The sequence below is a fragment of the Frieseomelitta varia genome, unplaced genomic scaffold (assembly GCF_011392965.1).
Source record: "Frieseomelitta varia isolate USP_RPSP 00005682 unplaced genomic scaffold, Fvar_1.2 scaffold_404, whole genome shotgun sequence".
NCBI classification, from domain to species: domain Eukaryota; kingdom Metazoa; phylum Arthropoda; class Insecta; order Hymenoptera; family Apidae; genus Frieseomelitta; species Frieseomelitta varia.
In genome coordinates this window covers 105494-177582 of record NW_025110151.1, presented here as the reverse complement: position 1 = coordinate 177582, position 72089 = coordinate 105494, and the positions used below count along the sequence as shown (strand labels likewise).

At 35.9% G+C, this 72089-nt stretch overlaps 5 protein-coding genes, 2 long non-coding RNA genes and 3 other non-coding genes across 13 annotated transcripts in view; 3 read left to right on the top strand and 7 right to left on the bottom strand.

The window, feature by feature from the left end:
* Positions 1-5064, bottom strand: part of LOC122531520 — a 96794-nt gene extending 91730 nt beyond the window's left edge. The window contains exon 1 of the mRNA XM_043659518.1: positions 3389-5064. The gene's annotated coding sequence lies outside the window, so the exon portion shown is untranslated. The remainder of the gene's footprint in view (positions 1-3388) is intronic.
* A 12448-nt stretch (positions 5065-17512) lies between these two features.
* Positions 17513-22775, bottom strand: LOC122531521 (odorant receptor Or1-like). 2 transcript variants are annotated; one of them, XM_043659520.1, is made up of 6 exons: positions 22677-22775; positions 19990-20327; positions 19093-19311; positions 18926-19030; positions 17808-17966; positions 17513-17734 (listed from the first exon to the last, which is right to left on the bottom strand). In XM_043659520.1, exons 2-6 carry the CDS (start codon positions 20275-20277, stop codon positions 17672-17674), a joined length of 834 nt encoding a protein of 277 aa, XP_043515455.1. In that variant the 5' UTR covers positions 20278-20327; positions 22677-22775; the 3' UTR covers positions 17513-17671. The 2 variants fall into 2 exon arrangements, with proteins under 2 accessions (XP_043515455.1, XP_043515454.1); XM_043659519.1 differs by having other exon boundaries at positions 17513-17966.
* Positions 22776-24879: 2104 nt separating this feature from the next.
* Positions 24880-24951, bottom strand: Trnae-cuc. The gene has a single exon. It is a non-coding gene; the product is annotated as a tRNA-Glu (tRNA).
* An 879-nt stretch (positions 24952-25830) lies between these two features.
* On the bottom strand, positions 25831-25957 carry Trnal-caa. Its single transcript has 2 exons — positions 25920-25957; positions 25831-25875 (listed from the first exon to the last, which is right to left on the bottom strand). It is a non-coding gene; the product is annotated as a tRNA-Leu (tRNA).
* A 431-nt stretch (positions 25958-26388) lies between these two features.
* Positions 26389-26461, bottom strand: Trnav-cac. The gene has a single exon. It is a non-coding gene; the product is annotated as a tRNA-Val (tRNA).
* Positions 26462-26798: 337 nt separating this feature from the next.
* LOC122531535 (kinesin-like protein costa) lies at positions 26799-30568 on the bottom strand. Its single transcript, XM_043659548.1, has one exon. It carries the CDS (start codon positions 30247-30249, stop codon positions 27700-27702), a length of 2550 nt encoding a protein of 849 aa, XP_043515483.1. The 5' UTR covers positions 30250-30568; the 3' UTR covers positions 26799-27699.
* Positions 30569-31626: 1058 nt separating this feature from the next.
* Positions 31627-36083, top strand: LOC122531537 (lipopolysaccharide-induced tumor necrosis factor-alpha factor homolog). 3 transcript variants are annotated; one of them, XM_043659552.1, is made up of 4 exons: positions 31627-31898; positions 32857-33024; positions 33504-33777; positions 34303-36083. In XM_043659552.1, exons 2-4 carry the CDS (start codon positions 32859-32861, stop codon positions 34403-34405), a joined length of 543 nt encoding a protein of 180 aa, XP_043515487.1. In that variant the 5' UTR covers positions 31627-31898; positions 32857-32858; the 3' UTR covers positions 34406-36083. The 3 variants fall into 3 exon arrangements, with proteins under 3 accessions (XP_043515487.1, XP_043515486.1, XP_043515488.1); XM_043659551.1 differs by having other exon boundaries at positions 32854-33024; XM_043659553.1 differs by lacking the exon at positions 31627-31898 and adding an exon at positions 32571-32772 and having other exon boundaries at positions 32854-33024.
* Positions 36084-36383: 300 nt separating this feature from the next.
* On the bottom strand, positions 36384-40468 carry LOC122531536 (acetylcholine receptor subunit alpha-L1). Its single transcript, XM_043659550.1, has 9 exons — positions 40217-40468; positions 39452-39683; positions 39259-39303; positions 39077-39186; positions 38811-38991; positions 38034-38727; positions 37278-37483; positions 37015-37195; positions 36384-36642 (listed from the first exon to the last, which is right to left on the bottom strand). The coding sequence occupies exons 2-9, from the start codon at positions 39629-39631 to the stop codon at positions 36593-36595; spliced, it is 1647 nt and encodes a 548-aa protein (XP_043515485.1). The 5' UTR covers positions 39632-39683; positions 40217-40468; the 3' UTR covers positions 36384-36592.
* Positions 40469-44064: 3596 nt separating this feature from the next.
* LOC122531538 lies at positions 44065-46121 on the top strand. Its single transcript, XR_006307302.1, has 4 exons — positions 44065-44241; positions 44892-45025; positions 45134-45461; positions 45611-46121. It is a non-coding gene; the product is annotated as an uncharacterized LOC122531538 (long non-coding RNA).
* Positions 46122-50025: 3904 nt separating this feature from the next.
* On the top strand, positions 50026-50687 carry LOC122531539. Its single transcript, XR_006307303.1, has 3 exons — positions 50026-50162; positions 50391-50455; positions 50608-50687. It is a non-coding gene; the product is annotated as an uncharacterized LOC122531539 (long non-coding RNA).
* Positions 50688-72089: the final 21402 nt, after the last annotated feature.

Here is a 72089-nt window from a genome sequence, read left to right as displayed (position 1 = left end):
ACCTCGTAATCAACTTAATCCGATTTCCTGCCAAACTAGTATGATTGTGGGATTATACCGTTCTCCCTTTCTCTTACGTTCTTGTCGTACAAGAAAAATATTATATATTTCACAAAAAGTAGCCGTAAGATTCTTTAATATAAATTTTTGATCACTTGCGCTGGCAATTGATTACGGACCATAACGAGTGATCAAACCTGCATAGAAATGATTGAGAAGTAATAAATTTATTCTTTGTTTTGTCTATTTTGTTCTACTTAAATATATTTAAAACTGAGAAAATAGTACAATTTTGGAGTAAAAAATTCTCGACGTGCGTGGCACGTCATTTCAGCGCAAGAGGTTAATGTAATTGTTAAACTTTCCTATTTAATATTTAATTTCACTGTCGTCAAAGAGAGAAATGAGAGAGAAATCAGAGATGTAAGAAATAGAAAAAAATTTGCAACACAAAAACTCATTCAAATCGCTGGAAACTCGTGAAATTTCTATGAAATTTCTCTATTCCGATTATCTCGATAATTCTTGTGCCAACAACTGTGTCAATATTTCATATCTGTTTGATTTTACTATTTTCGAAGTGTGCCCACTGGTATAGAACTACGTCTAGATTTGTTGCAAATTACATGGAAGCGTCAATAAATTTCGTTATTTGTTTAAAAGACTTGAAACGATGACCACGTCTCGATCGATCGGATTCGTTATGGTTAGTGAGTAGCACGTTTCGAGAAGAGAAAACGAAAGAAAACGACGGATCATAGAGGAACTGGATCGTCGCAAGGCGTGGCGAAGCTGAATGAACGTGGCAGAACTCGTCTAGCAGATGAAGGGGAAGCTTGTTCCCTAGGTGAGACCTGCTGCCCGGTTTCTAGCACATTCACGAGGTCTCTCTGGTCTTATTTTACGAGTATAAAGTGGGTGTGTGTGTCGAGGCGGCTTCTATGTGGCCTTGCAAGGTCGTTTCTATACGGTGTCAAGAAGGAGATGCTATCTCCATTCGTTCCACCACGTCCGATCCTTGGACGCGAGCGCGCAGGATCGGGACGCAGGATTTCTCTTGAATTTTATCGGAGCTTTACGAGCCGCTTTGCTAATTAAGTGGAAATCGAACAACCAACCAGCCTTGCAATCGTGATTACGATCAAAGTAACGACACTAATCTCCCACTCTAATCTCGTTTCTTTGTCCGGCACGTATCGAATCGTTAGAAGCATTGAAATAAATACGAGGGATGAAATTGTAATTAACCTGGTAAAAAGTGTAAAAGAATCTTCAATTCTAAATTACTTACAGAAACTAAGATTAAAAGTGAAACGTTCAAACCATAGTTATTGAATAGAGTTTGTTTTATTTGACGAAGACATGCATCATTGGACTACGGACTTTTTATGCATTCTACAAATATAAAAAAGCATACGCTTAATTATGCAAAATATTCAGAAAGTAAAACAACTTCTCATCTAGCTTTCGTTTTTTAATTATATTTATGAAAATATTAATTGAATATGAATATTCGCAGTCTACTTATCGTAAACAGAACTTTTAATACATTTTTAAATAATAAATAATACACGTATATGAAACATCATAATTGCCATAAATTTTAAAAATTAGAATTAACGTAAGAATTAATGTCTTTCTTCAAATGATTTTGTTTATGAATAATGAGGATTTTTTTGATTATTGCTAATCGTTATTAATGACGGAAATTGTTTTTGATTACGAATAAATTATAAATAATTTTTTGGTAAAATAAAAAGCCAAAATAGGTTTTTGGATGATCAATATCGATGGCGGGAGTTTCGATTATTTCGATCATTATGGTTATTTGTTTCATTGACATTACTAACAATTAGTATTTGTAAACGATGTGCAATGAATCAGAATTTATATGTTTTGATAAATAAAAATACTAAGTAATAATTATATATTTCAACTAATGCCTAAAATCAGTATTAAAAAAGGCTCTTTTCACAATAATTCTACAATTCATTTTACATTGGTCAAATGTTATTACTAGCAATATTGATAAAATAATTATTAGTAATATTAATAAAACGAAATTGACAGTGATCGAAAGTATCCAAGACAAAACTCTCATCACCGATATTAAAATAAAATGAAAGTTCATCGTCGATATTAGTTACTTCTAGCTAAAACGAAACTTCCGTCATTGATAATGGTTATCAGTGACCAAAACGATTTTAGTCATTTATATGAGGTTATTCATAAAAATAGATAAGCCTTAATACTTTTTAACTTTTTAAATTTCATTCTTCGAAAAATTTTTGGAAAATTTAACGACAACTGACTTTCATTCAAATAAAAATTTTTTTCAAATAACTATTTGTTTTTGATCTCTCCGTAATATTTTATTAAAGACGCGCAAAACACAAACGCTAAAAGAAATATTGTAAAATGATTGAATAACTAATTTTTTATCATAGGCATTTTTAGATTTATTTTTCTCGGCCACGTTACTCCTGTAGCAAACAAACGATCAAATATTCATAAGACGATACTAAAGAATTTTATAGAGTTCTAAGATGGTCTGGGAGTACATTAGAAAGAGTAGTTCATTAATTACATTCAAGATCCTGTTGGTCGATCGTTTTACCCAAGATGAAGCGTTAAAAAAATTTTACTTCTCTAATTCGTCTGCGTCTGTGTATAATTATTATACGATAGTAATACATTGCGCAATATCTACGTTTGATCACCTATTTGTATTCATACACAGATATATCACGAACCTCGCATCAATTTTATTCGTATTGGATCCAACTTTCTATTGTTATGATTTAACCGAGGAATATTGCCAAGTAGATGAAAAAAAAAAAAAAAGAATCATAAATCTCGCGTTTAATTAAAAAGACATTAGCAATTAGCAAATCGAAATTTTTTACAGCAGTTGGTCGACTGGTTGCTTTTATTAATCATTCGGCGTGAGTTCAACGAACGATCGCTATTATTCTAGCGAAAACGAACTAGTTTGTTCTGTTATGAAGGAAGGTGGTATAGTGCTGGATAAATTTTTAACAGATGATTAATGAACGAGCGCTGATTAAGAAAGAACAATCGGCTCCACGACTGTCATTAATCTCGACAATATTAAATCTTAATCGACCCGGACATCAACGCGTCGAGAATAGCGATTCGCCAGATTGCCTTCATTTATTATTCTGCCGAAGATGAAACAGATTACAACAGGTGTTTAATACGAGCAGACACGATTCGGCAATTCATTTCGCTTCGTTAATTTTTTTTTTCCCCGCCCGGGGCAAATCTTTTTTTTTTTTTTTTTTTTACGAAATCCTCTCAACCACAGAGAATGCTTCCACGCGAAAATTACGAAAGAATTTACGAAATTAAAAGATAGAAGACTCACCTGTTAATTATCAACTGGATCCAACGATGCCATGCGGTGAATCCCATCGGTCCCCAGTTGTTCGACGAAGACTAATGATCGATGATCCTCGCAGCACGTGCACGATGCCTGTTAGCAGCCGAGGTGTACTTGCATCACACCGTCCAGACAATCCTCTTCATCCTGCGAATCTTCCACCTTCCGCCCACGCGATCTCTCCGTTGTTCCCTCCTTTCACAATGTTCACCACGATTTATCGCGATCGTCCATATTCTTCCCCGCGCGAACGAAGAATATCTATCGTCCGATTTTTGTTCAACAACATCTACAAACACCGACAGTAACCGGCCTTTCCACGAGGATCACGTTCTCTCTGCCGACCGGAGAGAACCCTACGAAATCTCGAAGTTTCGTGGGCAGAGAGCAACGGCACATGTTCGAACGAATCGATGTGAAACAACTTGCTTGTGTGGAGCAAGAGCTCTGTTTGGAGGGTCGTTTCCCGAACGGGCCTCTGTCTAAAGTCACAGCGTGATACGGACAGTTTTTGTTTTCTTTACGATCTAATCGTCTGCTTGGTTATTTCTGTTCATTGTCGTGCAAGGGGCTGCCGTGTGAGGAGGCAAGCCCTGCGTAAACGTGACGGCGAGGCAACAATGACGACGACGACAGTCATTGCCCTGTCTGGATCAGTCTTTCAATGGATCGAACGGACTCCGATCAGAATCTGATGGACTCGCGTTGGATGGATCCAACGACGCAAAGGATCCAGAGGCGTTCTCGGGGTTGTCTCGCGCGAACTTTTGGGGCGACGAGCCTCTACGAAGCGAGTAACCCAAGAGACAACGGAAGATAGGGTTTCGGATCCGTGCTGGCTGGTGGTCGAGTAGTTTGTGCCTGAGAGCGCAAGCGGAGCTACGACGATCTTGCTCCGTCTCCTTTCCACCGGCGGCCGCTCTGTCCTTCCCTCGTGATCCCTCGTCCCTCTTCAGATCCTGGCGTCGCGATCCCGCGGAGAATTTCTTTCTCTTTCGGTCGCTCGCCTTGCTAGATGGCGCCAACCAGTGACGGCCTCGAACTACCACGGAGCCTAGCGTCGTTGAAATATCCTATTGTCTTCGATCTTGTAAATTTATGGTGTTCACCAGATCCTTCCTGCTTCCTGCCAGGGACTTTCAGCCAGAAAAATGATTCAATCTCCGCGAAACACAGAGTGTTCCCATCGCTGGAACAAAAAATTCTCGTCTATCGGCTATCTGTTCATCGTTCGCCAGTAGCGCATAGTCTTCCCTCCTATCACTTTCTTCTCTCTCACTAATCTACGCCTTTTTTTTCCTTCTTTCTTTTTCTTATCGTTTCTTTCATTTAGTCCTTTACGCGAACCAAGTTTTTCCCTTGTCTGTTTCTCGCTTCTCCTCGTGGCATTGTTTCTCAGGTTACGTTCGTTATTCGTGGTAGTCGGTAGTTGCCTTTTTGGCATTCGATTTTCAACGATTCCCTTTCGGCGATCACATTCGTCTACGACTTCGCGGATGTCTCCGACTACGACGGACGAGCGCGACTGACGGTCGTTTCTACTTCCAAAGCGAGAGACTCGAGAGCATTGAATCGCACGTGGACCACTGCCTGCACAATACCTCACTCTGTATATGGAGTATTTCATTTTTGCACGAACAGCCCATATCGTCGAGGCAACTCGAGATTTTCGTTGTCGGATCACTGGAAATTTTAGTTAAATTTCGTCTCTCAGAAGGGCTATTGTTGATTGATGAAAAGTTGTTGGAATATTTTTCATTGCAAGTTAAAGCAAAGGAATTGGAAATTAGAATGAAAGGATTCTAAATTCGAAAGGACTAGTTCGAAAATTTAAGACGATATGTGAGATTCAACAGTGTGGTGTTCCTCGTTAGAAAAATAAAGATACTCTTTGCTTTTGATATAATTTTAATTAATATAATATATTCTTTATATCCTATATATAATATAATTCTTTCTTCGTATCAACTTGTATAACAAATTTTATTATTATTATTCTGTAAATTGTATATTCTGTCTCGTAGTCTGATATTTCAATCATAGACTGTGAATTTTTATGTAAATCTATATTTCGATAGGAAATTGTTTTATGTGCCAGGTATATTTTAGACATTTCATATAATTATTTTTTCATATTGCGTGCATTCTATATATTTTTCAAATTTCCTATAAATGCATAAAAATCTGTAATCAATTAGTATTGACCAGGGAATATTTATAATATAAAAGTTTATATAATAAAATAATATAATAAAATAATATTATAATATAATAATATAATAAAATAATATTATACTATAATAATATAATAAAATAATATTATAATATAATAATATAATAAAATAATATTTTATATAAGTAACATATTTATAATATAAAAAATTAAATATGCGAACATACGAATATTAATAGAGAATAGTATAATTATATCAATTGAATAATTACAAATAACGATTAATTAATCGATACATTATCGTGGTCGGATTTCCAGTGAAACTGATTTTCTCATCGGGTAGCAGATTGGTTTTCTCTTAACATCGAACATTTCGAAGCTGCTTAATATTCATTCACTGTCATGCAAAACTACTATCGTACAAAATTTATATCTAACAATATGCATCTACTATTCATCTTGCCGTTGAATACAAGTACAGCCTAAATCCCGAGAGATATCGTCAAAAATTATCTATCAAGCACCGAGTACACATTGTTAAACACGCAGAACGATGTTCATCGATCAGGTGACTGTTACTAGATCTCCGGTAACTTTCTATCATTAAAAAATGTCAACCGCGACGTCTCTGTACTTGTACTTTAATTTCGCGTTATTTTCATTCGCGACTTGCTGCAGTTACGACAGTTGTTTCTCAAAGTATAGGTCGCGTAATTAAATTTCGAGGTCGCGAAACAAAAGATTCGTGGACGTGCAACGACCGAAAATTAACTAGTTTGGCACCAAAGAATTGTTTTCGAATAAATTTCCTTTGTTGTCAGCAAATGTTTTAATTCGTACAGTCTTAGTTTGTATATCCAGGCTCGCGAAAATATTTATTCGAATAAAGGGGGTCGCCAGATGGAAAAGTTTGAAAAGCGCTTCGTCAGAAGATTTGACGCTCGAACATCTCGTTCCTTCGTCACTTTGTGACTTTTTTCGAAGCGTTGTGAAATCGCGAGAGGAACGCTTGCGAGATATTAAGTATACTTCATTTGGAACATAACGCACCTCACTTAACACCGATTCGCCCGAAGAAAGTCCCGCAAATGTATAATTACTTTCGGTTGAGACAAATTGTCATTCAGTCCCCGCGAATAATAATGGAGTTACTCGTGAAGCATAAAAGATTGTTTAATGTTTCTTTGATACAAATTACTTCCTTTTGTTAGGCTCGTATTTTTGCGATGCAATACTGCTCACTTTGTCTTTGATTATTTATTATCTTTGATTATGAACATTGTTTATGATGTAGTTACTCATAAACTACAAACGTTGTTTAATATTTCTTTAACACGAATAAATAGTTTATAAAACTTTCGCTAGACTCTTGTACTATATTTTTATAATACAACGTTTTATTTGTGATTAATATTACAGTTCGTGTTATTTATTGTCTTTTATTAAATTTATATAAATTTCTTGCATTTCTCAATAAATATAATTGAAATATTTAGGAATATATGTTGGATGAAACAACTTGTATTATTTATAATAAATAAAAGCTTGGTCAATTGTAAAAATTACGGACGTTTGTGTTTTAGAATTAAAACTCTTTTCACATACAGGCGTTTCCAATCTTAAAGTGCAAGAAGCTAAAAATGAAAATCAGAAAAGAAAAATCATATATTATATTCACGAATTTTTGAAAAACTTAGAAATACAGAAAATTCACAAAATTCGATATATGAAATATACCAAGAATACTTATTACGGTATCTGATAAAAGAAACTAGATTTCACTGCTTAAAGTTACCAAAAGTCTAAAAGACTTTTATACTAAGTAGAGAGGCTTAAACCAAATTAAGAATATAATTTGATATATTTATTCAATATACTGTAAATATGTTATCTTCTTTGAGCCTCTAACAAATGAACCAATTATTTTATTATCGTTTATAAGATTGCCTGTAATGCTTTAGCACGGACTCAAAGGATTAACTGGATTCACAAAAGTACAAAAATGCACACACAATAGATTATGCTCGTACAACTTGAAAACACCTACGTAATTTCATCCAACGTTAACCGAGTGATTTTTCTGTCTAAATTTTCCACATTGTGAAAATGACGAAAAAAAAATCAAGGAACTTCAAGCGAAATCGAGTGAGACAAATTCGAAATGATTAAGAAGCTAGAGTTAGAGGATTAGAGAAGCAATTGAACTTCACCGAGGCCATTCGGGGATAGACAGTTGAGATACAACGATCTGTATTAGAATGCAGGCTGAAAACGAGGACGTCTGATCTTTCATGTCGTGAAGAGCATCGTTTTGTAACGCTTTTCACGATCAGTCGCGTCGTTCACGGACGAACACGTGTCTACTCGAGCAGATAGCCTGGCCCTAGTTTCTAGTTTGCCGATTATTGAAGGTTATCATAATCGGAATCGTGGCCACGGACAAACTATGCGGAACATCGTTTTACATTCAGCTCGTTCAACTCGCTGCTACGAAACGAATTCCGCGAAATCGTTGACCATAGTGATGGACTGTCTCAACTTGAGAATACCCCTTTCTTTATGTCAAGCAACTCATTGTATTGAAACATGTCTCTTTGTTTCTATTGTTTCTTATACTAAATTAGAGAAATCTTGCAAATAACATATTAAGACTAGCATCGATTAATTAAAATGATGTTCGGTGAATGAATTAATCAGGAATTTATATGATAGATAATAGATCAAATACGCGAAAAAATACGAGACTGGATTTATAATTTCTTTTATTAAAACTAGGATTGCTTTAGAAATAATTTTCTTCTGAGCTGACACACGATCGCATACGATGCTAATGATTTTAGGAAGAAAATGAGTTTGAACGTTGTTCTTGTTATAATTTTATCAAAATTCCAGATCCTCGAGCATGCACATTCACGTACAACTCTAGAAAGTACAATCTACTCGAAACAATAAATTTCGAATTGCATCATTATTGCAGTAAATGAGTGATACGATCGGTCTTATAGACTTCAGTGACACAAACAGATCGTTACGATGCAAATAGCACAAGACAATAAATTATCATCTGTCGCTTTTCGATAGAATTTCGGCCACCTAGACGATGGAAAATTAAGAAGAAAGAAAGATATAAGACATACATGGAAGATGAGATAAAGATAGCATGTTAATTGTTATTTTATGCGACGGTTTTGGGGGAAACGAGTAACCATTCCTGAGATGACGAAGGTCGCATAAAAAGCTTGATGCTGCGTACGTAACTACTATAATTTCGCATGAACCAGTGAAGAGAACCCAATAAAGTATCGGGCGATGATAAATTTTTAATGGTTGGTTACATGGGTCCGCCGGGCCTCTGGGCTATTCACCAGCTGAGAAACTTAGGCGATCAAAATTTACAACATCTGTCGACGTTTCAATGGAAATTATTCATCTTCGAGATAAGATACAGTGCGTTAAATTTCGCTGCGAATATCATTCCCACCGTTAAGAACACTTAACGATAATCGGAACTATGCTTTCATCCATCAAATGACTCGGAATTGGAAGGAGAAATTCGATCTTCGCTAGAGAGAGAGAGAGAGAGAGATTTATTTTATTAATGAATTTCGAGAAATTATATTCCCGTATAAATATTAATGACTATCGATATTTCAGTGATCAATTCGAATTGAGCTCACGAAATAACAATTATATTCGATTATTTTTGTACATTTTTGTTAAAATAATTTACCAAAGTTGCAATTTCTACAGATTTTTCCAAGGATTGCTTGAGCAAATTAAGATAGTTTGAGGGATTTATTATTCATCAAGAGTTCGAGATTACTTTGCTAGTTTTCTATCTATACCTAGTTTTCTAAAAAATGCAATTCCAACCTGATGTTCTTTTTTAAATTCTTAGATTGGATGTAATTATTCTAAACTTTTGACCAACAATAAACCTATGTAGGTATCAGTACGTTTCAATCATAATAGAATATTTTTATCAATTGTTTTCAGCTAATATTTGCAGAAAATTCTATTCTATATTACTGCATAAAATCTATGTAATAGATTAGTGTAAAATTTACTAATATTTGTAATAAATAAGTCTTCGTATCCATCTTAGATAGCTATGTCTAGGTATTATTAATTAAAGGTATTATTAACTTAAGTTACTTATTAAGTTATTATTAACTTACTAACTAATTATCACTAATTGAAGGTATTATTAACTATTACTAACACGTAGCATATTGATAGAATAGCAATAGTAATTTTATCACGTCACTATCTCATTCATCTTTTATCGTAGAGATAAATCTTTGTTTACATTTCAAAGAAAAGTACTAAAAATCAATATCTAACATCTACATAACGAAATCTCTGAAAATATGATTACTTAAAAATAAATATTTGAAACACGTTTCATGCCAATACTGTTTCCCGCTGCGAGATACGGAAATTTAGGGATTAGGGGGCACCGTAGAATCCCTAAAGGTAGAATTCTTCGAGAGATTATACGGTCAGATTGAGGCAGGCATCTGCCGCACAATCAAAGCTGCCGTTTTTATTCATTTAACCGGCTATGCAGATGCCAGACCGCGAATATTGGCCTGACCACCCGGAAGATAATTAAAGAGTAATCGCTGGCATTTTTTCCCTCTGGAATACTCATCGAACGAACACACTGTGCGATCGCGACTCTCGCGCATGACAGAGCCCACCATTCAAACGTTCATTATGATTTTGTCGATCAGGATCGCAGGAACGACCTGTCGTCTGACACATCGCGGCAAAGCGCCGCGGTTCTTGCGCGTTGCGCGTGTCCTTGGAATTTTAACGAGCGCAACATTTTTCCGATTACATCTTCACGATGTCGCGCAACACTTCCCATTGATAACACGCTGACGGATGGTGTTTGGGGAAAGCTGAATAAACTCGTGATGGATCCGAAGCGAGTTGCGCGTGGGCCAGTTTCGACAACATTCTCGTAAAATTATTCGCGCAATCGGCTGGACTTACAATGAATAATAATTGCTGGGCAGAGGCGCGCCATTAAATTCCGCTGTTGTCAACTGACGCGGCGCTTTATCACATCTTTCATTTTTTTCAGGCTGTTACGTCGTAACGGTTAAATGAATTTATATGAAGCGTTGCATATTTTTCTTCTATTTTTTTTTTTTTTTTTTTTTTTGGTTTTTGCTCGAACGTGTCTGCTGTGTTTTCTACAAGTAAATGATAAGAGTGGAATGTCAGGTGACGAAATTCTGTATTGACAAGTTGTAAGAAAAATATGGAAAATATAAGCGACGATGAGGTAAGTGAATAATAACGAATGAATAATTTCTACGATGAACTGGTCGAGAGCAATTTTAGTTTTTTCTTTCCTGAATTGTTCGATTTTAAATTTATATTTTATTAAATTAATATTTAAATTAATTAATATTTAAATTAAATTTAATTTAAATTAATTAATATTTAAATTAAATTTAATTTAAATTAATTAATATTTAAATTAAATTAAATTTAAATTTAATTAAAATTTAAATTAAATTAATTAATATTTTAATTAAATTTATATTTATTATAATTTATATGCGATACTCGGAAAAACAGTTTATACGGAATTATTATGCGAATTAGGTAATTAGACAAGGTTACAAAGAAATTCAATCTAAACTCAATAATATGCACTAATGAAGGCAAAAGATATCTTGAAATGAAAACAAAATATTTGCTATAAATATGACATTTTTAGTTGTAGAACACTTTGGAAAAACTTGAACTATGGGATACAACATTCACACTATTAAATAGATGCATACTAGGATAAGTGTCCTTATTGGTGTGCCTGTTTCTATTATATACTCCAATATTAAAATTAATTACATAGAAAAATTTGTAATTTATTTATTTTATATCTTTGTATTTATTTATTTTATATCTTTTTATATTCGTATTTTAAACCTTTCAATTTTTATATCAAACTATTAAACTCTGTTAAAAAAAAGTCCCTTTGCGCAATTAATTTTAATATTACAAATAGAAACAGTGGCCCTAATTAAAATTGATTTCAAAAGGAAGCAACGTCCTTTCGTTTAATTTCTTTTCCTTTTTACTGTTCAAAATGTTTTTCATTCCGCTTCGGGATCACCTGATCGCGATCAAGATAAAACTTGAAACTTTTAGACATATGTACACATACGGTACACGGTCAATGCTTCTTTCTGTGGATACGTGCGATGCAATAATTTGTCGGTGCACGAGCTTTTTCATTCCGTTTGCAATTTTCATCCCGCGTCATTTCCCAGCGGATTTCGATACGCTTTTTATTCGCTTCGTTTCCTATTTCCGCGGCTGGCCTGTTTGAACCGGCTTTTTCGCTATCTACTAAATGACCACGCATCGTATAATCGATCGTAAAATGATTGAACGATGTCGCCGCGTTACACATCCACCCCGTTTCTTTGGAACACCCACGAAGAATGGTTTATTAATTTTCTCGATTAATTTTTTCGATCAAAGATGAAACAGCGATCCGAGCCAGTCCGTTGCCTTAAAAATTAATTACATCGGCCCGATAAATCTCCTCGTTGTACTTGCTTGTCCTCATAGACTATTAAATTCTTATTTGGTCGTGAGAGATCAAATTGTTCCTTTCCCATTCACTTTATCTGATCTTGCTAAGTTGTACCTATTATTGGTTGAATCGTTTCGAATTCTTCATTATCGGATTGAATAATTGCTTGGTAAAATCGTATACATAAGACAGTGTTATTTTTGTTATATTGTATAAAAGGTAAGACAGATGCAGCTAAATCAAATTTCCAATCGTTCTCTAAGGGTTGACTAACACTTTGCATTTAATTTGCTTCAAATGATAGAGATATCGGATTGAATTTTGAAGTTTTAAATTTTTAGATCGGAAGGGTCCATATTAGAATATTCGAACTAAGTTGATGCACTAAAATTAATTTTAATATTAATTACAAAATTAATATTAAAATTATAATATTAACATTAAGTAAATTAATATTATTATTAATTTTAATATTATTAAAATTATATTTATTTATATTTATATTTTCACTATGTAAGACTGACAAAATTATTGCATTTATGTAATAATTGTTGAAAATTTGTTGTTTATGATATCGAAAGAATAAAGATATTATATTATATTATATAATTATTATATATTATATAATAATATAATTATTTCGAATGTAATATATATTATTATTATTCCGAATTACAATATATCATATGATTCACATTATTGGGAATAATACGACTCTTAAAAAAAATCTCTCTATACTTATATAATAAATAAAACTTTCATAATAATTCAACCATTTGACTGAACGCCACGCTCGCCGTCCACGTCATCCGGTATTTATAACAAAGCAGCTCCACGATTTTAATTTTCTTTCAATGTCTACTCAAGATCAAAAGAGTGAAGGACACACGAGACTCTCGGGCCTCTCGAGAAAGTGTTTCGCACAGCTCGTAACTTTAAGTGCTGTAGTGAAAGGGTTAACACAGACCAGTTTGATGTTTCAATCATCATAAAGCATCGTTCGAGAGCGGAGATCGTTCTTCCTCTAAAATTGCTAACTCACTGAAGAAGCACAAAGAGGAATTTCGATATCGCTGCTCCAGTTTCTGGAGACTCTTGGCTTCCTGCTAGGGAGAGGCTTCGTCTTCTCCAAAAGAAGGATGCGTTTGACCTGACGGGTCAGGCTGGAACATTTTTTCGGAGGCTCAGATGAGAAAGTCCGACAGGGCTGTATGAAAATTTCGAGCGACGAATTCATGCTCGTGACCGGGCAAGTTGTAAGTGGAAAGAGACATCGTTTGGACCACACGTGAAACGCTTCAGTTTTGACGTTGCTTGAGATTCTCGAGTCGCGTTTACACCATTACACCGAGTTCTTTTAATTTTTCTTTACTTTTCACATTAATTTTTCTTTTCTTTACTTTAATTTTTCTTGCTTCCAGTCAGGCAACGTTTCTCGATAAAGTGACACTAAACCGAGGTTCATTAGATGATTAAATTGAATAGTTTTATGATAGTTTTCGTGATATTTTATTTTTATGATAGAGCAAAGAACTTCTTTGTTCTTCCGATATCATAAACAAAAAATTTTCAATAATTATCGTATCACGTAGGTGCAATAATTTTGTCGGTTTTACATAATAAAAATATAAATATTCGTTTTCGAGGTGTCTATCATTTGCTTAATTTTACGAGTCTCAGGTGTTTCTCAATCAATTAATAGCTCTTGCAAAAAATGTGTTGAAGTCATCAATATCTCGTTTGATTTATTTCTCATTTGCAAACGCTTCTCCTTTTGATATTTTGGTACTTTAATGCTACCTTCATGAATTTTAAATAAATTGTGTAAAATAAACAAAAGCTATTTTTTTTACACATTGTCGAATGCGTATAACGTCTGTAATCACTATGTAAAATTAATTTATTTAGTAGATATTAGTAGATGTTATATGTTGAAAAAAATGTTATTATTATTAGAAAGAATATTATTATTACAATAAATAATAATAAGAAGAATATTGTTAAACGCTATAGGGATCGACAGAATTTTCATACATCTATCTAATATTTTTTCGAGGAATTCATTGACACAATTTTGAAAAAGATTACGAAACGTCAACGACCGAAAACTGATATGCAAATGGCGGATATTTATGCATTTATGGAAAATTTGAAGATACGAAAATGTGAAACAATATGTATATGCAACATGCGGCTTAGTATTCATTGCGATATTCAGTAGACGAAATGAGTCCTCCTGTTTGGCTTTCATTTCTTCAGTTTCGCTCGTAAAAATCGATAACGCGAACAGGAGTGGTACACGAAAATGGCAAAACAACCGTACACGGGGTGATTAGGTTACGTCTCCCTCGGGAGAAGAAACGAGGCCGCAAGAAATCGCGAGGATAACAAAGCTAGTCAGCTTATGGCTCCGGCGAGGGAATCGCGCGATAGACCGAGAGAAATGGTACTTAAAGGAGGTCTACAGTTAGGTAACATGTGGCAAAGCGACCATCTGTCTAGGAAGCAAGTGCCAGTGGAATAGCTGCCAGAACAACGACGTCCTCTCTCTCTCTCTCTCTCTCTCTCTCTTTCTCTCCTTCTTTCCTTTTTAGGCGACGTCGAGACAGCTTTCGCAGCACACGCGCTAGAAAATTATGTTTCGCTTCTTTGAATTCAAACGGCTGTATACCTAATTATTTTCGCTGGTTGGTGTCTCGTTGCGAGGCCAACGTGATTGGAAGTCGATGTCACCGCCTTTCGCTCCGCGGTGAAATTGATTTAGAATTCCTTCCGAGAGATGTTCAATTTGCTCCCTTTTGTGCGATGGAGATGGGTCGGAGAAGCGTTGAGTATAAAATTCAACGGATGAATGGCACCTTTTGCGCGGAGATGAACAGAGATTGCAGTGCTATTGATTCGCGATTTGTTACCTGTAGTCTGTCTTTTATTAGACGAAGTACGTGCATGGATGGAACTTTTACTCTGGAAGAGTGAGGTACTTGACACTAGAAATATGTATTAGAATAGTGGTCGAAATTTTATGGATTTACAGTGATTTTTGAGGAATTCGACTGATTTTCTTCACAATTTTTACATTCTAGTTATTTGTAATTCTAGTATCAAGAACACGAAGGGCAATTGAATGATAGATTAAAATTATGAAACAGTTGGACATAGCACCAGTTTATAACAAGTATCTTCGATACTCTAAAAAAAAACAGTTATCATCTACATATAATAAAACAATTATTTTCTAAAAGAAAGAAATCTTTCCTTTGTTCAATATATTCTTTCGTCAAAGAAAAATAAAACAATTAAAATATTTATACTGATCCAGTATTATATCAGTCATTAATAACGAGTAACTCGTAATTATAGATATTATATTATATATGCGCTATACACTATAGTTGAAATATTTATACTTTATAAATTTAATATTCACAGCGAGCGTATATATTCATACTTTATAAATTTAATATTCATTCATAGCAACTATCTCAAAACTTGTTCCACATTCTTTAAATAAAATAAGAAAAAAGCACGTCTCAAAAAACATAGATTCTTTCTTCGTCGAATGCATCTTTTCAGACCTAACGAAAACAACTGATCCACTGTGTTAATCATCCATATACCTTCGATACTTCGAAACTCGAAGATAGCTATTATCTACGTATAATAACAAAATAAAAAAGAGAAAGCCTTTTGAACAAGGGATTCTTTCTTCCTTCAACGCACCTCCTCTCGTCAAGGAGAACAACCGAAATATTTATACCGGTCTAGTTAAATGGAACTTCGTGTACGAAACAGGTAGGTCATTATAAATCAAGGCAGATAGTCATCGGTCAGATGAGAAGACACAGATTGAGCCTGGAGCAATGAAACGAGCGTACAACACCATACAGTTCTTGTGTTTCAGGGGATTCAGCCAGCCAACGACAGACACAAGAGCAATAAAAACCAGTCGCCGTTTAATTACCGTCGAATTTCCATCGTCTTCGATACAAACACTTGAGTCAGACGATTACGCGTGAACGATTCGCACGGTACTTTATCGACTCGCGGCAGCGTTTATGCTTAATCGTAAATTAGCCGCGTGACAATTTACGCGAGGCAACCGTGATTTCGTTTAATTGGATTCGACATTGGATGCGCGAGGCTTGTTCGCTTGGTATTTCAACGGAACGCGTAATTATTAATCATTCTCGAGCACCACCTCGAATGCCTGTCTGTCTGATCGGCGAGTGAGCACTTCTCTGTTAATCGTTTGGCGGATAAATTGCGGCAAGGAAACCTTTTGAGTCACGTGTCACGCAGTCAGGGAATTTGAGGAAATAATAACTAGACTGCTGATGGTGCATCCATGGCAAGAGCAGAAATATGTAGAAATATACCGGGAAGACAAGTAGAGAGATATACAGGGTGTTTCGTTCATCTCATTTAATTAAAAAGCGTTGGAATAAAGTTGGATATTAATGATGCATAGACAGTCACAAAAGTCTGGGTATATCGACGAACGTCAAGTATTCATAGAAGAACAAGATTTTAAACATTTTATAGTTAAAGTTATATAAATTTTGAAGAAATGATGATGTTTCTTATGTTTGTTTGCTGGAAATAAATCGGAACAAAAAATCTACTATACGATTGCCATAAGTACATTGATAATATATTTATAAATTGTTAATTATTATTGTTATAATCCTAATAATTGTACGCGATATGAATTTTGCAAAATTGTGTTTTCGATTTATTCGCGTGTTCTTTCAAACGAATATACGAAACCGTTCGAAATATTTCTTTCTTTTTTTAAATATTTGAAATTTTGCATGATGTATGGTAAATAAATTTGTATATGTATTCAAATGCACGATGATAATTATCTTCGAAGTCACTGAATTTTCTGAAACAGGACTATACTGTTTCTATACGTTAGTCGATAACATTTTTTCTGTTTTCTTTGAGAACATACCTTTAGTTTAAAAGGACAAATTTTTGCAGAAACATTCGCAGTCTAATGACTATGACAACTAGTTCGAATTTCCAATTGCTCGTAGTTCGAACAGAGATATAAACATTGTCGTTGGTTTGAATCTAGATTTCTCTATTTAGTTACCTGGTTTCCCTAGTCTCGCCACTTTCCGGCTAACAAAGTGAAAATTGCAGCTGCTGCCGATTATCGTTGAACGCGCATTACCGAATACAAACAGAACGAATCGGTAAATCCGCGACGCGCATGAGGAGAGTTCCGGTCTACCGTAATTTGCTGGCTCGAAGCGACAGCGGGATCGGCGTAAGCGTGACGAGGGAACAGATTGTCGAGAACTTTAATAATGATAATGAAACTTCCGAAAATAGAATATCTACACTTGCTCTTCAGCCACATTATGCGGATACACCGAAATACAATGTAATATCAGGTCAGTCTCGTATATGCTACGTACAATTATCGAACGAGCATAGTATACGTTACCTCGTCTTTATATTTGTACATTATTGGCTAAAAAATCCTTTTTACAGATTGTACAGTATAGCACAGGACAAAATTGCAGAGTTAACGACTAGTTGTTTGCATATTGTCCAATAAAGCAAAAATCGAGTAAGACCCCTTTATGATCTGCAACGAGTATACTGTGTATCACAGTTGTACAGCGCAGGTAGCGTCGCATAGTTGATCGACGTGTACGTACGGTGATAAAAGTTTCCAGAGATAGCACCAAAAATACGCTGGCTTTTAAAGTTATCGACTGCCTGGTGAACATCGTGGATAACGTGAATATCTGCACGATATTCGTTAAACATTCGTTATGCCAGCCTGAGAGCCATTGGCTTCTGTCCAACGTCGAGCTCTGAACGATGATTCATGATATAAAATTCGTCATTTTCAGAAAGTTCCGTCGAAACTCGCCACGCCAAATTTTCAATTTTATTCGTTCGTTTGTACTTTCGCTTCCTCGCATTATTCGTCTATTCAGTTCATTTGCAAATTCAGCAAATTTGAATTCGAGCAATTTGATTTTAAAAGGATATTCAATTGAAAAAAGATTTAGTTACAGTGGATATAAATATTTATAACAATATACTAATTAATTGGATCCAAGTATATTGAATGTCACATAATTTCATAATGCGAATATGACAAATTTGATCAAAATATACTTGATTGAAGTAAGAGTATGTATATAGATGTGTGTATATATGTAAATACTTTTTGTAGCTATTCTATTATACATTTATAATTACTTATATTTCTGCAATTATTGTATATATGAAATTTAATTATTAATATTATATAAAAATAGAATTATAAGCATATATGTATGTTACTTCTAATTATGAACTATTATGTGAATTATTAGATATTGATAAACTCCCATTATATTAAAATACTATCTAGAACTAACGTTCCAGATGATTTCAAGTTATTAAAATTCAAGTTATTTGAATCCATTAATGGATTAATCCATTAAAAATAAACATTATGTTAATATAATATTCATTTCTCGACCCCTCTCAATTAATTTCTGTCATCAAACTCTATTTTTTTAATATTGAAACTATGAAAGAAAGTTCCAAAGATTCTATGTACAATGTTTTTTCATTATTACGTTTTTCATCAAGACTTTACAATTTTATGAAGTTTCAAGAAATTTCGAAACATTTCTTATGAAATTTCAAAAAGTATTTACAATATCATAATATCTGAACAGAGTTTAAGGCATATATTTATCGTTTTTATCTGTTTACATAAAACTTTTTAACTTCCGAATAGGCGAAATACGAGACGACGTATCTAATTAATTCTTACCATATAGCTCAGTTCATTTCCAATCCAACAGATATAGAAGAGTTGAGATATGCCCGCGCTTAGATAAATACCGAACTTTATGATGTCTGAATTTTGGCCTCCGACCTGTTTCGAATGACGCAAATCGATCACGATCTGATCAGCATGTTTCGGCCATCATGTCTTACCACAACAGCCTGAAAGCCAGTCAGGCAAATGATCGAAGTACTCGAAAGCATCTGAACGAACATGCTCATGCTGAACAATTTGTTGTAATCATTGCACATAGGTATTAACCGCTGATGAAATCGAAGACACGTTTTGTAACGATGGAGAAACGTATTGTTCGATTTTCTTTTGTCGTAACGAATATTCGTGCTAATGTGTTCATCATAAAACTTAGCTGCCTGTAAAGACAAGAGTCGAGAATTCGCGACATGAAATACAAAATGAAAATTAATCCTTTAAAGTGTAAACATGGATTTTCCATGTACGATGTGTTTTTCAGTGCGTCTTCCAAAAAATTTATACAACATATTTTTATATAAACTTAAGATTGTCATTGAGCATTTTTGATAACTAACTTTTTCATACATAATACACAGAATGTCACAATTTTTGTGATACAATGAGAGAAGAAGCGATTCTATATGAAAAAAATGAGACGAAAATGTGACACGAGAATAATCTACATTTAAACTTAAATAAAAAATGTAGAATATTCATTTTAGTCCTTTCTTGCCAAAAAAATAGATTTTGAATATTTTTCAGAAAGTTAACGATCGGCCTGATATACGTTGATATACATTCTTGAATTTAATTCCGATTTTTAATTTTTTAATTAAATTTTAACAAAGTATTTTGTGAAGAAATCTTATTCTATATTTTTCACTTATTTTTACGTGTCGACTGTTCACTCCTGTTCGGTTCAGAATTAATTCAAGTAAAAATAGTTAAATTTAATTAGTTCATTCTCTTTCCAGTGAAAACTGAAACACTCGGTATAAAGTAAGCATTATATTCGAATTACCTCGAATATGGAAGACCCGTATTTACATAATAAGGATTAAATCTCGTTTTCTTACATTCTCGTTCGTTTCATTCGTGCAATTTTCAAAGTTTACATTCAACATATGAAACAGTTGAGTGAGCAAAACGCAGATCACGGACGAAATACTGTCTATTCCTAGTAATCCTAGTAAAGCACCAGAAATGGCGCAGGTTTCTATGGTGAAACCTATCTCGTGCGAAGGTGATGCCGTTGTATTAAAAGGATACTGGGCTCTGATCGGTAGTCCGTTCTCCATCGGTGAGAATAATAACAGAACAACTGCCAACGTAAATGCTAACGCACTAAACCCACTGAAGATCATTCGTTGTCGTTTGTAATACTTGTCGATAAGTTTCTTAATATGTTCGACTTCTACAAAGAATATCATACGATTAATTAGCTGAAGAAGGCAGTCGGATAACTAAGCGCTGATGCTCTACCAGCGCACGAAAAAAATACAGCAATAAGTGAACAAGCCTGGATGAAATGTTGCAAAATGCAGTGATTACATGCAAGATACAGCTACGTCAAATGTGCCGTGTAATTCTGAATGAATCCTTGGTAGAGTGGATTTGACAAGGAGGAACGTCAACGAAAAAGAAAAAAGGAAAAACTGATAGAATAGGCTGTAGATGAAGTGGACCTGAACTAATGAAATCAATGAACGTCACTCACTACATCATTTGCTACGTCATTTTACATCCAAGATACGTTTCTCAGTTTGCGCTCATGTTTTCATCTAACAAGAGGCGTGCCTTTTACGCAAGGCATCGTTCGTGTTGCCCCGTCACATCGATGAATTGGAATGATAAAGTGCATTATAGCACATCGAAAAATATCTGCATTTAAATCTACTAACGCTTCATGTTTCTTTCAAATTATTGTTTGGCATTGAGTTACAATAAATATAATTTCTGATCTGATCTATTTGAAATGAATAGAGTTGGGTTTATAATAGAAAAATCGGTTGACAAAATTCTGGTAAACAAAAGTCCTATAGGACTCTTGGGCCCAAGTATTACATTGCTATGCCGACATGTTGAATATCACAAAGCATGCGCAAAGCGTTGAATGCGTATATGCATGGTGCAAGTAATTTCTTCCATCATTGTCGAGACAATCTTCGATGCTTTAGATTTTGTTTTGACAGGTATAGCTCTTTTATTTGTTTATTGGTGGATTCAACTATATTAGTATACTCGATTCACAAAATCATCGCATGCAAGAGTGTAATTCCAGATGACTGAACGATTCACATTTTGTTAGCAATTTCGAAATGGAAGTGTACTTTTTGTTGTAAGAATCAACCTTAACTACAAGAAGAAACTCTTGAAATTTGCCATGATTATGAGAGATAGTGAGAGAAGTCTAAATCATGTTTAACAAAGCGAATGTAGAATGCTTCATCCGAACCCACTAAAAGGACTCAACAGTAAAATCTATTAAATCTGTGTCTCTGTGCTATATATAGAATCTAAATATATTTATTCTAACTGAGTACTAAATGATTAGTTACGAGAAATGTTGACGAATCTTTGATGATGAGCGTAGGAGAGTCACTACATGTAAACATTAATAATGATTTTGTGTGAATGTTGACAAATGAGTGGATTATTGACTAAAATATTAACTGTTACTAATATCGGCTGAAATATTAACTAAGTTGACCGAAAAGTTATTATTATTATTTTTTTTCAAATTTAAAATTTGACTCCAAGCAGAACTTTATGAAGTTATAAAATTTCATAAATTCTTCATCGTTTTCTTTATCGTTATCTCGTAACAATTCTCTTTTCTGCTTTACATTTGTATTTTGTATCTTATCGACACTATAATATATGTATAATATATTCTACTGCTTGTCATGCTACATGTCAGACTACATTGTACATATGATACATATGTATATGAGCATAGCTAAATAATTCTTACCTAATCCAATGATATACTGACAAATTAACTGACAATTAACTGTTCGTAATATATTCGCATATGATCAAGTACAGAAACATAAAAATGGAAGAAAACTTTCCGATTAATCTCAATATTCCATTGTTCTAATTTTTCTTATATCATTCAACTTATTTCACCATACTTTTTCAGTTTTAACTAACCAATATGAAATGGAAAAAAAATTGAAAAATCTACTCATAATACACGATGAGCATTATTATCCAATAGCTATGGATGTCAATTTCGAAGGATTAATGACACGTTTCAAAGAATTAGTGACCATCGCGAAACTTTTTGTGCAATTTATCTGGATTTAATATAATGAAAATATCGTAGAGAGAATGTGTAGATGCACAAAAACTAAACGTGTGCTAATTAGTTGCTAAATTATAGTTAATGAATGCAGTTACGTTATTGAGCAGTCATCACACACAAGCGAGAGTGAGTAAAAAGATCGTATTAAATAGTGCGGTGTATAAAATTAGTTTTGTATTCTATTTTTTTGAAAACAATCCGATAAAGTTGTAACACAAAACACAACATAATGTCTAGCGTGTCATATGATAATTATATCGCGAATTTTTATGTAATTGTGGGAAATTTGAGAATGCACGCAAGTCAGTTATATAATTTAGTAAGAAATCTCTGCTTAGATCCCTTTACTAAAAATATGATTTTACATAAATACTCGCAATCTAGTAATAGCATATGTATGCTATTATGTTCTTTACAATTTTTCTTGAAAAAACGTGTGTTACTTGTACTCACCGGAAAATTCGCAGAGATTATCGATACATGTCGTCCAACAGCCTCCTTATTCCTTTTTCACGAAATTGGAAGTTCATCGCCTTGTATATGATGACGAAAATTCCAGCAAAAATACAACCGCCGTCGGTGCTTATCGACAAGTTGTCTCTGTTCACGTAAATATCCGCAAAAACAGTGATTGCGAAGATGTACATCGTTGCCAGTATCCATATTTTGTATACAAAGTAGGCACTGTTCAAAAACGCCGAGCTTCCTGAATCAATGCTTCCAAAACCACTATACCTATGAACAAAAAGCGTGCACTTGTTAACGTAGGTATATCACCTCGTAAAAAATGACAACTGATAAATTTCCTATATGTAATTCTAATATCCTTCATAACAGTTATACCGTTCGAGAAATCGTATACACGAATGACAAATTTACTACCACGATTCTCACTTCAAATAGCTAATCTGAATATTGATCAATTTTCGATACGATTTCATCCATTTGTGGCCGTGTTGTTGGGCCATCTCGACGTTATAAGTTGTCTCTCTACCACTTGAAGGATAAAAATGTTTTCTCGTTGGCAAAGTCACCAAGTCGTCCCTATCGTACGAGTACAATTCGTTGCATAGTACTTTAACTCTAGCGCGTTATGACGGGTTATTTTCAATCAATCTGACACGGTGCCTCTTGAGGAAATTGCGGCCGATTTTCGGAATTACAGACTCGATCGTGGTGCACGTGTCAGGTCCCCCAAGTCACTTCCGCGAATGTCGATCAAAGTGGCAGTAATTGCGTATCAATAGGCGGGCAGAAGCACGTTTCACTATGTATTTGCACGAAAGAATAGTGTAGAGCAAAGAGTTGCAGTGCAACAATTGCATCATGTATTATGACCGAAACAGCCACGGTCATGGTAGTTAATGTATTCTTGCTCCGATAACGTCAAGCAAAAGTGATATTGTCAACCTTTTTGAAGTAAAAGAACCGAGTGGATAATATTGTATATACGTTTTCTGTTTCGAATCCATTACGAGCCAATAATAATTTTAAAAACTAATAAAACGAATATAATAATAGAAATAAATAATATGTATAAGGTGCGTCACGTTGAATGAAACAAAATTTTTCAAAAGTGTTGAGAACGATGCATAAAAAAAATGCAAATGTACTTTTTCTTTAAAAAATGAAATTACACATTTATTTTTGCTTATATTAATTTGTCGGAATATTGTGCGTAAAAGGTATTAAGGTACAATTTTTGATAAGTGGAATGTTTCGTGAAGGACATTCCACGCTATTTATTGTAAGATCTGTCAACGATCAACAACATTCGATTGTTTGAATACAGAAATATTTATGATCAACAAAATTTTATTAGTTACTGACGATCTATCGTCACGGCAAGTTAAATTTTCATACAGAAACCGAAAGCAGAAAATGATATCATTTACTAATAGTGAAAAGGTTTATATGTTTTCTTGTTTTATGTTTTGCAACAAAAATTCTGTGAATGCTACTAATTGTAAGATATATATTGTACGTACAGTAATACGATCGAAGACAATCAACAGTATGTACTTCCATAAGTTTGAACATAATTTACGAGAATATAAAGCATTCTTAAAACCGTACAATAAGAGAGATATATTAAAACCGATTACAAATAACGATGTACGTCGATTTTAATCCACAAGCTTCAATAAGACAAAGAATATCATCAAACTTTCGTGAATATTGTTTCTTCCAGGGCACACTTTATTTCTAGAAGATAACGCATGTGATTTGTCAATTTTTTTAAAGTAGAAAATGTACCAAATTTTCTTTGAAAAATTTATAACTAAATACATTTTGGGATTAATTTGGTTATGAAAAATATAAAGAAACTATATATGAAGTACACATAATGCGAAACATTCAAACATTATAAGATATGCAAGCAAACAATTTATTAAAAAATATCTCGCAAAATATTGAGTTTTTAAATATTGTATCCTAAATAACCTAAGACCATTTTACGCAGAATGTTCCGACAAAGTGATATGAAAAAATAAATATGCAATTCTATTCTGAAAAAAGTGCATTTACATTTTTTGGATGCATTGCTGCACTCGTGAAAAATATAAAATCGTAAAAATATAGGCATTACTATTTCTCAACCTTTTTTTTTCGTTTCTTATCAACTATATTTTGTACAAAATGGAAAAAAAACAAATTCCGGTACCGGGAATCGAACCCGAGCCTCCTGGGTGAGAGCCAGGTATCCTAGCCACTAGACCATACCGGATTTTCCGAATAAATTTGTTTATTACTAGGATATCTAGTAATTATTTGTATAACAATTTTATATGTACATGTAAGAAAATCGTCGAATGATATTATGGATGATGAAAAGATAGCTAGATAGTTTAATAATCATAGTTTAATAATCACTTCGTATATTCTCACGTTGATTCATTATATTCACTAGAATGATTATTGAAAAAAAATTTTGTTCTCATCGTTAGTCAGTGTGTCATTTTAAAAATAATAAATAATAAATTACGTTTTCCTTTCAGGAAGCGGAGATGTGTGGATAAGATGGTCTATATTTATCTTTCGTTTTTTTTCTTAGAATTTTCTGTCATATAATTTTGTTATGTGTTTAGTGTGCTATATGTAGTGAATGCTAATTATTTAAATTATGGATGACTTACAATTAGATAATCTTTTGAACATGTAAAACTCGAGGTTTGTATACAACTTTTTTCTATAGATGTTATGATTCTTTTAATTTTCGAGGTATGTTTTAAGATAACAAATATTTTTCACACTATTAAAAACTAATTTTTTAAAAAAATAATTTTACAATATTTCATCTAATTCGTGATTTAAAATATATTATCTAAAAGGACACTGCAACGTACGTACATCATCCTAAAACGATAATAATTACGAATTTTGTAACAATTAATTATTTTGTTTCGCTGTTTGTTTGTACAATAATCTATGGACGATTAACATATTATTTATTTACTTTTATTGAATAAAAAAAAATTATCATTTCATATTGAGAATCGAACTTGAGATATTCTATGATGAGAGAGTTTGGAAAATAATCTTATAAAAAGTTGAAATATCTGTTATTTTTTTGTCTTGAAAGTTTGTCGAAAATATAAAAAAAATTTGTCAGGAGTGGGATTCGAACCCACGCCTCCAGAGGAGACCAGAAGACACATTAGAATCAGATATTTGGAAACTGATAAGGTAAAGAACCTTGAGTCTGGCGCCTTAGACCGCTCGGCCATCCTGACACATGCTAGCATTTTCTTACAAATTACAAAAACCGATTTCCGTCTAGGTTATGTTTATGTTTATATACATAGTTGTAAATTATTATAGAAATATATTAAAATAATATCGTAATAACATTAAATAATATTATAATATCAGATATTGTAATATTTCCTGATAAATATGTATAAAAAAATAAAATGGTTTCATTTTTAAATATTTACATAATAAATTCGAATTTAATGAAATATAATATGTAACAGGCATGTATTATAATATTTACATTGCCATATTTTTTAATGTGTATATGAAAAACATTAATTTATAGAATAAAGATTAAAATATTAAAAAAAGCGAAAAAGTTAATCTTTGATATAATAATAATATAATAATATGATAACAAATTTTTTCAATAAAAATATCAATAAAAAAATAAAAAATAACCACCGCATGTTTCCGCCCGGGATCGAACCGGGGACCTTGTGCGTGTGAAGCACACGTGATAACCACTACACTACGGAAACCACAGTTTGTATGATTTTATCAATATTTCATATTTTGTAAACAATTTATTCAAGACGAATTTTTAAATTCAATTTTGATTAATAAATTTATGCAACATATTGCATATGTCAAGTCATTTACTTTACGGTTCACAAATTGTGAATGTAAAATAATGCTGCGTCGCAACTATGCATTTTAAGTACGCTTGATCGATTTTATGAGATGTTACAGATAGATACTTCGACACGGTGTGAATTCAAAGATTCTTTCTCAGACTATAAAATTTGTTTAGTTTCTTTCTTCTCTGAATTCACATCGTATAGCTTAATCATAAAATAAGGAACACATTTCATTTTCAATAGTCGATTATTTATTCACTGCATTCATTTTGTGAAAGTGTAAAGGATATTAATCCTTTTGGCCCTTATAATTACTTGCATATATCTTTATGGAAACTTCGTGATTTTATAACGTATTAGAAACAAATTATTCATTGATATTTTCGTAGAGGCCCAAAGGGCTGAATGTTGTATTTAATTATCAATATATTTACAAAATTTCAATAAATAATGTATTGGAAGTCAATGAGTGTAATCTTATATAAATTATTTAGTATCATGTCTATTTTTACACTATTAAGTGTGAAATGCATTTATCGATATTATAATAAACGAAACTACTAACATTACATAAAATGATGTAGTGTCAAATATTTATGCTATATTTAATACAATAAGTATTGTAATTTTTATTAATAATTCGGATTTTATTTTTTTAAGAACATAAATACTATTGTATTTATCATATTTAAATGCAATACTTATCTTCTTTATTGAGATCTGGGAAACATGCAAATGCTATTTTGATTGAAGTTCAATATCCTTGATTTAATGAGTATGCCATAACTTGAATTTATTTTATGATTATATAATGAATATTGATTACTAATTGAACGAGGGGAAGATTAAGAAAACATGCAAACTATACGCATGAAATTATGCGCATTCACTGTCTTATTTTGATTAAGTTATTGATATTGTGGAATTTTCTTTTTAAAAATCTGTAAATGATTATTCGTGATATAAAATACAAATATTTGAGTGCATTTTTAAATGATAAAAAATATATGTTTAAAAAAGTTGTATGTTCAATTAAGTTACATAATAGCTAAATACTGTACAAAAGATAAACAACATTGAGTAAGAAATAAATGCTAACCGTGAAAGAATATAGAAAGAACTATTTTTCTTAGAAAAATTCATTTCTTTTTTTTATCGCAGTCGGTAGTTTTTTGTATTATCAATTTATTCCGCTGCCTAGTTACTTTGGTTGTCGGTCGACTATTCGGTGCAATTTGTTTTAAATCTTGCTGCGACATCTTTGCTGGACTAGCTGCACGTGGCGGTGTTGCAACTTTCAAAAGAGCTTCGACATCCGCTAATCGTTTCCTCAAAGCTCTATTTTCACGCTTATATTTCGCAAGTTCAGAATCTTTATCCAGTCTTTCATGACCGGAACTACTAGTTTCTTCCGCAAAATGTCTGAACATGAGGTGCAATTTCTCCTCGTGTTCTCTTTGCATAAGGACTATTCTTCTCTCTGCTTCTAATTTGGTCTGTTTTAGGGCATTTGTCAATGTCTGTATCTGCCATTCTTGAGTCTCTATATGACTTTCTAATTCAGCTGTTTGAACTTCCAGATTTTTTGAACTTTCTTTTAAATCAATTACTTTTAAAAAATACTTATAGAATAATGTCCTCATTTCGCCGTCTGAGAGTTTTGATAATCTTTCCATTAACATTCTTTCCCCTTTCTCACGTTGCGATTGATTTTCATCGAATCCCTTTCGTCCACAGATCATCTCATTTTTATGTTCAATCATAGCATCAATCGCCTCAATAGTTTCTCCACATTCTAATAATTTTCGCTCTTCTACAGTAGATAATGTTTTCTCCTTTTGGAACTTTTCATCTAGATCGCATTTTTCATCTACCAAACAATCTCGAGTGCGTCTCAAGTTTCGAATTTCATGACGCAGAGCTTCTTTTTCGTCTATGTCTGCTGTTCTCTCCAAATCCATGGACTTTTCTTTTAAAACGTGATCAAGATGTGATATTCTTGCACTTACATCTAGTAAATTTTTTTTCTTATCAGAGTAATCGGTTTTTGATTTACTATTATTTTTTTCATCCTCACTTTCTGACTGCATCTCTTTCAGTTTAGAAGCAGTTAAATTATACTTCTCCTCAAGATCACGAATCTTTTTCTGATCCTCTGCTAATTCCTCTTCTAATTGTTTTTTACGTTCCTCCTCTTTTTTCAATTGTTTTTTCAATTTCTCCATTTGTTTTTTAGAAGTGTTTAAAGAACTCTCAAGTTCTAACACTTTCTTAGCAGAATCCCCTGCAATTTGTTTTATCATTTCAATATCCATTAATCTTTTCTCATAATGGATAGCCATGTTTTTATATAATTCAATTTCCTTTTTGTGTACAGATTTTTCTTCTAAATCTTTATAGATGGAAGCGTTTTCCGCTTGAGCCAATTGACTTCTTGTATTATAGTATTCTTCTTCTAATTTACTCCATTTGCGCTGAAATTTTTGTTTTGCGCTAGCACGTGCATCTGAATTTTTTATCATATCTGCAATGAATTTTTCTTTGATTTTAATAGTCATTTGTAGCTCTTCTATACGTTTGTGAGCTCCATCTAAATCTGATTGAATCTTTTTCACTTGAGTCTGTTTTGCTTCATTATTTAATGTCAAAGTTTTCAGTTCTTTTATAGGTTCTGGTACTTCTGTTGTTTTCAATGCATCAATTAATAAATCTGGTGAATTGTCATTATGAACTGCAATGTTTTCATTGATGATTGTTTCAGGCTTACGATTGTCTAAGGTTTTTATACTAGTAAACGTTAATGTTTTATTATCTAACATTTGATTTTGGTTAGGTTTGAGGCTGTCGTTAAAGGCTAATACTTCATTACACATTTCAGAACCAGGAAGCATTGAATTCCTCCTGGAATTTGGATTTCTAAGCGGAATAGGTTTAGCTATAGGGACATAATTATTGTTACTATTTATAGATTTTGTTATGGATGGCATAATCTTTATATTTGTTTCTCTGAATTCATCTCTTTTAGAATCTACTATTTTATCCGTTTCTATCTTAAGTTTATTCATACATTCATCTAGTTTTTCTAAAAAATCTGGATTTTCTGAACTAACATCACTGTGCTCTTCCTCCTCTTCATCATCGTCATCATTAGTTTCAGATAATTCGCTCTCTGAACAAGATGAACAATTTATATCGATCTTTCTTTCCATTTGATGAATAGATTCGTCTGTTTTTTCATCAGTTTCAGTTACTTCTTCTATTCTTTCCAATGATCTTCTTGCATTTTCAGTGTAACCATGCAAGCTACCATTATCATCACTACCAATGCATTCTTCATATTCTTGTTTCATACAGAGCCATTGTTCAATTTGATCTTGTTCTGTATGAGGTAAAATATTACTTGTCATAAGCTTAGTAAAAAGGCCTTCTGCATTTGAGACTAGTTTAGACCATTGAGCTGCTGCAAATTCTAATCTGAATATATCAGCACTAGAACTTCGCTCTCCTGATGTAGCGGAAGTCATAGTATCATGAGTTTCATCTCCAGTTTGTTCACTCTCTTCTTCTGTAATATGCTGTTGCTCATGATTATTATGTGAATAGGATGGCGCAGCAGTCATATATGGTGTATAACACTGATGATTATCCAACATCGCTTGATGATGGATCCAAGGTGTATAATGCATCATTTTGGAAATTTTATATTAATATAACATAATACTATAGTATTATTCTCTTACATAAGTAAATGTTTTACACTTTTGCATTACCATTTTGTTTTAAAATATCATTCTTTTTTTGTTTGAAACATTCAAGTTTCAAATTTTTAATGTTTCTAACCTATTTGAAACTTCTCATGTTCTAAAATTATGCTTAAAATTCTATTATTGCTACATTTTCCTACATTGTAAATAATATACAAAATTTAGCTGGACATACTCAAACACACCTGACAGAATATTTTTTACAGTTCTGTATTCAATAAGTAACAGAAGTGTCTAGCAGAAACTGTTGCCAACTTATGATTAATACATAAAAAAAATGTATTTAGAGTGATATATATATTTATATATCATTGATATATTGATGTTAAAGCTTATTATGTAGCGTTAGTACATAAGTATAGAAAATAAAAAGTATGAAAATTGTTTCATTAAATAAGTAACGAATTCTCAAAAATTAGTTCTACGATCGTATAATAACGGTAAGATAGTTTAAGTTCTAAATTTTTAAAAGATACACTATCTATTAATATTAATACTAATATTAATATATATAATATTAAAAAATTAATAAATATTAATGTTATTAAACGTAAAATTAATATGAATCTTTTTGAATTAGTAGGCATTGGTAGCCCTGTTAGTAGAATTCAACTGCGTTTAATTTGAGGTATCGAAATATTATTATATTAATTTATTATAAATAATTATTATAAATTTATAGTTTTACTTACAAAAAATGTGAAGGCTAAGGCTTGAGTCCTACTTTATCATTTTGTCCTTTTTAATGAATATGTTACACTTTTATACACATTTTGTACAACACGATATTCGACGTTAACTAACGCGGCAAAAGTCCGTATTATACTGCGGGATGAAAAGAATCAAATGAGTGTTTAATGTCAAATACCTACTTTTCTAATATTTTCATAATATATGTACAAAAATCTTCTTGATTTATAAAATTAATTAATATTTAATAAGAATAATGAAGCTTTAATGAAATAGTTAAATTTTATTTAGAATTATTTGTATACAGAAATAATTTGAACATTCCGCGCCATTTTCTTTAGTTTTAACGGCAAAAGTCCGTATTGTACGCAGCATGAAATGAATCAAATGAATATTTAATACCAAATATCTAATTTTCTAATATTTTCATGATATATGTACAAAAATCTTCTTGGTTTATAAAATTAATAAATATTTCATAAAAATAATAAAGCTTTAATAAAAATAGTTAAATTTTATTTAGAATTATTTGTATACAAAAATAATTTGAATGTTTCGCGCCATTTTCTTCGGTTTTACTTCCGGAATGATACAAGTACGTTGATTGGTTGCTGGAAAAACTTGCAATAGAGTCTTGTTAGTCGTTTCTGCTGTGGTATTGAGATTGGTTTTATTAAGTGTTGTGTGTTTTTCTACATTTCTTTTATAAATGTGCATAAAAGAAATTTGATATAATGGTACAAGATAGATAAATATTGAATAGTATGAGACATATATTGCTTTTACAGCACATACAAACCACTTATACTCTAAAGTGTTCAACTATAACCTCTCTCTAACGGGAGACATCTAAGTGACTACGAAATCATAAGATTTGAATTTTGGTAAGAATACTATTTTATTACGTTTGTTTAACTTTTTTTTGTACATGAGTTATTTTTTATTGCGTATAATTGTAATTAGAATGTATTGTAGTTGATTGAAACAGCCTTGTCACAATTGGATAACTGGTGAAAGGAGTTACTACATCAATACATTAAATTTTTACGTCATGTGCATATTTACACATCTACGTAAACTGACAAAGAATGTTTATTTAAGTCTCGAGCTATTTTACATTGTATAATTAGAGGCTTGGATGACCAAGTCTTTACGTAACAAAAAAATTATTTTTCAAAAGATATAAATTTCTCCAAATAATTCAATTATATATTTTTTGATTTTCTATAAAATTGGCAAAATCTAGGGCAAACATTATAAGTAACAGTAGTAGTATCATTATTCTTGACTTTACAATATGTATATATTCATTATTTCCTCGAAAAGGACGTGACACAGGACAAATTTTGTACGATTATTACGTATTCTGTTTGCATCAGACTAAATGCTTAATTTTGCGATGACGTTCAATTCATAATAATAATAATAGTAATTTTAGTAAATTAGCGTTTTTATCGTATCGAAATTCATTTATTCGAGTTACGTTCCGATAATGTAATCCAGCTTTGAAGCGATGTAATACCTGGCGGAACATGAATGTATACCAGGCCTTAATTTCTTAGTCACGGCTTCACAAACGAGCCTATTTCGCACTGTCTCTATTACTTAACATCCGTCCAACTTTCTATTCGCACTTTCGCGCTCATTTGTTCACGCTCGTCTGCGTTGAATGCAATTACGCCCACATTCGATGCCAATTATTTTTTGTTGTGAATTAAGGCTAACACCGGCTTGAAACACGATTGGACTATATATCTAGTATAAATTGCGTTCATGTTCATTATTATGATTATTGTAATTAATTAATGATACTTATAAAGTATTTAAATGGTGTTTTAGAAGAGATGGAAAAAAATAAGGGTTTCGCCAGTGGAAGTACTCAACCATCAGCCCCACCACCATCAGCACCTCCATCATATGAGGAGGCTGTTGAAAATGCAGCTGGCATATCTCGACAACCAAATATTCCACCATATCCAGTAGGACCATCTTCTATGCCAATCCCAACTCGTACGTATTATTAGCTTTTTAAAACATTTGCAATGCTTTTGTAGCTTTAACACATTTGCATTTGCAATGATTGCAATGCTACGTAATCACTCGTGTTTATTTTCTCAATAGAATCTTAGTCATAAATTATCAGCTGTCTAAACATGTATTAGAATGTTATAATAAAAATAAAATATTTCATAAAATATTTTGAATAATGACTACATGAAATTGTAAAACAAAAGTATGCTATTCAGCAAATAATAATTTGTTTAACATAGTTTTTACATTAAAAATTAAATGTCATAATATATAAAATGTTATTATGTATATTAAAATAATGTATCATATTATCATGTCAATGATAATGTATCATATTATCATGTCAATGATAATGTATCATATCAATGATTCTTAGGCCATAATAGTTAATGTGTTAATAGTGGAAACATGGAAATATTTGATGGCATATTATATGAATAGGTTGATTGATATTTTAGATACTCAGTCGCCGAATCAGACAACGGTGCCATATCCACCGAATTATTCAGGGCCCAGCGAACCACCATCGCAACCACAAACGCAGTATAGTGCAAATCCAAATACAGCTGCTCCACCAGAGTTCCGAGTTGTTTATCAGCCAGTAATTTATTCTTTGAGCCCAAATCCAACAAAAACGACCTGCCCGACGTGTCACACCAGCATTAAAACCACTACGATATCAGATCATCAACCAAGCGCTCATCTATGCTGTATCGTGCTCTGCTTACTTGGGTAAGTGTATTTAAAGTATTTGCTTCGTTGTTTGTGCTAAGGAAATTAATGCTTGTTCTAAATTAATTTTAACTTTTAAACTAATGTATTTCTTGATTAACGTTCTGTCACGATGATTTTAATGAAAATCCGATTTCTTATTTGGGCTGTACGTTTTATGTCACGAACAGTTGCAATCATTCAATAATTTCATTTGTCGCAATCGGTTTAGTAGGTCATGTATGTATATATGTCTCTTTTTATTGTCGGTCTTGGTTTTGTTTGCTGTTTCCTGTCTTGTGATTGCTCAACTTTCAAGGACACTGCTTTGTGAATATTTGGTTTCGCTTACGATTATGCAGATTTCTGATTGAATTCACTCTGCCAGTGGAATACTTATTTTGTCTATACATTAGCATGTACGTTTTGCATGCTAAGGACGAGGTTCTTGTTTGTGTCTGGAATGTGCTGGCTTCATGTTGGTGTATGTGTCTGTCTGATAGATCATAGAAAATCAATTTTGACCAATGCCTTTTCAAATTTCAGATGTTGCCTTTGCTCATGTCTGCCATATTGTATGAGCAACTTCATGAGTGTCCATCACTTTTGTCCGAAATGTAAAAATTATATTGGTACGTGGAAGGGTTGAGCTAAGCCTGCTGACACATATACTTGTATATTGTTATGCGGTCTTTTATGTAATCGTACACAGTGTAATGTTATGGGGAATAAGCAGCTTCCCTGCTTGTCGCATTTTGCGTTAAAAGAAAGAGCTATTCGACGAGATTGTCATAGATCATATTTCAAGACAACTATATATGTGATGCTTATTCCTTGCGAGGTAAGATATGAATGCAATCTGTTGCGTGTGAATAGTTTCGAACACTTGTAGATTCCATGTTGATTTATATGTGAAACGATGTGATCGAGTGCGTATGTGTGCTGATATAGATAGTATGCAATAATATTATAAAGATATTTTCGAGCATTGAACCTGTGAGCAGTATTGTTCTCACTTACGTTTGTCATATTCCATATAGTCTTAGAAAGATCTTTTTAGGAAGAAAGAAAGAGAAGGTAAAAAATTCGTCTGAAACGCAGGAAAGTCCTTCTCTTGCTTATTTCAATATGTTTCATTAGTGAGTAAGAAAGAAGAGAACGATTAGTTGAGACTGAGTATAGAATGAAGGTTGTTCCATCTCCTGTTTGCAACAATATTCGGATATTCATATACTTGTATTTTATTGGTGCTTCCGGAACTTTAAGTGAAACGAATTCCTGCATTATATATTACATATATAATATATATAAATTATTGGCTAAACTTCGTCGGATACCATTTTTAAAACAATTTTTTTTGCATAAGCTGATAGTAATTGATAAATATAACCGATAAACATAATGATTTTCAGTTGTGTTAGAATTTACACTGGTTCAAAAATTATGCTTTATTAAAGTATTTAATGTAGTGATAAAGTAAATTTTATTATTTATTAAAATACATAATGAATAAATAAATAAATAAATTGTTTGCTAAATTTCGCTTCGTTGATCTTTAAAATAATATAAAAATATGAATTGATTTGTGAAACATTTTTAGTTGTCTCCCGGCGGCCGAGAAAATATAACATAGCCAGTACTAATTCAACATACTTCTTAATTTTTTAATAAATTAGGTACTTGATCAACAGAGCCTGAAACACGATCTGTCTCCAGTGCATGAGATACTGTCTACTTACGCATCGGTATGCATAAACCGAGGAAAACTTTGAAGAGATCGCGTTCAGTATTTCAAATTGACGAAACTTTAACAATGCATAATTAAAACAAAGGATTCTGACGCTCATAATCTAATATTTCGTTTCTATTCATTGAATATCAGAATATGCAAAGAATAAGTTAAAAAAAGAAATAATGCCCGAAAACGAAGTTTAGCCAAACTATCATATGAAAGGTGATATTTTTATGCAGATTGCAGAAGGATTTGCATATTGTACGAAAAGTATCCGAATTACATTAGTATAAAACGAAAGAAATTCCACTTGCGTGTTTCCGTTTTCTAGTTTTTTTGTTTAAATAATTTATACCGAATATCAACTGGTAAAAAAGACTTTTTCGGAGAAAAAGACTTTCGTGAAGAGGGAAGTTTTGAATAAAAGGAATGAATGATCTTGTGAATATCCTCGAACATTCAACAATATTTTGTGGAGAGAATATTTAATAAAAAAAGTCCAAGTCGTGTTCCGTTTAATATTCCACGTGTTTAAGGTAACGACTCAAGCATTTCTATGATTCCATTTGTATGTACAACGATTTTGTTTGTTTTTTAAATATATTATATCCATGTCTTCTGAGCTGATTACGTACTATTTCATTGCAAATAACGTCGTTGCGTTAATTGAGTTATACGTGTGATTTACACGACCAATTTTTTAGAGTTACAACGTATAATATATGTATTTTAATATATGACATTTTTCTTGTACGTGTTTGACATAATAAATTATACTTTGGTTTTCAAGTATATACGTTACATAAGATCAATGTGTAAATGCGATCGAGTTTTATCTGATTGTAAGTAAAAATATGACAGAGTTCAGTCACGTAGTCATGAATAAACGATAAAATGCTTTGTAATTGTCGTTTATTTAATTTTTATAGGCATACAAGATATCGAACGAGCTCGAGAGTATACATATATATATATATGTATTTCGTTTTTAATGAAAAAGGTTAATTTATATTTTAGTAATTGGAAAAATTTACGCATACTACATAATAACTTTCTTCATTGCTTCTCGGAAAGACGTCGAATTGGAGAAGAAAATGTTTCTTCTTACGCATAGCTAGACTTTGCCTGGCAATTAATATTCCGTTTCATACGTTCTACATATAATCGACATTACAAAATTTCTCTACAAGTAATACAGTGTTGTTTTAGTGATAATAACACATTTGCTGTTGTTCAACAGCACTTATTCATTATGTGCACGTACTATATACTATCAAGTACAAATTGAACATACTTTTGGACAGTTGTGATGCTATTGAAAAAATTTTATAATGAAAAGGACAATGAAGCCGAGGGTGTCGACTCGTTGGAACAAATACCTCCAGTCAAGGAAAAATTCAGAAGCAAAATTCTTCAATCGACGTTATAGCACGACGAATCCCTCGTGTTATAAAACTATTCGAAATCAGCACCCCGGCTTCCTGTTCTTTCTAAAAAGTTCTACACGATGGTTTGTAACAAATCACCAGGAGGAGGAAGTTGTTGTTGAGCCACAAAGGAATACACCGTGTCGATTGGTTTGGTGTTGTCACGAAGTGCTGGAGCTTCGCAAAGAATGATGAACGTGCCAACGATTGAAGCTATTGTAAAGATCCACAGGAAAAATCTATCGAGAACCATCGCAACGAAACCCCAATCCTGATCCTCCTGTGGTATGAAGAAAAATTATAAAATTAAAAATCTTTATTCGGTGCTCTCTTTTATTTAGGGCTTGGAGCACCATACGTACCGCGTTAAACTCGTCTTGCCGCTGTATGTGATGCTGAATGAACATCACGTTATGTAAAGCTTTTTCAAGCTCGAAGGGATACTTCTTTCTGGGTGTTACATCGCTTAAAGATTCGTCTAATCCAGACATCACTGTGGGAAGTCCATTGTATCCACCGATACCTCCGAGGAATCTATTATGCGCAGTCGTGTGCAGTCCATTGCATCCTGAAAAGAACCGCCCTTTCACGCCTGTTTTCTTTCTACTCTTTACTCCGTTGAAGGCCAAGCAATCAAATAATACCAAAAACATGTGCAAATGCTAGAATATAATACAATAATACAACTAAATAATAAATGCTTAATCGAAAGCGTAAGAGCTTAAATTTCCATGACTTGAACAAACAAAAGTTTTTATAATGCTACAAATCAATGAATTGAATGATATACTCACATCACAAAAATTCGTTCTATATGTCAGACATATTTTTTTGATGTTGTATAATTTTTTAATTATAAATGTAGCTATAAATCAGCTACAAATATTTTAATTTTGTCAAAATTCTGCATGACACGATACGACAAAAGAAGAAATAATAGAAGGAATAAACAAATCAGAGTTCTCGTTTCACAATCACAATGTTAAAAAAAAAAAAAAAAAAAAAAAAAAAAAACAGTTTAATAGTGTAAACTGACTGTATCTGACTAAATGAAAGAAGAATACAAGTGAAATGTGGAGTTAACGAAGTTAAAAGAATAAAAGATTTACAGTATTTACCACCGATTCGTTGATGTCGAGCGGAATCCGGCGAGGAGACTATCGAAGAGGATTGCATGGCAGCGGCGACCGCAGCGTTGAATTTGCTCTTTTTACCGGATCTCCCTCTGCCGTGTATCTTGTGCGCGGCGAGATCGTTGAGAAGATCGTCGGGCACTCTCATTAAAAGGAGTTTCGGTAATCTCCTTATGAAGATCTTTCTAATCCACGGCGCCATTTTATGAGTGCTCGGCTTGCGGTAGTGAACATTCAGTATAATGATGGTAATAACTACCGAGAGACCGACTAAAATCATAGTGAAGAGCAAGTATTTGCCTAGCAGCGGGAGTGCTAGCGACGTGGATGGTATGATCTCTGATATCAAGAGGAAAAACATCGTCTGCGACAGGAGAATGTTAATGCAGAGGGCGATCTTCTCGCCAGAGTCGGCCGGCAAATAGAACGCGAGCACCGACAAGTAAGAGATGCTCACGCACGGCACGATCAGATTCACCGTATAGAACAGCGTTTTTCGACGTAGAGTGATGTTAAAGAATATGTCCGGATACGGTTCCTCGCAGCAGGGATAATACTTCTTGTGTCGTTCCGCCGGGACTCCCAGTATATCCCATTCGACGCTGGGGTAGTATTCGCGGAGATCGATACCAACTTCGACTTTGTCTCCCATGTTTTGATTAATGTGTTTCAAGTCGATCTGTTTCGTAGTATATCAAAGAATCATGTCAGGGAATCATCGAGCTGTAGCTGTTGCAACTGCACCTTTCGTGTAGAAATTACCTGAATACCGTCGTACGTCCACGAGCCGAATTTCATGAAGCAGGTTTGTTGGTCGAATGGAAAGTATCGGACGTCTATCTCGCAGGAAGATTTGAAAATCGCCGGAGGTGTCCAAAGGACCTTGCCAGTGTAATGCAGAATAGCTTTCGTCATCGTGGTCACACCGTATTCCCCGTCCGCGCTGGAACCGATCGTGTTTTTAATGTTTATCTCGCCAGGGATTTTTATTTCGTTAATGTAAAAGGTTTGGGGTTCATCTGACGTACTTGTTGTAAAGTACAATGTCGGGAAGCCATATGTGTTCGCTAGGTACGTAGAGTTCAGTGACACCTCCGTACTCTGCTGGATCCCACATAAATTTGTGGTCCTGCCATTCCTGAGCGAAGTTTGTCTTTATTAAGCGATGTACATAGTTGGCGAACTGTTGTCTAAACTATTCGAAACTTACGTGCTCGAGCCAAACGTTCGTCGTGAGAATTTGATCCTTCAAATTCTGCAAATTTTCAATATTATTGCGTTACTATAAAATCGCACTTGGTCAATAGTTGCCGATGTTTGATCTACGTTCATTTTTTTCTTTTTCTTTTTTTTTTTCTTTTTTTTCTTAACAATGAAATCAGCTATATGAAAGGATCACGTACGAGATCAATGAGTTGGGACAGACGAAGTCCTAGTTTAACGATTACGGTGTCATTGTTATTAGAAACGGGGCGAATCAGTCGATTGTAATTTGACAGCAAATCGTCGTACAGTCTCTTTGCATCGGGATTGCTGTAGCATATCCTTGCGGAGAGGATCAAGATGATTGCCTGCAGTATCATTTCGAGTAATTGTTGACTTGGCTAGTTTCAGTATTCGAGTCCAATTTGCATCCTGTTTGTTACATGAAAGTTTCAAACGATTATAATCCGGGAATTGATCGTGCGACAACAGCTCAACTCAAACTCACGTTTTGCTAGTAATATAAATTTAATTCATCATTCAGATTATACATGTACACAATCGGCATTCGCTAGTTTATGCACGCTTCGCTATTCCACGGTATTGCGAACCTGTTGCGTTAACTTGTTTGTATTAACTTTTTACTCGTCTACGAGTGTTTTAAAAATTAGACGTGTTGCTTCTCGCGTCAACAGCCTGATATTTTTGCAGTATTTATACGATCGCGTATTTTCCTTGAAATACTCGGGTGCGAAAGCGTTTTCAAAACTACACTGTGACGCGAGTAATTTTAAAAACACGCATTCTCAAATATATATACGAGAAACAATTCATCTATTAATTTAACAACAAAGAAAGTCTCGAAAACAAACGAACCCGTAGAAACGATCGATCGACGTGTGAAAATCGATGGTACCCTATCGTCTACCAATGTTTACGAGAAAGTTGGATGAAAAGTTACATACTCGGGATCCTTGTTCGCCTTAGTCTTCTCGAGCACTCCCCTCAAGAGATTTTTCGATCTCGTGGTCGTTTCGCGATAATATCATCATCTAGCGAGGACGTTTCGGGTTGCCACGAGAGCGCGATGACCGGCGATCGGGAACGCGACGATCCACCGATCGGTCTCGCATTACTGACGCGTTTTGCTTCGCGACGAGCGACGAGCGCAGAGCAGAAATGATATTCGGTACAGCCAATGGACCACTGGATGATGTTACGCGCATCTCGAGAGATTTTCCAGGATCAATACACCATTGCGCATGCACCGGCGTGACCGTGGGTGGCTGCGCGTTTTCACCGGCACCTCATGGCGCAGGTTCTGTTCGTTGCACTCGTCGACACGACAGTAGAAAAAGAGGCGCACGTCCGCCTGTTCTGCACCGATCTCTCCGCCTCCTCGATGCTCTTGCACCCTTTCCCATCGCTCCCTCTTCGTTCCGTTCGCTTCGAAAAATTTTCCCACTTTTCTTGCGCCCGTTTCCACCAGCCGTTCACGTTCACGGGTCAATCGGTAAATAATTCCCTCGCGGGGAATCAGCGTTATCAATCTTCGAAGCGGTTCTTCGAACACCAGCGGGGAGGAAGGTCGGGTTTTTTTTTGCCACGAAACATGTAATTCGTCGCAAGCACGTTATTAAAACGGCAGTTTAGCCTCTGAAAGTCTGTTAGCGGACTGAACGACAGAATGGAATTGACCTGGTATCCGTCGCTCGTCGATGAGCCTAAGAAAAAATCCTTTCTGGGTTTCCCGGTCTACTTAATCTACCTAACGAATATCGGCTAGATGAACGATGGAAAAATGAATTTGCGATTCGGCTGAAGTGATGTTTGAAAAGTTTCCAATAGTATTTTTAGTCATTTTTATCGATCTGTTTTTTTTTTCTTCTTTTTTCAATAATACTCGCTTGTCGCAAGAACGACTCAACGTTCGTAATACTTTTAGTCGTTATTTTAACGTCTTACGGTCGTGTTTACGGAAGAACCAGGGTAGAAGTTAATTTTTTAAATTTAGTTCCACGGGCAAATTTAATTTCTTGTTACCGGCTGTTCTTCTAACGCCCGCGCATATAATGACAAATGGGATTATTTTTCCGGGTTTCGTTGCTGTGAAGCACTAGCAAGCAAGCAAGCGTGCTAGGGCACCACTTTCGTGCGGCAGAAACGGGGCTAACTGCCCTCGTCTCTTCGTACGGATGCACGCGCATGCTAATGCATTTTACAGAGTTCGTCCTTAAGCACTCTTTCTCTTCTTTTTTTTTTTTTTAAATATGGACAAGGCAGCGAGATGCTCCGGTCGCTCGAAGATCAAGTATTTCACGTATGTGGCTGCCTCGACGCGAAATTCGCAGCGTGAATACCGTTTTTTTAAAAAATACAGTCACGTTCAACGTCGTTCAACCCGAGTAAAAACTGCTGCGGGCTTTTAAAAAAAAACGGCGATGAACATTTTTCCCCGTTAACGAGAATCAATTTTCCGCGAAAAAGAGAGAGAGAGAAGCGCGTCGGCAAACACGCGTGGCTGGCGTTACATCAAAACCCTTTTATTTTTCTTCGTCGAGTGCACGTTTCGCGTTTCGTCTGAGTCGCGTCGAACAGTCGAAACGTGGTCGCGGGTTTATGACAATTCGTTAAAGCAAGGGGCGAGGGAAAGTGGGGGGCAGAGGGCACTTGCATCGATCGAGGCCACTTCCTCTTGGCAGACAGAAACGAGCCATTACACGTTCGTACGTTAGAACGTTTTATCTTTACACGCGTACGTCGTTTGCTCGGTCTTATCGCGCCCGTATCTCACGGTCGGTTCATCCCCGATGCGCTCGCAGCAGCTCGATGATAAACGTGACTGTTTTTCCGGGTTTCTTCGTCATAAAGTGCCGGCTGCAAGCTAGAGGCAGTGTCACTTTCAGCGTAGAAAGGGGGTGGCTTGCCCCCTGTTGTGTATGTGTAATGCACACGTATAATCGCGCGTATATCGTGTAAGCTTGCAGAAACACACACGTTAACACGTATGTGTGTATATTGGGAAGAGGGATACATCGAAACGCGTTGCATTTTCGAGTTTCCCTCTTGCTCCTTGCTTTTGTTTCCCATCTTTGCCTAGCTAACACTCGAGGTGTTAATGCCAAGATTTTATACCGGCTCACCGGAGAGAGAATTTACGAGGTTATATTTTCGTTCGCGGCTGGAAGCTAAAAGAAAGAAACGAGAACGATTTAAGAGCACGCCGACCGTCCGAAATGTTCAGCGTATTCGTTTTCTTCGTGCATCCCGGGTAAACCAGCCAGGGGTGCCTGACCAGGTCGAATGTATTTCAGCCGCTTCGAGGCGAGTTATTTCACGAGGTTTCGACGTCTGCGCACGATAGCCGGTGATCCGGAATTTATTTCGGCTCATTGCAAGAGCTCGAGGGGGTGGAGAGGCGGCCCGCGTTGAGAGAAACTCGCCGAGATGGAAGTTCACCCGGGGATGGAGGTACTAATAATTATTCGCTCGGTTGGGAAAAAACGTCTGCCCTCGTGCTATGACACGTTTCTCGTGAAATATGCATTTCGTTAAAAGCACCGGGCGTAGATGTGTACACGCGTCCAAATACAAACACAGAGGCACTATCCGTAAGGCGTTGCGAAGTATTTTACGCTTTATGCATCGCGCTTTCTTACAACTGTTTTAGAGTGGAATAAGAATGTCTTGGCGATGTTGTTTCTTGAGTAAGGTTCAATCCTTCTTCTTCTTCTTCTCCTTATTTTCCTTTTCTTCGAAGAAATATCTCGCGGAATAACGCGATATATGGCCCGTGTAATTTTTCTTTACCATTTTCATTGCAATTTTTGATGATAATTTGGGAAAAATCTTCAAGTTTTACGCGGGGTTTTCCGATGTGAATTTAATTGCAATTTTTTTTTTGATATTCCTGGTATTTCTTCATTGTCCCCATTTTTAGATTTTCTTGCTTATATTCTTGCTATTGGTATCCTTTTTTTTTTTATTGTAAAAATTTGTCGTTTATTGATGTATTTTTAATGCAAACCTCCTTCTGTACATTTTCCTCGCGATTGAAATTCACTGACATTTTAAATGATTTTTCATGTTATGAGATCTCCTTCGTGTCTTCGCGTTTCTTTTATTATTCTTCTGGTTATTATTTTTTCTTGATGTCTCGTTCTTTTATCACAATTATTATCATTTGTGCATCTTTGTATAAGAATTAAATATTGACATTTACTCCATCACAGAATTTTTTCCACTGAATGGAAAATTTTTCAAAGTTCCTGTTAAATACAAGTCTGTAAGACACAGAAGATTATTTTTCATGAGCTAGTTAGAAATTGGACCTCGCAAGTAGTTGAAATAAATGGAATGAATCTCCCAGAGATGTTCACATATTAGGACACAATTGCTAATGATGAGATATCTACTCTTTCAAGGGATAATTGATATTGCATAATAGCTTTAGACTCACAATCGTAAAATTAAAGATTGAAGATTGTTGAAATTAAAGATTCGTCAAACGCATTCTTATTATTATTACTGACATTTGTTCAATTCTTCCTCCACTATTAATTAAATTGTTCGAGTGACTTTCTATCAAAATCAATTATCTAATATCCTTCTCATTGAAAAGAGATTTTCATTATAAAAGAAAGAGAAATCTCAAATTACTAAAAATAACTCAAAAATACTAAAAAAAATAGCTCAAGTAATAAAAAGAAAATAAATTTTAATCATTCAGGAGCATTTTTATATGAAAAGTATCATTCATTCATTTTTTAAACGTAAAATATCATTTATTCATTTTTTTTAACATTACAGAGTAACAATTTATTGTTCGTTCGTCGAACGTTTTGAAGATGCTCGAAATTGTCTAAAGTTTCTACGAGTCGCGCAAGGACAATTAACGAGACTTACAGAGAAAACATGAAAAGAAAGAATGCGACGAAGTAAAAGGGATGCAGTAGACATTACGTGAACATAGTTCAGATGAGATCGAAAGGTAAGTTAACAGGGATGAAATTGGTTGGTTCTTGGAACATACATGTAATTAATGTGGTGTCACGCATCGAGCAACTCCGAATCCCTTATCCGGTTCCCTTGCTTTCTCACTGAAGATAAATTCTTGGGATCGCGAGATAATCTGAAATCCCATTACAGTCCGTTGTTAGATTCTCCTGTCGCATTGTGAACATTTGGTCGCCGGTCTCTTTCTCTTTTTCCTTCTCTTTCATTGTCTCTCCTGCTCTCTTTCTTTTTTTGTTCCTTCTCTTTTACCACCGCCTTTCTCCACTTTCCACTCTTTGCCGCTGCTCTGGACCTCGGATAATGGTCAAGGCGTGTCGGAGTTTAAACGAGTGTTTGCGCGTGTGTAAATTATGGTGACCCCTTTCGAAATACTCGATTTATACACGTACAAGGATCGTTCAGAAGCTGCGCCCTCATCGTCACGCCTCATGCTCGGCCGATCATTCTATATTCCCGTAATATTCGCGTTAGCGTTGTGATAATACTTTTAATTCTCAACCGTCCTCTGAATTTAGTTTGAACTAGTTATTTCTCTCTCTCTCTCTCTCTCTCTGTCTCTCCTCTTTCCGTAGGAATTGCTAGCCGCATTGCTCAAGAAATGACATTTGTTCTTGTAATTTCCAGGCTCGCGTCGACGCCAAAGGTTTCTGGCATCGTTGCAATCTGTGTGTTCGTTCACCGGCAGGAATTCTCTTTGGAATTCCTTTAGGAAATTGTTACGGGGAAGCACGCTGCTCGTCAGAGTGCAGATTTTAAAGGTCTCAAGAAAAATATTCGGTCTTTTAAAGAAAAATATTCGGTCGGTTTAATCTACACCCAGTCATTCGTTGAAAATTATTCACTTTAATTTTACCCGTGTTTTTCAGGACGCTCTGTACAACAGGTCCCGGTCCCGTAGGATCCCTTCTCTCAATAATTAACGCATGACCTGTTGTCACGTGAATCACGGAACTATAACGAACGCGTATACACGAATAAACATTAAATGACACGACGCAAAATTACTCAGCCATCGCGCTGAGACAACAAGTATCTCTTTCTTGACTCTGAGCTGATAAACACTACCGTGGCCAAAGAATGACTTCGTCGTGGCCGGAGAGAGGAAAATTTCCATGAACGTCCGGCCTCCTATTATTTCCATCGGAGAGAATACAGCTACGTACACGACCGTCTATTTAACTTTTAAAGAATCACGTAAGTATTTTTTTCCGAGCTGTGTATCTTTTCAAGCAGATCCGAGCACGATCTGTTCAAATCGAATCAACTGTCGTTGCCATTTTTCAAGAACGTCCCTACATAACGTGGATCAAGTCATTTGCTATTTTATTGTATGTGCATTCTAGTGCTACGCCAGCTGCGATTTCACGAGGGCAACTCTAGGCAGCCTTGGGAACCAATCCGGTACGATGCGTCTTCGCTAAGCGTTGCGATTGATCGAGAAGAGTTCCAATATTAAGATTTTTCGTTCCACACATCGGCTCATGCAGAATAAAAAAAATGACTGGTGTCGGTGTTAAGGACACTCATCGCTGGTGTCGATCATGTGTTGGATGACCAACCAAGCCTGGCAATATTGGCTCAATACTTAAAGTGATCTGTACTTATTCATACAGCAAATTTCGATTGAAGTACTCTTAAAGTGATCTGTACTTATTCATACAGCAAATTTCGATTGAGGTGACTGACAGTCGACTGACGACTGAGTTCATAAGATAATATTGACTGATATTTGATGATTAATTTTCTACTTTGATTAAAATGGTAAAAACATGTTCTTATCTGATTATGTTCCTTTTGACTATGTCCTTTTTTGTGCTCTTTCTCATCTGACTGTTCTATCTTGTGTTCCTTTTTATCTGACTGTACCTCCTTTTATATATCCAGAGTCCTCTTTTATATCAAGGTCGTGTGTTACCCTTTCCAAAGGAGTCTGAAAAGTTGTGGAATGGAGAATGTGTTAAGATTAATCAAGAAGTATGGAGAGAAGGTTTCCAAAATGTTTGCTATCCATGAGAGTAATTCGGGTGGGATGGCAGTTCTGGAAAACGGTCCCATCTTCTTCTGGAAACTGTCCTATTGCTTGCACAATAGCTTTGGCACAGAGGTATATGAACAGATTTCGCATACAATGTATTTTTTTGTCCTACGATTTCGAGTTTGGTCCTAGGAGCCCCTTAATTGTACTTATTTAAGCAAGTTTTGCATTGCAGCACTACTAGTGATAAGAAAATCAAAAAATATGGACAGTATTGTCACATGCTTCGAGAGTTATTTATTGAATTGAATGTGGTGATATTTCATCAATGAAAGAATATGATTGAAACGATTTAAAACAGCGATTGATGGAAATTGAGATGAAAAATTCGTTATATATTTGATTATTTACATCTATTTAAAGGTATTAGGAAAAATTGATTAAAATATATTTTTTAACAACATAACTAGATATGAATTAGCTACGATGTTTTTTGTTTATTTTAATGTGTAAATTCAGAGTTCTGCAAACTCGATTTTATAAAAGCTTGGAAGTATCTTTAACAGAAGTATCAAAGAAATGTTTCTACAAATATTGTTTATTATAAAGTTATATTGTAAATTATTTTTTGCAGATCGTTTTCGAAATTTTGAAGTCATTTGTTAAGAAGAACTCACATACGAAGTCATTTGTTATAACTCGTTAAAAATTAATGAATTATTATTTAAAGTTAAATGAATTATCGTAAAATAGTGAAAATAAATCGTACAGCTAGTTTTAAGGGCTCGCTGTAAAAGGAAGATTTCAATTTTCAAGATCATTATTGATCTAATCATGAAAAAGAAATGTTCAGTGATGGAAAAATTTCCCTTTAATAAGATTGAATTTTTACAATTTTCGAGAAGAAAAATATTTTTATTTTTACACTTGCTACATGGTGTAAAAATAAATATTTTTGAAGAAAACTCAAGATTGTGGAGACTTTACTCTTTCAAATGAAATCAAGTTAATTGTTACAACTTTTTTCATAAAATTATAACAGTAAAGTTCTGACAATTTTTCATCTCGTGTATGAATATTTTCGTTCTTTTTCTTACGTTAATGTCTTACGAATTTTGTATATTTGATTTAGACTAGAATTTTGTATTCTTTATTCTCAGTTAATATTTTGTGCGAAATGCGCGGGTATTGGGTTTAAATTATTTAAAGATTAGCGCCAATGTGCGGTCAATACGTAATACACTTCCTATGATTCTCGAACATATCGATATTTCTCACGATCGAGTTTTGAACGGGAAACATGGCGGAAAGGAGCACATCTCATCCGTAAAGAAGAAAGAACATTATCCATAATATTATTCAGAAGAATCAACCAGAAAGATGTATTATCCAAAAGTTCTCAGGTAAAAATATAAATAAATAACTGTTGAATTTGTGTTTGTATTGTGAATTTTTAAAATAAAATGTGCTTTTTTGACTTCAACTCGAGGTAAGGTTTAACCAATAATTATTACATACAATTTTCAAGAATTAAAGAAATAATAGCATATAAAGATTTAAACAGAATATATCATGCTAAAATTATTTATAACTTTATATCAAAATTTAATTTCAATTCTAACCAGCAAATATTGTGACCTTGTAATATGACTAACTTTTCATTTTATATGTATATAATGTGCTTTTATTTTTATCGTAACATTTTCTATTTATTTGTTGATTCTTTAACCTCATATTGCGTAATTTTTAACAATTCCAATACTAAATTCAACAATAATTTAGTTAGGATATACGTATTTAATAATTAATTTAATAATAATAATTCTGCTGCGTAGTATAATAAAATTTTTCATGTTCCAGTTTGAAATATTAATTATTTTTCATCAAGTATTTGAATATTTACGTTCTTTTTTTAAAGAATTTCTCATGAGTTTTGCATATTTGATTTCCATTTATTACCAGAGTTTTCCATTTATTCCTATTCCTAGTGATCATTTCTTTTAGTGTGAACGTGCGACTACAGCGCCAACGGAGAAGTACGAAATACACTTCCTACGATTCTCGAATATATCGATATTTCTCACGATCGATTTTTGAACGGGAAACATGGCGGAAAGGAGCACATCTCATAGGTAAAGAAGAAAGAATATTATCCATAATATTATTCAGAAGAATCAACCAGAAAGATGTATTATCCAAAAGTTTTCAGGTAAAAATATAAATCAATAATTGTTGAATTTGTGTTTTGTATTGTGATTTTTTAAAATAAAATGTGCATTTTTGGCTTCAATTCAAGGTAAGATTTAACCCAATAATTATACATATAATTTTCAACAATCAAAGAAATAATAGCATATAAACATTTAAATAGAACATACTATGCTAAAAGTTATTTATAATTTTATACCAAAATTTAATTTCGATTCTAAATAAAAATATTGTAACCTTGTACTTGACCAACTCATACATATATATATATTTATGTATACACACACACACACACACGTATTTTACCATATGCTTTTACACACATGCTTCTATTATAACATTTTCTATTTATTTATTGATTCTTTAACTTCATACTGCGTAATTTTTAACAATTATAATACTGAAAAACAATAATTTATTAAGAATGTACATATGTAATAGCTAAAATAATTATTTTACTGTGTAATATAATGAAACTGTACAGGTCTCAAATAAAGTAAAGCATAGAAATCCTTGTAACACGAAATTCGAAGTAAAAAATAACAACACGAACACAATGTTTATGTTCTCTTAATTGTCGTGCTTGTTCGGACAGGATCACCCCATCCCCTACTACTTTCTCAATTGATTGACGAGACGTGTGGCGGAGAGTCATTCGACTGCTGAATTTCATAACAACACGTATTGCGTCGCATCAGGTTCGTGACTTTTTCTAACCTATCGGTGGCGTCCCTTCGGTAACGTCGCTTCTTTGACACTCTTTTACTTCCATTTATACCTCATTAACAGTATCATTTAATTAATACGCGTGTATTGAATAATTATGATAACGAAATCGTGTAGTGCTTTGAAACTTTTCGCACCAATTTTTCTTTAATCGTCCATTTCACTTTTTGGTTTACCAGTAGTTTGTTTTGTACGCTTTTTTAATAGAATTTGAAGTTGATTATCGTTTCATTTTTACACATTTGCCTTTATTTGATCTGACTTTTGGTTTCTTTCTGTGCAGGTTCTTCCTTGCTTGCAAAGATAATATAGAGTGTTTAGATGCCACGATGATTAATGTATAATCTGATCATCTTTTATGGAAAATTGGTAACATTTATTCATTTTGGAAAACATTTGGTATACAATTTATATATATTTATATTTGATACAATTCAGAATACGTATTTTCATGATTATTTGTGATACAAGGATGAAAATAGAAAAGATTAAATCAATTAATGTTTTATTTCGAATGTAGAGATTGTAGTACCTCAATAGTATATATTTAAATGGATATACCTTAGATTATTACACTCACAGTTTTCGTACTTTATTATATTATAGCTTGCTATAATATATTTACTTTTTTCGAACATCAATACGCAATACATATTCAAGTTTTGTTATTTTCAGACGTATTCATTATTTTCAGAAAATTTTTGTGACCGCGTGCAATGCGGTCGGTAGAGCCAGTGTTTGTTGCGCAGTATTTTAATATTTTAATATTCTAAAACCAAAATGACTGTCATTAAAATAGAACATTAATTCATTTAAATTATAATTCGCGAAGTTAGAGTCGGTGAGTTCGCCGATTATTACTTAAACGCGCGCGACGATAGTCTTTTATTTTTCTTTTTTTGTATTTTTTCTTGTTCAGTGTTCGTTTTCGGTATATTAGAGTCAAAGTGCTCAAGAGGATAAGTCCTCTCCTGGAGATCAAGATCGTAAGTTATATATTGTACTTTAATTTACTTAATTTTTCAAATTTGACAACAAAGTATAATGTTTGATGTTTTGTTACAGACGTTTCACAGCATCAACTTTTTAATATATTTTGGGGAAAATCCAACGGTGGCTCCAAAGCCAAGAATGTAAGAATCTCTCATTATTTTCAACTTAAGATTTTTCTTTGGTTTTAAACATAAATTCTAATGTTTAGTGTTTTGTTATAGATTTTTTACAATCTCTCCTTCCCCTAATCTTTTAAGGATCTTATGATGCTTCAAAAGCTAAAAATGTAAGTACTTTAGCATGTTGTATTTGAATTCTATTTTCTGTAGTACGTCTTCTAAAAATACTTCAAATTAGTCTGAATTTTTATTATTATTAAAATTCAAATTTTCACAAATAAGACTGTGTCTTTAGAACAAAATATTTTATGTTTTTCAGGAAATTTTTCACGGCATTTACTTCACCATGGGTATCTACTTGATGTGAGTCTTCACGATAACTTTCCCTGGTCTAATGTGGCATCGATGATAACGTTTTTCATATCTGTCGCGTGAGTCGCATGCATTTATGTTCCTCCGGTTACTCAATCATGTCGTAGGATGAAAGGTCCGAATCGGCACGGGTGACTGGTTGTATACGTAGACTTTTTGATGAGCATAGTGACCACGGGTATTTTTTATACCCGTGAGTAGTAACATTTTTTCTGGTCTTTTATGTATTAGATCAGGATAGGGCTTCTTGCACATCGCGATTTTAACAATTAAATTTGTAGCAATTACTTATAAAATCAAAATATCTTCAATATAAATATTTGTAAAGATAAAATATGTATATAAATATCCATATGAATAGACAAATTACAAATAATTATTATTAAAATGATTTCGTTGGAGCATTCCATAGTAGAGAAGAAGGATACTCTCCGACTTCGTTGCTATGAAAGATGCAATTATTACTTATTGATATTGGAGATATATTTTGTTATAATAATTAATAATTAATAATTTTCATTTTCCCTTTTATAATAGTATTAAATATAATTATAATAGTATAAATATAATTATGAACTTCAGTAAAATTTGAAATAATAATAGATTAGAATAGATTTGAAATAATAATAGATTAGAATTTTTTCCGCAAAAAAATATACAAAATTTTATGTGCAAGAAGATACTTCGCGACAGGTAGATTTTGAATCAAAGCAATAAGTTTGATCACTGCTTTCGTATTTTCGAAAATGTGCTTTGATGAAGAAGTCGCCTGAGGTTCTATTAATATTTAATTTGGAATCAATTGTTTGATTTTGATTGTTTGACAATTATTAAATTGTTAAATTGTTCATATTATCTTTTTTAAGAAATTCAAGTTTTGTTCATTTTCTTTATTCTCTTGCAATTTCAATAATTTCTGAAAGAGTAGAATCATTACAATTTGAAATAAAATAATGCATTGGTCCGTTAGATACAAATTATATAAACTAATCATTTTTTTAGTTCAGGATTTTCAGGTTTAATCCCTTCCGTGTTTATTGTCAGGATCTCACTCACGTGCCCAGGTGCTACTTGGGTGGGTGAAAGACATTGGGCACGATGACCATAGTTTGTAATTTNCCCTGTATAGGATAGGTAGCATACTTTCTGGTGTGAATGTGTTCAATTGTAAGTAGGTAGGGCCGGGCAGGTTGGCACAGTCTCTGGTCGCGTGTCCCCTTTTCGCGTGTCCAACCTGTTTCAGGAAATTTAATTTGAAAAATCGACAGTGAAATTGGTATGCCACTTGCCTCTGGTTTTACTCTTCGATTTTTCGAATTTAGTATCGCGGTCGCGGTCGTGGATAGGTCGCGAGTAGGTCCCGAAACGAACGTTTATTTAGGTATTGCTCGAGCACGCACGTGCGAACGGACAACGATCACTGTGATCGATGTTCGTCCATGTGTATTGAGGTCAGCTTTCGCGTTTATAAAAAATATAAATTATTTTTTAGATTGCGATTAGAAAGACTCGAGCTAGACGTAAGTTTCAGCGGGCATTGCGCTCGAAGAAAAGAAGAGGCCCGGCAAACTGCCACGAAGAGGGTCACAACAAATGGCTTCTCATCTTCTGGATCATTTAAATGGTTCCAGAGCATGGGAAGTCATTCTCGTTACTACATTGTCACTATGCTCTAGTATTTGTAGTTGTATTTTTCTTTTTTCTTCTCTTCATCGTTCATCTTCGTTTTGGGCAAATCGCGGTTTTTCTTGCTAGTGTTGCGAGAAATTGATTACGGTTTGAATTAGAGTTGCGAATTACAATACCGCGATTGTTTTTAGCAGTTTTGATTATGAATTTTTAATGTTATATTGTTATCTTGAAAGTTGTAAAATTTGTCTTGTTTTTATTGTTTTAAATTAGATTATAGAATCACTGCTTTTAGAGTGTTAGAATATTTGAAGTAGCTTTTGATTTGTACAATAGCTTTTATATTGTTAATAAGTTTTCATTCAATTTGATTTTAGAGTTAGTGTTGCGACATTATTTCTTTGCGATTACTTTTTCTCTCGTTAGTGTTGCGATAATGAATGATTGCGTTTCTTGAAGTAGCGTTGCGTTTACAAAATGCCCAAATTCCTTCCACTGGATTCGTGGAAAGTTGTTCCTGCTCCTGGATCACCTGATGCAGCTGTACAAGAGCTGTACATGGTGGTCATTCATCAGCAACCTCCAGCATGGTTGCACTGGATGCATCGCAATTAGTGTTGCGTATTTCTAAATATGAGTGCATAAATTAATAGCGTTGTGTACTTATAACACTTTCGGGAGTTTTTTAGACATGCACTCTTTGCGTTTAATTTTGAAAATTTCCTATTTTTTGTATTTTTTTATGTTTAATATTTGTTTTCAATATTAGAGTCTGTGCTGAAGAGGATAAGGCGATCAAGATCGTAAGTAGTTTTATATATTGTACTTCAATTTTTCAAATTTAACAACAATTACATATGGTGTTTTACGTTTTGTTACAGACGCTTCACATCAGCATTAATTTTTTTGGCGAAAACCCAACGGTGCTTCCAAAGCCAAGAATGTGAGAATCTTTCATTATTTTCAACTTTAATTATGTGACAAGTAATACTAGCTGATTTTTGCGATCTCGGTTAGGTGTTTGCATAGATGTTCATATCCATTAGATTAATGAAAAATAAATCATACGTAGTTTTGACGTACTAATTTGCAAGGGTATGGGAAATATTTCATCCGAATTTGTACATTTTTCATATAAAAATATTTTAGAAAGTCTAGGATTAATTATTTCTCTCACAATGATTATATCTGTGATTTTTCTTTCTTCTTTTCTTTAATTTCTCTCATATTATATTGAACTTTTGATAAAATTATTTGAGCTGTTAGGTTCTTTATTTATTAATATTTTGTTAATAACTTCAGAATTTAAATGTACTGTATAAAAAAAAAATTGCAATACCATAAAACATGGATAGAGCGCTTTCTGATATATAATGGAATAATTTCGGTTAGTTACTAGCTTCACATTTCGGTATTGAAAATTTGACAACACTGTAGTACTGTAGTGGGTTTCAAAAATCATGTTTCTGGCGCATTCACTACTTGACGAACTTCGATCGTTTTACTTGATACCATAGACGAGGTGTATAAACATAAATTTCATCGCACATGAAACTGACTAAATTTATGATGTACCTAGTTTGGCCTAGCCATTTTTCTGAGTATCCTATATCTGCGAGTTCTGCGCACAAATGTTTCCGAAATTTTTAATATGGACATACTGGATCCGTGCCATGAGTGTTACGTATCTTTAACACTAGAACATACCGACGACTAAAGCATGAAATTTCCATCAGAAACATTAAAGTAAAAAAAAAAAAAATGGAAAAGCTTTGCAACACAATAAATTACACAAGCTTTCATCTATGTCTATTTTTTTCGAAAAATCATTTAAACGTTTAAAAGTATATTATTTCATGTCTACAAAAATTACAAATTGGTCGTTTGATAGTCTGGTTTGATAGTTTGGTCCACTTTGATAGTTCTAGTGTTAACAGTCGGTCACCACCGAAATTCGGTTTACCTTTGCTCCTTCTCTTTTCTCTCTCGCTCCGTTTTCTTCAGCCGACATTTCTCGTCTTTGTCCCGTGAGCCTCAGTAACGTTGAAACAAGATGTTCGGTCTCACGAGGCGCCACGAAAGACAAAGAAAAGACCGAGGGGAGAAAAAAAAAAAAAAAAAAACAGAAACAAGGGAAAAGCAGGAAACATCATTATAGGGGGTGGGAGGGAAGAGGCAGAAGAGATTCGCAGCCGCGTCGAGAATAATATCGTGCAACTACGTGGAACGAGGCAGCGGGACGCACGACCAGCTGCCTTTTTAAATCTAAACTGCCCCGTTGCAACGCGTATATCACGGAATAACAAATTTATTCTTCGTTCGGAATAATTCTTCCGCGGCCGTTTCTTTCGCGAGACCTTCTTTCACCGTGGCCATGTTCAGCGTTCGTGCGCGCGGATAAAGAACGCGAGAGATCGTTATTTACGCGGTGAATCTAATTCAAGGGCTATCGATCGTCGTTCGGCAACACGAATATCGCGGGACTGTAAACCAGTCTGAGTTGGAATTTCTAAACACGCTATAAACTAGCTATTCTAACGGAGCAAGCGTCGGATCTCCGGCCGATCTCCTTTCGATTTTCGAGAAAGTCTCTTCGGGACTTCTCCGTTACTCTCCGCTCTTGTAGATTGTTTCCACTTTCGTTCTTTCTCACTGCAGGTTTCGTGTATATACTTGAAATTTGGCTCTTTTTCACTTCCTTTCTTCGTTGCGTTTTATAGTTTGTGACTTCGTAATTGATTAATCTGTAATCTGTTCTAATTGAAAAAAATCTGTTAGCTTCGTCATGAAAGTCATTGCTGTCGTGAAAAACGACTCGGCGTTAATTTGTAAATCGTGACGATTAAAATTCTGCTAACAGTAATAGTTCAAATATGCGAAAAGAAGAATAAAATAATATCTAAGTACCGAATATAATGTCTGATATATATGGTATTAATAATTTAAAAATAAAATGGTCCCTTTGAATGAATTCGTCATCTTATTATCAATTCACGAAGCACTCTCGTGTGAAATTAATCATTAAATTATAGCGATTAGGAATTATTCATTAAAATGAAACTTTAACGTGTGTGTAAAGCGCAGCATCACTTACAGAATAACACATTTTGTAAACAATGGCGGAAATAGAAATTTCTGTCAAATTGCTATTTTCGAAGCGACCAGTGGCGGCTACCTTTTAATTAAATACGATAGAAATTATTCGTTGCCGCGGTGGAATTAATGCTCTAACTCCGGCCAAACATCATTGCCTGGCACCTGCATTTTGTTACAAACTTATATATTACAAATTAAACGCGAGAGAGTGAAAGAGAGCATGCGAGAGCGAGAGAGAGAGAGAGAGAGAGTATATAGCGCTCGTTAGTGGTTGCAAATACGTTCGGTTGATGCTGCGAGGCAAATTCGAAAACAGTCACGGTTCTATTATCTGGCAGCAGTGTACAAGAACCGCAACGACCGCAATGAGGAATCGATATTCAAAAGGAATTTATTTGTGTAAGTGGGCCACGACGTTATATCGCCTGCAATATTGTACATTAACGTCACATATTGTGCCCCGTTCTTTAATCCCCAAGTTTCGCCTAAATTTGGTAACGCCGTGTTATCATAACTTGCCATCGCGCCAGTTGCTACTGTTTACGTCTCTTAATTTTATTGCACGCCGCTAATGAAATACGCCCGATATTCTCGCGTCGCTTAATAAAGTATCACGATCAAGAAGAACTGTTCTGAAGATCGTTTCCATTCGCGAATTACGCTTGTGTAGTTAACAGTGTATGTATTTCTGCGAAATTGTGCTGCTGGATGCAAAAAAGGAAAAATCTTTTCGAATAAAATGTGCATTGGTATTCAGAGATTCGCAAGAATTTAATCGGCATTGATGAAAAATGGTTCACGGCTTGATTTATTTTTGAAAGAAAATTTGATGATTATTCTGCTGAAAAATTAAAGATGTTAAGATATTCCTTTTTCTATTTTACATTCGGAAATAGATCGTTTTTATTCTGACAATTCTACTGTTGATTAGTCGAGCCTGTTTTTTTTTTCTCGAACAAAATGCTTAATTAGATATTACATTCTTTTTTTTTACACAATCCATTTAAATTTCATTCTTCGAAATTGGCGTAACGATGAAAAATATCAAGCGAATCTTTGGAGTTTTCCGTAATTTTAATATTAAAGATCGAAATTAAAAATTAAAATAAGAGTTAATCTGAATGTAATTTAAATATATAAATGTGAAATATTCAGCTATTTTTTGGCTCACCGTTATTAATTTCGTCATTATAAACGGATTTATCACAATGAAGAGAAACGGAACAGACGAGAGATATTACTGTTTTTTCATTACTATATTGTTTTAATTATTTATTATATATTTAAATATTATGAACTTTTTAATATTATTCTGTATTCTTAATACAGAATAATATTAAAAAACCAGTGTTTCTATATATCACTGTAATTAAAATTTATTTCATTTATTGATCCATTGAGGATCAACGTTGTGTTGACGCAACATTTCATTTGAAATTCTTTAAAGGCAATTTCTACAATCAAATTTTATTTCTTAACATCGTGATTTAAAAGAAGATTCGAAAGATTGGCTTAATATTTTTTTTTTTATCCAGATTCTATATATCTTTTGTGAACTTTCAAAAAAAATTGGAAGAGTATCATGATCAATTATTGATGGATTATTACATCACGTAATTCAGATTATGTCTATGAAAATATTAAGAACAAATATTAAACTTTTTAATACCGCAAATATTTTTGCAATAACATCACTACAATAACACAAGGAGTATTTAACTTTTTAATCTACATCCGTTTTAATCTACGTTCTTCATTTTTTCAATTTGATTCGTCAAATTGACAGTGAACGCCTACAATAAAAAAGATAAACAGTAAAATTTGTAAATTCTTTTGTTAACGTTAATTAAACTAAATTTCTATTCAATTACGTGCAATCTATATATACTTAATAATACATATATAATATAAATAAATATATACTTTCAAGTATATGTAGATATTCAATTTTAGTGATCGTGATCTTACATACATTAATTTTACATACATTTTATAAGAGAAACGTGTCGAATTAACACAGGGGGATCGAATGAGTTAATATTTCTTCTATTTCTTGAAATTACTTTTGTCACTGTGGTCTCTCTTCTTACTTGCGTTCACAATTTCAAATGCATTTATAATTATAATTATTCACCGGTGATCGTGTTCGGTGGCTATATCTTCGACTGAGGTATCGAATGCGTGAGAAAATTCTGGGATGTCGATATTGGGACGGAAGTTTATCCATCTTCTAGATTGAGAACACCTTTGGGAAATACGTGCGGTGGCCAGCGCGTGCACGTGTAGCAGTGGATTGTTTCAATTTTCGTCAGCCGGTTACGATGTTGCGGCATGCCTTGACGCCGCTTCGCGCTTTTTAAAGTTCCCGCATTATCGGGAATGTATGTTTTTGTTTTTATCGCAAGTGAAATTTCATAAGACGTTCGTGCCCTCCTTGAACAGAGAAAAGAAGGAAACAAGATGTATACTCGCTTCTTTGCTATACTGTCGGAATCGTGGAGTGGAATCGATCCATTCTAAAGAGATTCTTCGAGTTTGTAAATTCACGAGATAATAAAGAAAATCCATACCCGTTCGAAGAGAAAGAGAGATGGAATAAGACGTACTATATTTCCTTTCCAATTGAAGTGTTCATAACGAAAACGACCCTTCTCTATGTTTGTCTGTCTCTCGGAAAGCAAAAGAATACAGTGGAATTTTTTGTTTCTAAAATGCGTTCCAATTTTTCTTTTCTTTTTCTTTTTAAATAAAAGATTCGGCGTATTGCATAATTTCTATTAGTGAATTTTATCAAACCATACGAATTAATATTTTCTATAGTATCTATTACAAGCATAACAATAATTTATTTACCGTGTATGCTACTACAGTATTAATTATTCTTAAAATGTCGTTCCGTAAATATCATTGGACACAATTTACTATTTAAATATCGTCATCTTTCTAAAAGATCTTTCTTAATTTGGATTCTGATAATAATACAAAAAAAAAAAAAAAAAAGATCGTGTCAAGCAATAAATAGTTTCACAAAATTTGCTAATTGCAAACGTTTTATCACTGAACATCGGCTTTCAGAAATCGATGTAATCGGATCATACGGTATTACATACGATCATTGCCGTTGCAATTGTTCCGTAATTTTGCAATTAAAACGCATTTTTTTTCGCAAAAGTAAACAACTCCGCTTGCCCGAGATGTACACTTTTGATTTAATTAAACCGCGGACCTCCCCCTCCCCCTCTCGTTAAAAAAGTTTCTACTAGAACGGGTTAATTTTCATTCACACCATGTTGCGGGTGTGTCTAGCTTCCGGCTACTGGAACGCGTTATTATCCGTTTTTGCGTTACGAGGCTCTCGATCGCGTCGAGGCGTCGAAATCATGGGTAGGGCGAAATTGCTTCATTCTCTAAAGGGGATTCACCGGGATGCGTAAATTGACGACGTAACTAAGAGGAGATCGTTTAGATGATCCCCCGACACCTTCAAATATAACGAATCAATTTATGGACCGTAGACTGGGGAATGCCAGTCGGTCACCGATCGGCTGTCCGTCGCATGAATTATTGATACCGCCATGTGCATCGGTAATGCGCGTTTCATCGAGCACCTCTGTTACACGCTCGCGGATGCCTATTGGATAGGCGAACAGTTCCGAATTTCCGTCGAATTTTCGTTAGTAACGAGGCCTAGCCTCGGCTGGGCCTCGGAGCAGGGCGTGTTCACGTTGTCCAAAGGCAATGCAGAACGCCGGCAGCCCTCGGAGGAATTCCGGCGTCTGCGCCCCGAAACAAGAACTTCACGCATACCCGTTTATTTTGGAGAATCCCTGTAGAGATCGGAAATACCTTACACATACCCCGCCAGACCAGCGTGCAACGGACTACCGCATATCTGAGGTTGTCTCCCGCGTACCTGGCTGCATTTACGTGCACGCGCTTGTCACATATTTTCCACGATTTGACCCGTTTCCCACCGATTAACGATGGCCCTCTGCGAGATCCGCCATTACGCGAATATTTCGCCGGGGGAAAATTCGAGACGTATCGGGAACCGATTGCCACGCAACAACATGCCGCCGCACGTTTCCCCGTTTCTCCTCCTCGTTCGCGGTCCCTTTATATTGCGAACTCTCGTCAACTATTTCTCCGCCGCGTATTTGCTTTTTTTTCAGCTATCGTTTCCAGCGTTTTCGTCCGACGAAAAATATCGGACGGGATCGTTCGACGAAATTGGTCTTTCTTGCACTTATTGTCAGTACGACTCGAGAAGCTATAAGAGTCTCAAGCTATAAGCTATAAGAAACTCAACTCGAGACGCGTCTTCAAATTCGATGGTTGAGGACAACTTTTAGTTGATAAAAATCTCCAGTCTGTGGCGTGATGAATTTAAAAGGAAATTATCTCTCGAACACGTTTAACGAAATGTATTACAAGCGTGCAATCGTCCTTTTCGTGTGTTATATACCATTGTACTAGAACCGCGGAGAATTGAAGAGGTCAAGTAAACCTGCGGAAAGTCGCCGGCTTTATTCTTCTCCGTAGCAGGCGGAACGCGTGGAACGGATCTCTAGAGTTCTCGCTCAAACAAATCTCAGTCAATATCCAGCCTCTCGACGCGTTCCTGGTCGTTTGCTCAACAAGTTACAACAGTACATTTCGATTCGTATCGTTTCGTTTCGTTTCGTTTCGGTCTTTGCTTTGCCACTGGCACGGCATTAATGCACGTTCGTTCCTTTACTTCTTTTTTTCTTTTTCTCTTTTGCGCTCTTGATAATTCAATAGAACGTCCCTTTTTTTTCGTCGTTCTCTTTCCTTCCCACCCTTTTTGTTGCGTCGGGTGAGATCTCCGACCGGATGCTTCCAACAGCGGTTAATCCGTGCAAATTGCCATCGCATATCGCTTCATTATCCCGCTTTCTCGGGCACCGCGTAGCTCCGTAAATTTCACGTAATTTGCACCAATGGTGGTGTCCTGGGTATATCATAATGTTGTCTCTGCATCTCTCTTTTTCGTCAGAGGCATGTAGAAAGATTCATCACGCTCGAACGCGCGTCAAAACTGTATCCTATCCTGTTTCGCAAGACCGTCTGAATCGATCAGTTTTTCGTCTGTCTCGTCTGCGATTTCATTTGCCAATGCTTTGTCGCAGCGAATAATTCCCTGATCACACGTTCGCTGAACCTTGTCCCATGGATGGACGCTCGGAGATTTTATGTATCAGCGACACTTTCACGACGATTACGCGTCCGTCGATAACGATAGCCGTTCGTACTGACTCGTTGACGTGCAGCTCTTTGCCTTTTAGCGGAAGGCACTGAAAAATCCTCTCGCCTCTTGTCATCGAACGTAACAATTTCGAGCTCGTCAGCGGTTGGAAGGGCGCAGAAGGCGCGAGAAACCGGACAGAAATACGGCGAAGAAAGGGAGGCAGAGACTGCGGGGGCTGTGTCCGATATGTCCGCATCGGATAAGGTTTCGTTTCTATTGTATAATTTCAACAGAGACAGAGAAAACGTGGGGGAGTGGAAGAGAGGAAAGGTGGAACGAAGGAAAGCACACCGAAAGCACGAGAAAAATGAGGGGGAGGGAGAAAAGGACGGAGAGAGTACAACCCTCTCTCTCTTTTTTCGTAACCACCCCCCGGGTCCCTTTGCTGCTTCTGCACTCCGTTCAGCACCCTCTGACGAGTCAACCTCGCACCGCTAGTGTCAGTATCGACTGGGATACCTAGTGGAGAGAACAGCAACGAGAAAGGACAGAGGGTAGGCGAGATGTTGAACACATACAAGTGGAACGAAAGCACGGAGTAGATAGGGGTGGGAGCAAAAAGGGGAGAGAGAGAGAGAGAGAGAGAGAGAGAGAGAGAGAGAGGCAGGGCGGTTCGTCGATGTTCGGCAAGGGTCGTGCCACAGTGCCGTGCTTCGAACGCACCTATTCGAGAAAATTCTTCAGAGAGAAAATCCCTTTTTCTATCCCTCTGTGACCCGAAGATTCATACAGATTGAAACAGAACAGAAGGATCGCTGTTCGCGATCCTTTCACCCTTCTTCCTTCGCGTCAACTGTGCCCATTTACGTAAGAACAGCGGGGTAACGCTGTCGATCCTACGATTTTCTCCGTTAAGGGAGAGAGCTTTTAAGAGAATGTTGTCTGTTCCATTCGAATTCGACGTCTGTCAAGATCGGTCGATCTTTCGAGTCGCGAGGAATTCTCGAGTCGGCGAGAGGCGATCTCGTTGGCCAAAGAACAGACGAGAGACAAAATAGCCGAGGAATCCGTCCGCGCGTCGCCGCCTCGAGGTTTCCACATGGTCTCACGGTGGGTTTCCTCGGTGGGTCGACTCGTGCAAGCTCGGTATATCTCGGTGCTTTTCGTAGCCGGTCCTGTTGGTGCTGCCACATGGCCGCGCGTCGTGTTTTGCGGGCTTCGCAGGCTTTCAGGGGCGGCACCTGGTTGGTGGGGCATCACGGTCGTTGTACATGATCGCGCAAGAGAGGGCGAGAAAGCGAACGCTGGCGTGTGACAGAGCGAGCGAGTGACAGAGAGAGAGAGAGAGAGAGAGAGAGAGAGAGGGTGAGAGAGGTAGAGGGTTGAGAGGATAGCGGGCGAGCGACGGTGGTTGCGCGCAGGGGTGGCGGCGGCCCTCGGGTACGTTCGGTCGACTTCGCAAGTCATCGCCAGCGTCTCGCGTCGGGGCTTCCACATGGGTTGGTATTGGCTCCCGGGGCGCAGGGTGGCTTGTGCGGCGGGGCTCTAACCGGAGAGAGATTCTAAGCGTCGAGTATAGCGAGCGAGGCGGCGAACGAGCGAAAGAGAAGAAGCGGCGGCCACCCTGGTGCAGGAGGGAGAGGAACCGAGCAAAGAGGGTCGAACGCGCGAATGAGAGTGAGCGAGAGGGAAAGATACGGCTCGCCACAACACCCCCCTCCCGTCCCACTCCTCCTCCTCCACCTCGACGTCGTCCTCCTCCTCCTCCTCCTCCTCTCTCCACCCTCGCGGAACGGGCAGAGCGTCAGTGCTAAGGTGGGTTGCTCGGTCGGAACATTGCCAGAGAGAGAGAGACACGTCCTGGGAGTGCCTGCTGCACCGACACCGACTCCCTGGTGCAGGACCCGCAGCAGCGGTGCAAGGATCGAAAGAACGCGCGTACCGAGTGACAAGTGAGTGAAGTGACTTGATTCCGCTCTGTGACTGATCGACACGCGCCTAACCGCGTACACGCGCGTAAGCACGCACGCGAGCAGCAAGATTGAGAGGAAGTATCAGGGGGGGGGGGTAACAAACACACACACGTACACACGCAGGGAGGGTTACGTACGGTAACGGGAGCGAGAACGGGAACAGGAACGGGAACGGGAACGGGAACGGTAATGGGAACAAGGGGAGCCAGCTGCCAGCATTCGTGTTCGTGGAAACGGAAGGAACGGAGCTGCAGCGCAGCTTCGCTGTGAGGAGACGCTGGATTTCGGTGGCTGAGCTGCTGCTGCTGTTGTTGGTAGTGTGTCACGAGTGGCACACGGTTGGATTTATTCGAGGAACGAGGAGCATAGCGTCTCGAGGGTGAAGCACGACGAAAGCGAGAATCATGAGAGAGTCGGAGCTGCGTTGGAGGTTGGTCGAAATGATGGACACTGCTGAAACAGCAGCGTTTCGTTTGGTCGGCTAGACGCCTACGCGGTGCACGTATGTACGTACATATCGCGGAGAAGAAGCGGACAGAAAAGCTGGAAGAGAGGGAGAGGAAGGAGGAAAAGAAAGGTGTGTCGAGGAGACGAAAGTCGGTAGGAGGTCAGCGTGGCTTCAGGGTGGCGGTGGCCGATAGTGATGGTAGTGGTGGTGGTAGTGGTGTAGTGGTGGGTGCTCCGAGCGGTGAATGATCGTCGTCAGCCTCGTGGAAGAGGCGGCCGCCGCTTATGCGGGCTGCCGCGCGTGCTGCATCATCGCCAGCGAATGATCCGAGTACGCGGGCGACGATAGAAAGTTGGTCAGACAGAAAGAAGAGAGGAAAGAGGAAAAGGAGGAAAGAGGAGCGAAAGAAGAAGAAGAAGGAGGAGGAGGTGGTGGTGGTGGTGGTGGAGGTGGAGGAGGAGAAGGGTGTCGCGATCGCGGTGAATCGCGGCGATCCGGTGGATCCTCGAGCCGAGATCGTGGTTGTCGCATCGCATCGCAAAGTGGAAGCTCGCGTCGACGGGATACGAGGAGAAGGAGGCAAAGCAGCAGCAGAAGTAGGAGGAGGAGGAGGAGGAGGAGAAGGCAGAAGTCCGCAGTCGTCGAACTGGCGGCTGGCAGGAGCCGCTAGATCCCGCCGGTTATGGCAAGTCGGATCGTGCTGTCGGATTTCTGCCGGAGAACCATGACGAACGCGTCGTCGTCTAAAAGAACGAACAGGTTGCGAACGAACGGCTCGAGCGTGATCAGCAGCACAACAGTCTCGACGAGGTGTAGCAGTGCGCTTACGAGTACGAGTACGAGCAAGACGACGAGAAAGAACGTGGCAGCAGTATCGCTGAGGAAAACAATGACGAGTTTGACGCCGAGGAAAGAGAAGTTTCTTGTTACTGGCTGCTTTTCGGAGTCGACGACGAGCGTGATGATGATGACGACGACGACGACGACGACGACGACGACAATGATGATGATGATGATGATAACGATGATGATAATGTCCCGTATGTTGATGCTGGCAGTAGTTGTAGTAGACGACGGTGCCGCGGTAGCTGGCTCGTACGGTCTCGGGCCATCGAAGGCCTGGTAGCGCGTAGGTAACACGTGTCGTACGGTGTTGTCTCGTTTCTCGTTAGTATCAGTGCTGTTGTTGTTGTGCCGTCCGGATCTCTTCTCGGGGCTATCATCGTCTGTCTTATTTATCGGTGGTGCTGCGTGGTCCTCTGGTGCTGGGTGTTGGTGTGTTGGTGCGCCGTCTAGCGATTTTTCGGGTAACGGGTTAGGAGGTCCGCCGGCCGGCCGGTTCTTCGTTTCGGTAGCCGCGTACCCGCAGTGCGGTCGACTCTCGGCTAGCTACGAGGCTAGCCGGTGTTCGCGCGCGTTTCGGTGACGGTTCCCACCGGTGACTGGCCACGACCACGACCACTACTACGACCACTACTACGACCACTACTACGACCACGATCACGACTACGACGACGATCGCGATCGCGACTGCGGCGACAGTTACGTCTCCGGTTTGACACGCGACGCATTTACAACGACGACTATCTACGACGCGACGACGGTCACGGAGGTGGAGGTGGCGGTGGCAACGACGGCACCGGCACCGGCAACACCAGCCACTACGACCACGACGTCGAGTACGTGTGGGATATGTACGGGTGCGCCACGTCCACGCGACGAGGACTGGGGACTGCTGCGGGTAAATCGGCACGGCGCACCAAGTCCTCGTGCTTCCTACACAGCAAGCCCGGAATACGGTAGCTCGTCCTTCACCGTTACTCCTCATCGACGCCCGCGGGCAATGTGCCCACCCGCCGGCAGAGCAACGTGAGTGTCCACCTTTATCTTACTTTTCTTTCCTCTGGACGAGAACTTCACTCTTGCGCCCTCGTCACGTTGGCGTCTCGTTAGCACTCGCGTGTCTAACCGACTCTAGACGTCGTTCGTTCCACTCTTCAATCGTTTTAATCATCTTTCTAAAAAATTTTATATTTCTCGTCGAAACTCTCCGTTTCTTGGATTGCAATTTATTGCGTGTTACGATTAGAATTGGGAATGATTTACTTTTTCTCGGTAAAGTAACACGAGCATTTACAAACATCGTTGTCCCGTTGTTCGACCAAACTTGCACTTTCTTTTTTCGTTTTCTTACTTTCGTAAGTAGAGATGTACTAGAAGCGAGGCAGTTGCCTTCGATGTACTGATAGTAGAAAGAAACCAGGAGCGTTTCATTTACATAAACAAATAAAAGTCGCGACGACCGCGGGAATTTCGGGATCGAGAATCCTACGATCGAGAGGTGTTCAGAATGCACGTGTGAATTATTTTAATTAGTCCGTCGATGCGAATAATTTTAAGGGCGTTGTCGTTGCCACGTGTCCGCCCTCCCGAGTAAAACAAAAGCGTATAATTAAATTCCCTTTTCTGCCTCCCTCTCTCCCTCTCTCTCTCTCTCTCTCTCTCTCTCTCTCTCTCTCTCTTGATTTCAATAGGGTGGAACTTTAAAATGTAACCTTCCCCGTTTGACAGACAAATAATTCTGCATTCTTCCTCCCTCTCTCTCTCGAGGCTCTCCCTCACAGAGTGCTCTCGTTACCGATTCGCTCGTGCAGTCGTTCACTGAACTTTGCGCCCCGCTCAAAGTAACATTCTTCCTTCTCTCGTTCCGAGGAAACATCGAGATTAACGGGTTCTCTCCCTCCCGAAAGCTGTTACTCGACTGTTTGTTGGGAAGTTTCTCAAACTTCTCGTTCTTTTTTCGTTCTTTTAATCAAAGGTTGTTGCTCATGCGGTGACTCGAAAGCGATTGCACAAAAGAAAATATCGTAGAGGAGTGGGAGGGGGAAGGGAGTTCATTTTCGAAAAATTCGAAATCGAAACTCGAGCGGACGATTGATCGGCGCGTAATCCTTGGCGAACTACAGAGCGAAAGTGTTTTTCCCTTGTTTGCGCCGCATCTTTACTCAAGACGACGAATAAATTGCTTCTTCCCTCGAACTTTTACCAAGGGAAGCCATCCGAAAGCTCCTGCGGAATCGCGCGAAAACGTCGGAGTGCTTTCACGTCGGGATGCCGGTGGTCGTTCCTGGGCGTAGTCCTCTATTTCTCTCTCTTTCTCTTTTTCTCCCACCGTCTATCTTCCCTCTCTCAGTCTTTCCATCATATATCGTTTTCTCTCCGGGTTTATCGCCCCTTATCTCCTTTTGGATATTTTATTGATATTTCGCGTTTTCGCCAAGTTCCCGAAGGGAAACGAGAATCATCGTTTCCACTGTTTCTTCTTTTTTTTTTTTTTCTTTTTTTCCTCGCGGTCCCGCACAAAATGACGGCGCCCAGCCGCCGAATAGGTAGTTGCCGAACGCGCGAATCCATCACGATTAAAATTTGCGTTTACTTTGCCAACAATATTTGCAATGTGTTCGCGTGACGTGAATTGACGAATTGATCCGCGAAACAGTATTTTTCATTGGATCATTGACAGCGCAGTTTCCCCCGATGGCAATGTAAACGGTGGTTTAAACTCGGCGATCTCGAAATCGCGCTCGTGTCGCCTGGCTGAATCAACCTGCGTTCTCGCTTCCACGACCTGCGTTTGTTCGTGTTATCGTAAGACACCGTTCTGAATTACGACCGATAATGACGTTTATTATTTACCGATTCATCGATCGTGATTTCATCTCGTCTTTCGATTCGATTCTCTTCTCAATCGTCGTAAACGTAACCGTCAGCAAATTCCACCGTCGCGGCTGTTTGCCCGGCGATCGAGATTTTCTGTGCCTTATCCGCGAAATGTCCATCAAATCCGTACTGTGCGAACGTTTCGTACCATCGATAAATACGAACCGACGGCGCACTCGAACGTTTCGTTTAATTCGTTCGATCCAGATTATCATCCTTGACGTTTAGCACCTTTTCTTCTTCATTGTACATACGTTTCATCGAGGCGAGGAGTACTACTCGTCGCGTGTACACACGTGTCTGATTATTGACGAACTATTCTACTGAAATACAAACGGACTGTTCCCTGAAATATCAGAGTTGTGCGATTTGATTATATACTCCTGTTCATGAATATCGGGACGTTTGTGAAAAGTGTGATTGAAAATATGATAAAGGAGGAATTGAAAATTCTTGTAATATTTTATTCAAAATCGTAAGTTGTCAAGGTGTACGTGTATTTATCGTATTTATCGAAATGAGGATAAACGGTTCGTAGAAAACTTTTGAAAGTATTGTTTATTTCAATTTTCATCTACGACGAGATTATTACTCTTGAAATAACAACCATTTTAGCTATATACGTATTTATTCCAGAAACATTTTCATGAATGTTTCTGTCGATGTATCGTTCACGTCTTCTTTCCTGAAGTCTTTCGTAATTATGTTTAAACAGTCGCCTATCTTCGTGATACATCATATTTATCGATAATCTCTGATTCACTTATACCTAGAAATTTTGTGTTAGTCTTTTCATATAATCCTCTGTGTTTATCCGGATTTGATTAACTTAACAAGTGGAAAATATTAGAAATTTAAGAAAGTTAGTATTATTAGTTATTCCTGTATAAAATCTAGCAACTGATAATTGCTGTATTTAATATTTTCGTGATGACACATTGTTGAAATACAGTGGTCAAGCAACAAATATTCTCAAAACACATGGATACGTGAATATGAAACTTTCAAGTTGCATTATAGTTAATATTAGAGAAGATAAACACATTTCTCTGTCAAATGATTTTACACATTGCTCCCTTAATCGTTTAATTTTTCTGTGCGGATATTGAAATAGCTACATTTATATTGAACAGTTATTTCCATAAATCGTCACGCTCATAGTGCGTTCTGTGATGACGAAATATATCGTCAGCCCTGCAGTCAACATCGCTGCGACCAACTGTGTCGTTACGATATATAATTTTTTATATTTTTTCTTGTTAAGGGGTTAATTTTTCAATAAAAGCCTCGATACGACATAAACACGAATTAAGCGTAGATAAAATTAGCAAATGAACGTAAATTTCGTGCAAATGTCTGCAAACATATATAGGGGAAAAAATGTGTTTCATTTTTTGTCTACGAGCACGTAACTCGTTAGAGAGCAATGAATTTTACGGTGATTTGGCAATCTTTTCACGATAGCTCGAGTCAAAGTGTTCCATCGGCAATTGGAGATGAAGGGACCACAGTTTCATCGCCACCGCCACGCTTCCGGAGAAAGCCTGACACTTCCGGAAGCGTGCCTGGCCGAACCCAGGTCTCCATGGAAATGCAAGAGCGAATGGTCAAAACCTGCTGACGCGGTGGCGTTTCGCAGCGTTCCGATTCGATGTCATTTCATCGGCGAAACCTTGATTAAAGCACTCTATACTACGCGCGTTACCATTCAATTTTCGATGAAACGTCGGTTTTTCTGAAGCCGGTATTACCGTATATCCACGACAAAAGGTTTTCCGCGTTTATCGTATTTTGTTTTCGATTTTTCGTTTTGCTTTTTTTTTTATCGTTCAATAATTTATATTAACTCGTACGACGAGTTCGTTTCGCTTTTATATTTGCTGCGATACATTTCGCAAGGATGGAGTAAGTTATCGACAGGGATGATTAGTATGCCTAACGATTTCAGGTTTAGAGAAGACACTTGAGAAAAAATGATGAGTCAATGCACTTTAATATATAGAGTGTTTTCAGAAAGATGTATTAAAAATGTATTAAAAATATTAACATTTTTTTATTTGAGACTTCGTTTCCAAGAAATGAGTTTACAAATAGCTTCAATTGTTCTCGCGCGTAAAATCATTCACTCAAATCTAATTGAAGCGTATCTGAGGAATTTTCAAATTTGATTTTCTTATAAACAAAATCTTACTTTCGTGGGGAGAATCATCCCCTGATTATGTCACATCCAATATGTTGGAAAATTTTAAGTGAAACGAAAATTCAATTTTGTGTCGCTCGTGAAAGTTGTTCGATCGCTTTGTATTTGTATAAAGTAGCTTCTTAATTAACATTGGAAAAGGGAATTTTAATATCCAAGATCAGATGTCCACGTTACAGATATCATTTCAATCAAACACACGATCAGAATTCGCGATGAGACAAGTTTATTGGAGTATTCTAGAATTTTAAATATTCCACCGGCAATTGCTCATCGACATTTACAAAAAATGACATTACATTTACAAAGTTGACTACTTTTTAAATAGCAAAGCAGTAAATCGAACGCTCTATAGTCCTTCTTCGCAGCATTAATTTTTCTTGTCATTACTTTTCAAGTTCCACAACGATATTCCTTCTTCGTTCTTGCTTCCACAAAGATGCAACTTTCACGGAAGAACGCGGGGAATTATAAAAATATCGGCGCAAGAAACAACGTCGAAAACGTGAGGACTGTCATCGTCCAGGCATCACGTGAACGTGATTTAGCTACTGAGGTATATCGATATTATTCAAATTTATGATCTACCCGCCATGGTTCTATGCAGGGACGAAATTTACATTCGAATTAACGTCTGCCTCCGCCTCTGCGGTGTTCGGTGTTCTCCCGCTGGCTCGTCACGTTCGCTAAGGTTCTTCGCGTGACGTGAAATCCCCTTTCTTCTTTTGACCCGATGCCAGGTATTTCGTGGACGAAAACGCGAAACCATCCGGTCACGGTTGGAATTAATTCTTCAAACTCTTCTCCACCCTTTGCGAATATTAATTTCACCCTGTATGTATGTATGTATGGTTGATGCACGCCATCTGTTCGCGTTTTTTCTTTTCTCTCTTCGTCCTGGAATCGCCTTTCAACCAAGAAATCTTTTTTTTTTTTATTTTATTTTTTTGTTTTGCTTCTTTCGAGAGTCGTCCAAGTACAGCGCACGGTAATTATACACAGCTTTTCATAACAGGGTTACTTCATTCTCCGACAACTCGGCGCTCTTTAGCCAGTGTTAATTGTTATCGCCACGAATTTCTGCACGAGTGAAACAGTAATTGTCCGTTTAACTTTTGCGAATCGTCTAGGACGGATGTACTGGGTACGTTCGAACACGAAAGAGGATGCAATTAATGTTATTGCAAATGAATGTTCCTGATGAAATGTTTTCGTCCCTCTGCCAGCGGATTCTTACTTTCCGTTTGGTCATTGCAGATAAAACGGCGACATTTCTAATGCAAGTTTCAACGTTCGTAACTTTCTTGAGAATAATATTGAACTCTCTAAGATTTGATACGTTGTACGTTATACTTTGTAATTATCACTAGACTATGGATTTTTGTGTATTTCTGAGGAAATTAAAATGCACATGATGTAAAAGTATACAAAAATATTCAAAATAGCGGATTGATTATGATACATGGCAGGCGAAACAAATTTTCTGTGCCTTTAGTAATGTACATAAAAATTTAAAAATGAATAGAAATCCGCGATACGCTTAATACAATTTTTTTCATAATTTTGTGATCCAGTGTTCACGTTCGTATGTTTTTCATGTGAATGGCAGATAAATCGTGTGTTTTTTAATAGCTTGTAAAACCAATATTAGTATTGCGATATTTACTTCGTTGAGGTACCAAATTTTATAAAAGAAAAATTTCAATTTATAAAAGAACTCGGTGTGATTTGTTTTGCTGCACGACCTTTTTATAATAAAACAATTGACAAAACGGCGTTCGTGTTGAATTCGGCAAGCTTCAAATCAACGCCTGATTAATTTGATGAACATCATTATTTCAATTGTTCAATTCTGAATGATTTTACACGCTTGTAAAATCTGTCATTTCGCATGCAACAGTCCGATTCGAATATAAAATATTCGAATATAAAATATAAAATATTATTGATTTTCATTTTCAATTTTGGATACCACCAAAATATATTTAGAAGATTTATTACATTCACGTCGAAGAGCTGATAGACTAAAAAATGGTTCGACTGTTTATATAAACCAGTTTGGAAAGAACTCCAAATTTGAAGGCCACCAAGCATTAATTTACGATATTAAAAAGTTCAATTTTTTTTTTCATGCTATTCATATTTTTTTTTCAAGTTGTGGAATTTATGTCGAAGACGTAAAAAAAGAGAAAAAAGAAACACTAATCTTTTACAGTATGACAGTAATACAAAATAAAGCACGAAAAAATAAAAATAAACAGTGTGGTCTTTAACGACGCGTTGGTCTTTAATGGGTTAATGGAATATGAAAAGCAGAAACGCGAGTTAGAAAGTTACATACATCGGTCGGCTGTATTGTCCAGCAAACCGATACTTTTCAACTTTCGTTTATACGTGCGTTTTTTAACAGCAGAAATTGGAAATGGAATGCATTTCATTAGGTTATATGGAGTGTTTAATCAGGTTACCGGTTGGCAACCGTTGAATAAAAATCGAGCAAATACGGGACGGGGCAAGTGAAGAGGAAGAAAGAAAAAAAAAAAAAAAGAATCGATTCGCAGTTCGTGGTCTAGTCAGGCTAATCTACGATGATTTTTAATCAGAATTTCCTACGATCATTCTATTTGTTCACGCAGGCAACCGGCCTTCTTTTATCGCTCACTCGATTCGATTTTCTGTTTCAGTAGATTAGTACTCGTATTATCGCATAATCCGGAACGACGACGATTCAACCCTCTTTTCTCTTTCTTTTTTTTTTCCATCCGTCACATCGACCGTGTAATTCGCGATTCTATAGAGTTGATGTTGAATTCCTCGTTTGAATAAAAATTAACAGATATTACCATGGTTAAACTTTGCTCGTTTTTCTCGCGTTTTTAGATATGGTATATACTGTTTGGCGTATAGTATACTGTATAGAGTTTTCGTAACGAAAGATGTAAATAACAAGTGTTTAAGAGTTAAATTATTAAGAATGTTAAGAGTTAAATTATTTAATCTTTAAATTTTTTAATTAATCCAATCTTATTACTAATATGCATTTATATTTTCCACTCATTCATAGAAAATACAAAAATAGCATTTGCTACGATAGATCCTACTTGTTTAATTACTATTTCCGCAAGAATATGAATTTGCATAAAAATCTATAATT

Coding starts and splice junctions, on each gene's coding strand:
- LOC122531536 (XM_043659550.1), bottom strand. CDS start 39,631: ATGATACTGCAGGCAATCATCTTGATCCTCTCCGCAAGGATATGCTAC. Junction 39,304..39,451: donor TGTCCCAACTCATTGATCTC/GTACGTGATCCT, acceptor GAAAATTTGCAG/AATTTGAAGGATCAAATTCT. Junction 38,728..38,810: donor GGACGTACGACGGTATTCAG/GTAATTTCTACA, acceptor ACTACGAAACAG/ATCGACTTGAAACACATTAA.
- LOC122531521 (XM_043659519.1), bottom strand. CDS start 20,277: ATGATCTTCAGTGGGTTTAGTGCGTTAGCATTTACGTTGGCAGTTGTT. Junction 19,312..19,989: donor CGAATGAAACGAACGAGAAT/GTAAGAAAACGA, acceptor TTGTCTTTACAG/GCAGCTAAGTTTTATGATGA. Junction 19,031..19,092: donor CTGGCTTTCAGGCTGTTGTG/GTAAGACATGAT, acceptor CATTCGAAACAG/GTCGGAGGCCAAAATTCAGA.
- LOC122531537 (XM_043659552.1), top strand. CDS start 32,859: ATGGAAAAAAATAAGGGTTTCGCCAGTGGAAGTACTCAACCATCAGCC. Junction 33,025..33,503: donor TTCTATGCCAATCCCAACTC/GTACGTATTATT, acceptor TTGATATTTTAG/ATACTCAGTCGCCGAATCAG. Junction 33,778..34,302: donor ATCGTGCTCTGCTTACTTGG/GTAAGTGTATTT, acceptor TTCAAATTTCAG/ATGTTGCCTTTGCTCATGTC.
- LOC122531535 (XM_043659548.1), bottom strand. CDS start 30,249: ATGATGCATTATACACCTTGGATCCATCATCAAGCGATGTTGGATAAT.